General features: G+C 40.6%; 1 protein-coding gene across 5 annotated transcripts; it reads right to left on the bottom strand.

The window, feature by feature from the left end:
- Positions 1 to 5,440: 5,440 nt before the first annotated feature.
- KLHL24 (kelch like family member 24) lies at positions 5,441 to 43,160 on the bottom strand. 5 transcript variants are annotated; one of them, XM_080658316.1, is made up of 9 exons: positions 42,967 to 43,160; positions 37,895 to 38,006; positions 36,205 to 36,265; positions 30,834 to 31,814; positions 22,380 to 22,564; positions 20,934 to 21,052; positions 16,290 to 16,478; positions 15,032 to 15,220; positions 5,441 to 10,588 (listed from the first exon to the last, which is right to left on the bottom strand). In XM_080658316.1, exons 4-9 carry the CDS (start codon positions 31,751 to 31,753, stop codon positions 10,388 to 10,390), a joined length of 1,803 nt encoding a protein of 600 aa, XP_080514442.1. In that variant the 5' UTR covers positions 31,754 to 31,814; positions 36,205 to 36,265; positions 37,895 to 38,006; positions 42,967 to 43,160; the 3' UTR covers positions 5,441 to 10,387. The 5 variants fall into 5 exon arrangements, with proteins under 5 accessions (XP_080514442.1, XP_080514441.1, XP_080514443.1 ...); XM_080658315.1 differs by having other exon boundaries at positions 43,003 to 43,154; XM_080658317.1 differs by having other exon boundaries at positions 42,926 to 43,110.
- Positions 43,161 to 72,089: the final 28,929 nt, after the last annotated feature.

Genomic DNA, 72,089 nt, shown 5'->3' on the forward strand with positions numbered 1-72,089 from the left:
TAGCAACTTTGGGTAGGATGGGTTTCTTGAAGAAAAGAGTGTATACAAAGTTTAAAAAAATGTCACAGCTTTATTGAGATATAATTTATATATCATCTAATTAACCCACCTATATACATTTTACTAACTATGCAGATGTTGGGGCATGGGTACAGGTAGGGGTTAGTGGAGCAGTAGCAGAGTAAGTCAGGAATAGAAGACTGAGTAGCAATCCCTTAGTACTTCCACTTAGCATAACAAGAGAGGCAGTAGCTGTGACCCAAACTGGGGATCACTAAAGGACTTTGGAGACTTTATCATTTACCCTGTCTCCCCACCCCCCTTTTTTTAAACACATCCCTTCTGCTTCCCATAGTGATTATCAGTCAAATAAATATCCATTACCTACTCTGTTCCAGGCATTTTGCCAGGTCCTGGGGACAGAGTTAGGATAAAAAGATAGACTTGGTTCTTATCCTCAAAGACTGAAAAATAAACCCACTTGGGGAATCAGGAGAGACTTCTTAGACAAGGTAGCATTTGAGCTGGACTCAGAACCAAAGAGAAGGTTGCTACTGAACCTAAATTTAGACAGAAACCCAAAACCTAATAAGGTCAAGGAAAGTCACTATCTGTTATATAAGATGCCAGGAAATCATTAGAAATGATTTAACAAATATTGATGAGACTTTTCAGTTCTAGGCAAAGTCAAAATAGGCCATTTGTCATTGATACTCTACTTTCTAGCCATTTTCTGTCTCTTTTCCCTTTTCAGCGACCTTGAGCTTTCCGAAACTATCCACTAGGCATCTTACCCCAGCTGATCCTTTCTCCTGACTGATTTCTAGGCTAGAGATTCTTGGCCCTCACCTCACTTTGAAGAATCTGTAGTCTCAGAGAGGGAGGTGGAGTCAAGTAAACAGAAAAGTTTGCTGACAAAGGTATATAGAGTGGATAATGGGAGCACACAGCTTATTTAACTCAGACTGGGGTGGAAAGTGGACATTCACAAAAGCTGCCCTGAGGAAATGAATCTTCGTGTGTGTGTGTGTGTGTGTGTGTGTGTGTGTGTCCTCCTCCTCCTCTCTCTCTCTCTCTCTCTCTCTCTCTCTGCGAATGTGGGAGATAGCTAGAGGCCAGGAATTCCAGCAGAAGGAAGCCAAGGCACAGAGATAAGCCTATGAAACATTCCTCCCCACCCCCTACACACCCAAGATTTGGGGAATTCCATATAGTATTTATTTTGGCAAGAAGCAAAGCCTTCATCTCCCTGAAAATTTCAGATCTCTCTCCCAGGCCCTTAGCAGCCAGCCAGGTATATGAACTAGAGTGTCAACCAGTTATTTCTGCCAGGGATATCTTTATTTTCTTTTTAAATATTTTTATTTTCTTTTTAAATATGTTTTTATTGATTTCAGAGATAGAAACATCAATGATGAGAATCTTGATCAGCTGCCTCCTTCATGCTCCTTACTGGGGATTGAGCCTGCAAGCCCGGCATGTGCCTTGATGGGAATCGAACTGTGACCTCTTGGTTCATAGGTCAATGCTGAACCATTGAGCCACACCAGACAGGCCCGCCAGGGATTTCGATCAAGGAGTAAGTTAAAGATACATTAGCAGTTATGGTAGATGAGCATAGATGTTCTTTTGAATATTTCTGCTTAAAGATCACTGTTGTATCAAATGTCTTGACTGATTTACTTAGGAATCATCAAATATAGTCATAACTGGGGCCATGGAAGTGGGTAAAGTTACCTAGGACAATTATCTGCAGGGTAAAAAGAAAGCCTGATGATTGAGGATTTAGGAGTGAGGAAGAGCCCATAAAAGTAAAAGGAAAAGTGTGAGGATAGCCAAGATAGGAAAAATATAATCAAAGAGCATCAAATTTGCAGGGAGTTAAATAAGGTAAGAATTTTGAATTTTGCAACAGAGATATAATTGGTGCCTTTGGCATGGGTGATTTCTGTAGCAGTGTGAGTTATGTGAGTCAGATTGCAGTGTATTAAGAAGTGAGGCAAAAGAGAGACTTTTTAAAATGTGGGTGGCGTTAGAAGGGAATTTAGAGCAGCAGAAGGTATTTTAGAGATGGGAGAGGTGCCCAGCCGATGTGGCTCAATGGTTGAGCATTGACCTATGAACCAGGAGGTCATGGTTCGATTCCCAGTCGGGGCACATGTCCGGGGTTGCGGACTTGATCCCCAGTAGAGGGTGTGCAGGAGGCAGTTGATCGATGATTCTCATCGTTGATGTTTCTCTCTCCTTCTCCCTTCCTTTCTGAAATCAATAAAAATATATTTTAAAAAGATGGGAGAAGCTATGGGAAAATGTTCATAGAGAGGGGTTGAAAATCAGAGAGGGAGATAGAGGGAAGTTCCTAAGATGCCAGATGAGGGGAATTCAGAGTTTAGATGGAGAAGAGATACCTAAGTCATGAAGAAGGGAGAGGATGGGAAATAAGTATTGGAGGGCAAGATGTTGAGATTCTACCTCATGTCCTTTTTAAGTCTTTGAAGGAGAAGGCAAAATCAACTGCTGAGAAAATACGGGTGTGGTGAGTGAGCTGTTACGGAGAAAGGGAAAAGAAGAGAGTAGATGCACACTGAAGGCTTGCCAAGAATATCTTGCTCTGTTGAGGTTGGAGGTCACAACATTTTTGAGGTATCATTTGACAGCGAATTGATTTTCTCTACCAGGGCTCAATAGCTTGGGAGTAGGAGGAAAGAAGCCCAGTAATTGGTTTGATACACATGTCAGCAGTAGGAGAGTAAGTGGAATGGGAGATCAAATGGGTGAGGAAATTTTGCCTGCAGGTGAGGGTGGTTGGAATGTGATAATTATGAAATGTAGGCTGGGAAGGGATATTGGGTAATCCAGGGACCTGCATAAAGAGATGTTAGAAGATTGGAGAACTGGATAAGATCACAAGGAAGATCATGGAATGAGAGATGGAAAGAAAGGAAGGCTATGGCAAAAGACAGAAAGACATTAGAGTCTAAGGTTTCATAGGAAGAGTAATTTTGGATAATGAACTGATTTAAGGCTTTGCCTTGTGTGTTAGTGGAGTGAGTTAGGGTGAAAGTTTGTTGACTAGAGGTAAAAATAATAGGAGGCTAGAGCAAAGGGATGGGTTCTATATGCTGAAACGACCCAGGATAATGACAGAAATTGTAACCACAGAACCAGCTCAAAATGGTCCTGTCCTGTTTAATGAGATACTGAGTTGCTTTTCAGAGACAGCAGACCAGCACAGGTCTTACAATTCAAAAATGACGCCCTAACCGGTTTGGCTTAGTGGATAGAGCGTCGGCCTGCGGACTCAAGGATCCCAGGTTTGATTCTGGTCAAGGGCATGTACCTTGGTCGCAGGCACATCCCCAGTGGGGGTGTGTGCAAGAGGCAGCTGATTGATGTTTCTCTCTCATCGATGTTTCTAACTCTCTCTCCCTCTCCCTTCCTCCCTGTAAAAAATAAAAAAAAAATATATTTAAAAACAAACAAAAAAAGAAAAACAAAAAGGAACAAGTAATGTGTGATATGCCAGGACATGGGCCCCTTCCCAAGCTCAACTCCCTCTCCCCCCATGTGGGAATATGATGAAGACCATCTGTAAGCAGACTGTGAGAACTTACAGCTGGTGGACTGCCAGCTCTTCAGTAAAAAAATGGCCAAACAGAAATTGTTCTCAGGTGTGAGCCTGGATTGTAAGCAGTTTGCAGGCAATCACATTCCTCCAACTGCGTGCCCTGTTTGATGTTTTCTGTATTCTATATAACCCTGTACAGAGAATGCCTATGTTGGGGAAAACTTCACCGGCTGGCCACCCCCATGCACATAATATGCTTGAGGTTTCCTTGGACCTTAGCTGGCTCTTTACATAAGTAATTTGTGAGTTTAACTAATAAAGGTGATTGAGTGACATGACAAAACCTGAAACCAAAACATTGGGGTATCAACGAGGATCTAACCACCTGAGCTACCTGCTCAGGGTGAGTACAGGTGATTTTTTAGAGAATATTTAAAGTACAAAAGGCTCCTATTCTTTACCCACTATCCATGGTTTTCCATATACTAGTACTAGAGACCTGGTGCACGAAATTCGTGAATGGGCGTGGGGGGTCCCCTCAGCCCAGCCTGCACCCTCTTCAATCTGGGACCCCTCGGGGGATCGGGCCTAAACTGGCAGTTAGACATCCCTCTCACAATCCTGGACCACTGGCTCCTAATCACTCACCTGCCTGCCTGCCTGGTTGCCCCTAACTGTGCCCCCTGCCACTCTGGTCACCCCTAATTGCCCCTACCGCTGGCCTGGTCACCCCCAACTTCCACCCCCTGCTGGCCTGGTCGCCCCTCACAGTCCCCCTCCCCCTGGCCTGGCTGTCCCACGCAGCTGGCTTATTCAGTCGTTTGGTCGTCCCTCACAAACCCCCCTGCTGGCTTGGTTGTAGGCAGCCATATTGTGAGGGTGTGACAGTCAATTTGCATATTACCTCTTTATTATATACGATAAGCAATCCTTGCCTGGCTGGCATGGCTCAGTGGTTGAGCACTGACCTATGAACCAGGAGGTCAAGGTTTGATTCCGGGTCAGGGCATATGCCTGGGTTGCAGGAGGCAATCGATCAATGATTCTCTCTTGTCATTGATGTTTCTCTCTCTCCCTCTCCCTTCTTCTCTGAAATCAATAAAAATATATTAAAAAAAACCAACAAAAACAAATATAAGCAATTCTGTAGTTACTTTATGAACACACCAGTAAATACACACATATGTTAATATGTATTTCCCCCCATCCCTTTTCCACACAACCATTTGGATATCTATACTAATAAAAGGGTAATATGCTAGTTAGACCGGACATCTTCCAGACATCCTTCTGGACAAAGCCATGGTGGTGGGGGCCGAGGCAGAGGTGGTTAGGGGTGACCAGGCTATTAGGGGAGGGCAGTTAGGGACAACCAGGCCAGCAGGGGAAGGCAGTTAGGGGTGACCAGGCAGGCAAAGTGGTTAGGGTCAATCAGGCAGGTAGGCAGGTGAGCGGTTAGGAGCCAGTGGTCCTGGATTACGAGAGAGATGTCCGATGGCCAGTTTAGGCCCACAGGGATCGGGCCTAAACTGGCCGTCGGACATCCCCCGAGGGGTCCTGGAATGGAGAGGGTGCAGGCCAGGCTGAGGAATCCCCCCCATGCACGAATTTTGTGCACTGAGCCTCTAGTATTTAAAATAAAATAGAACAACAGCCTTGACTGGTGTGCTAAGTGGTTAGAGTGTCGGCCTGTACACTAAGGGTTTTGGATTCAATTTCCAGTTGAGGTGAGTGTGGGAGGCAACCAATTGATGGTCTCCCTCAGGTGGATGAATCTCTCTCTCTCTCTCAACCTCCCTCCCCTCTCTAAAAATCAACAGAAAAAATATCCTCGGGTGAGAATTAACAAAAAAACAAAACAACAAATTTTTGGTAAACAAAATTTAATACACCCATATAATCAAGTAATAATGGTTAAAAGACATTTTATTAGATACAACTTTTAAAAAATACTATGCACAAAATATATTTAAACAAAACATGTAAGTATTAATGTGCTACAACTGAACTGAGAACCAAGAAATACAAAGCCTTGTTTTCTCTCTCCACAGTGAAGACTCTAGAGCCTCTAACTGAAGGCAAATGACATTTGGCCATTCTGTACAAGTTCTAAAGCGTATTACACTTTTGTTCAATTTTGTAATTGTGTTGTCTCAGCTCCAGAAACTTCAACAAAAATGTAAATGAAGAAACCATGGAGGGGTGATGGAGGAGGGGGGTGTGGGGGGGGGGAGAGTAAGAACTTTTCCAATAAAGTTAACTGAAAAAGTCTGTAGAGAGAAAAAAAAAGTACATAAAGGAACAAAAATAAAAATATAAAATTTACTTTTTTGACATTGGATGTAGATATTGCAAATGATGTTTACAAGGGCTTATTTATCTATGTAAGATTGATGTTTTTTCCTGAATATCTTAAAAAGCACCTTGGTATAAAAACAAACAAAAAACCCCCAAACAAACCAAAAAATATAATAAAACTCCAAACACCCAACAATCTTTCTTAGCATTCTCATTCTGCCAAGCAACCACACAGTTGATGCTAATAAAAAAATTTAAGGAGGACTAAAATTTAAAAAAAATTAAGAGGTTTATTTACTCTATAGGAAACAAATATGAAACTTTTCTAAGGTTAAGTTTTATTTAGATTGAAAAAAAGTTGAAATAGCACTGGGAGAACTCAAGGCATAAATTCAGATGCAGCCAATTTAAAAACATTAAAATTCTTTTCTTTGGAATAGTATATAAAATAAGTTATGACTAATGCTGTTTTAAAAAACTATGTATGATGACCATCTTTAGCACTAAGTAAATTTAATATCTAGGCCATCACACAAATGTAAAACATTTATATAAAATATTTTAAAATTATGAAGTATGTTGAAAATGTCTCTGGAATTCTCAATTCACACTCTTGGCTCAAGTGGTTTCTAGTGCGTAACATTAGATATGACAATAAGTATAGCTAGCTAGTCAAACCTACTGCCTTAAAGGTCAAACAAATTGCCCCATTCTGGTTACATGATATGGTGAATGTATTTACTTAACTAAAAAGAATAATGGGTTGAGGTGATGTAAACCTGGCTTTTAATATAATGCACAACAAATTCTAATAAGGCCAAAATTATGTTGAGGTTAACTGGTGTCTTGAGTTTACTAAAATAAAGGCCGTCCACAGGAAGCCTTTAACAGACATTATCTTATCACATGGCACCACATAAGTAGCAATTTTTATTCTTTGAAAATACAGTCTGGAGTAGATGTCTTTTCCACATCTGTATCTCAAGACACCACAGGCACACGCGAACAACTTGACCCCTTTCTTTTCATGTATGGGTTCTCACAGCAATTAAAAAAGATCTATTGCCTGGCCAGGGTGGCTCAGTGGTTGAGCATCGATCTATGAACCAAGAGGTCACAGTTCCATTCTGGGTCAGGGCACATGCCTGGGTTGTGGGCTTGATCCCCAGTGTGGGGCATGCAGGAGGCAGCCGACCAATGATTCCCTCTCATTACTGATGTTTTTATTTCTCTCTCCCTCTCCCTTCCTCTCTGAAATCAATTAAAAAAAAATCTATTGCCACAGCCAGACAACAGGGGGGGAAAAAACCACACACAACACACCTGGTTTGCATACTGACAAAAGTAGTATAATTGAACCTTTGTCTTTCCTGAGTTTTAAGAAGAGTTTTTGACAGTAGAGATACATAAACAATTCATATTCGCTAAGAAAATGTATCAGTCCACAAAACATTTTCATCTTCCTAAATACAAAAGAATGAATGTTCAACCACTGCTATGTGTGAAGCCCTTTATCAAATTAAATTTACTCTAGAATCATAAACTGAAGGTTACTTAGTTATGGCACTTTAAACCCCCCAAATAAGCAAAAATGATAACTTAATACCCTGAGTATATACATCATTTTTCTTAAACACCTGTTTAAATGAAGTAAATATCTATATTTTAGCATCTAGGGGAAAAAAGGTTATTTAAAATCCAACAGGCTACCAATTCATACCTGTGCAGTCAAGTCAGTGGGAAGATTAGAGTAGAAAAGGAACGTCTTCTGTGGTAAAAATTAGACCACTCTATTGTTCACTCACACATGGAAAAGGATTAAAGTTCATGAAAAAAACAAACTGTACTTTTTTGTTGATCCACAAAACATACTTTCAATTCCCTTCCCCACTGAGTGGGTTTAGCAAATGCATCTCCACCTCCAATTTGTTTTCTGACCTTGTAAATCCATATGTATTATGTAGATTCTGGCTATATACAAGTATTCATACTAATAGTCATCATGGACTTTTAAATGTAAAAAATTAATCTAGAAATTCCCAAATAAAAAATCTTCTGAAATGGAATTTAATAAGGTCAATTATTTTTTAATTTATGTGCTTTTTTCCTGATCATTACAAACTTATACAACTCTTGGTGTTTGTACTAGTATATATGTGTGCATATGACCATACTCTCTACATACATACACATTATACTATACATACAATCCAAAGGCTTATATGAGCATTACCTATCAAAAGAAAATCTGTCAACTATGTGATGACAGTATGAATATAATCTGACCAATTTGGTAGATATATCATATCCATTTTTATATACTAATTATATCCTAAAATTTTTTGTTTTTTAAAATGCTAACAACCATTATTTACCAAGAATCAGTAAAGGAAGATAAATAATTAAAGAAAATTAAAATATCATTTGGGTAACTTTAAAAATAGTTCTTTAATTTCCTAGTATAACTAAGTTCTTGGTTTGAATACTTAATTGATGCAGTTTTAAATTATGTAGAAAAAAATTAAACAATATTGGTATGAGGTCATGTTTAAACAAATTCTGTTCTACTGAATTTCATTTCAAATTACTACAATGAACATATGGATATTAAAATAAATGAGTAACAAAATACAATAGTTAATATACTTTTACAATAGATAAAAGTACCAGAATACAAGTTACCTTGAGAAAATATTTTTTTATGTGAAATGTCTGTATTTATGAATAGGCATGATCTTAGAAATAAACATGAACAAGTATCATCTGTATAATCCTCAGCATTTACACTTTTTTCATACATTATCTCATATACTGCAAAGAATTTCTGAACTAAGTAGATACCACTATCTACACAAAAGATATAATGCAAAAGTAGATATTTACTCAAAAATTAAAACAAGAATCCTAATAGTACATACAATTATTTTTCAGTCAAAATGACAGTTGTTTTCTGAATTGCTCTGATAATTATCACAAAAAGGTATATATCATTAAAAATTATGATTTGAAAATTAAAATTTCCCTAAAAATTTGTAAGTTTTTTAGTTTTCCTCAGAATTCTGGTTCCAGCTAAGCATTTAAGTTGATGCCATATAGTTTATTTGAAATCTGTTATCATTCTAGGATAAGAAAAATAAGCTTATCAATGTTTTTATTACTACCTTGGTTTTAACAGAAATGTGGTGACACTCCAAACATATATTTGCATCATATCACCTATAACAAGGACCATATTAATTATAATGTAAGAAGACAATAGTGCCTGGGAAGTTGAAACATAGCAGGCTACCTGGAACATCCCTAAAATGTTGTAAATTACACCGGTCCACCGAGAAATAACAGTCACTTACGCTGTAGTTCCTGCTGCTCCATTTGCCTTAGAAATTTTAAGTTCATCCCTGAATACTAGTTAAGTTTTATAAACTGGAGTTGAAAAATCTAGACAAAGGCAATTTGTTGTATAGAAGCTTGAGAATTTTGATGAATAATTTACACAATGGTACCCAATGAGATTAGAAGACTGCAATTACTGCCATTAGTTTATTCAGACAGTTGAATAAACTATGGGCCCAGCTAGGTGGTCCCTGGCTTATCCTTTAAAGACAACTTAATTGTAGAGATTCCCAGGACTTTAGCTGGTCACATGAAAGTAGGATAACCAGGAGAGAAGTCCTCACCCAAAGCACCATATTAATGAGGTCAAACCCTACTGGGCTAGGGAGAAGATCTGTCCCTGCTTTTCACAGGACAATATTACAAAATGGATTTCAACTCCTTTGCCAGGTTCACGAAAAGGAATCTCTTTAAGAGGCATTAGAGATGATACGCTAAATACTGAAGTAACCTGTCATTTTAACAGCATCTGCTTTTCTATCTTCTACCCAATCTCTTCTCAAGAATACATTTAATATAAGACAGCAATTCTAAGCATGAAGTAATAATTTGGTATTTTACTCAAATTGCTGTCATCACATTTTTATCCATTACAGAAAAAATCCTTTCAATAAAATTAATCAGTTTGAATATATTTTTAGTGACAAAGATTTTGAAAACTGATTTTTCCTCCTTCGGATGTGGTATAAGCATTATTATGTGATTCAACCTAAATGAAGCCTTAAGTCATGCAATTTTCTATCTGTCTATATGACAAAACAAGGAATATACAGTCTTGCAGATAGACATATATAAATGAAGAGACCATTCACAAGTTCCTAAAAAGTAATCAGACAGTATTTCCTATTCCACATAGGTTTCTCACAAATATTTACAAAGATGCATTTTCAAAGCCCAAGCAACACCACTATTATCTTCAACAACAACCCAAGCCCCTTTTATTTTCCAATTGCAGGGAAGGCTTTATTACAGTTTGAAAGATTGATATTTTGGGGAGAAAGGCACCACGATTACTATTTTTACTTTTTGTGCTTATGGCACAAAGGAGATATGCCAAGGTCCCACTCTGGAGCTTTTGAAACCTCTCATCTTGGATCGGTGTGGCTTCTTGGGTGAAGCATCCTGGTGTTAGAGCTTAAAGCATTTCTCATTGTATCTATGGATAGTCACACAGCCATGATAGGACACTGGCCTGGGCATTGCAGCTACCCCTGTGATGATGCTTGTTGCAGGATCATAACAGAGAATAGTGTCTGTGGCTTCTCCATTTTCCCGTCTTCCACCCAGGATATATATTTTACCGTTACACACAGACATACCACAGTTTTCCTGTTTTAACAAACACATAAAAAACCCCACATTAATCGTTGAAGGTAACAGATTTGGTAGCAGCTGAAAAGTAAAATAAGACATGCTTTAACACTGTCAATAAAAGGAGACATGAAATAAGCTCTCTTTTGCTGAACTTTTACTCTATGAGTGAGTGCTAATTTTGCATGGATGAAGTGAGTGTTAAGATAAAATATATGTTAGTAATTGGGCCAAGTTGTGGGGGGTGAAGCGAGGGTGGTGGGCTGAGAGGTGGGTTTTAACCTAATGATAACTGAAAGAAAACATCTTTGAAAAGCTTGGCTTGCTTCTTCTATTACAGGAAGATTCTTTATTATAGAAAGTGGCTATAATATGACCACAGATTAGGATAGTATCTTCAGGTATAAAAGAATTAGTGAGTCTGGCTGGTTAGCTCAGTTGGGTAGAGCATTGTCCCGATATGCCAAGGTTGCAGGTTTGATCTCCAGTCAGGGCATATACAAGAAGCAACCAATGCATGTGTAAATAAGTAGAAAAACAATTCAATGTTTCTTTCTCTCTCCCCCTTCCTCTCTCTCTAAAAAATAAATAATAATAAAAAAAAAGAATGAGTACTTAAATGACTGTATTATAGTTCATATACATCCAGAATGACTTAGCTGATTATCGTGAGTGACTGACCTAACCCATGAATTGTACCAATTATGTGCCAAACTATAACATTTTTCATCTAAAGTACACAAGCTATGCCCAGCCGGTGTGGCTCAGTGGTTGAGTGTCGACCTATGAACCAGGAGATCACAGTTTGATTTGATTCCCAGTCAGGGCACGATCCTCAGTGTGGGGCGTGCAGGAGGCAGCTGATCGATGATCCTCTCTCATTATTGATGTTTTTATCTCTCTCTCCCTTCCTCTCTGAAATCAATAAAATATATATATATATATTAAAAGTACACAAGCTCTTTCTATAAATTCTAAAAGTTGTCAATACAATAAAAAACAACATCCTGCCCAGCTGGTGTGGCTCAGTGGTTGAGCATCGACCTATGAACCAGGAGGTCACAACTCAATTCCCAATCAGGGCACAAGCCCAGGTTGCAGGCTTGCTCCCCAGTAAGGGGTGTGCAGAAGGCAGCCGATCAATGACTCTCATCATTAATGTTTCCGTCTCTCTTTCCCTCTCCCTTCCTCTCTGAAATCAATAAAAATATACTTAAAAAAAACACAAAACAGCCCAGACCGGTTTGACTCAGTGGATAGAGCATTGGCCTGCAGACTCAGGGGTCCCAGGTTCGATTCTGGTCAGGGGCGTGTGCCTTGGTTGCGGGCGCATCCCCAGTGGGGGGCGTGCAGGAGGAGCTGATCGATGTTTCTCTCTCATCGATGTTTCTAGCTCTCTCACCCTCTCCCCTCCTCTCTGTAAAAAATCAATTAAAAAAAAACACACACAAAACAAACAACATCCTTAGTTTCCAGGGATAAGCAACCCCACATGACTAAACCTTACAGTCACTTTGATGATGATCCTTAAACTATATTTTTATAGGATCTTGTTATTAACATCATTTCAGATAATAATGCTCAGAATTAAACCAAACGAGCAACCTTGAAATAGTTATACTTTCATATCAGGAAATTACATGTACTATAGATTAAAATGAAACACAATCTTAATATTGTAAAAAAAACCGAAACGCCAACAACCCTCTCCTTAATTAATATTATTTATAATCCTTAGGCTTAAATGCCAACAATAAAGAAAAAGAATCATATTTCATTTATTATTCTAAACTTTAATGACACTTTAAATTAAATACCTGGTCTACTGAAGGAAGATTAAAAAAAATCATCATTGAATTAAAATCCCACAATTTTTTTAAAGGATGTTTCTGATAAAAATTAAAATGCAAAAATGTTTAAAATAGCAAACTGTGGCTTTTAGGAATTATGCAAAGTCAAGAAGCATGGAAATAGTGAGAGAAAAAGGCTGGGTCCATTTGGACTGCAAAAAAACCTCTCATTTTTTCAGCTTTGTATGTCATTCAGGATTTTAAGCTTTAAAGAAAATGTAGCTCTAGCTGGTTTAGCTCAATGGATAGAGCATCGGCCTGTGGACTGAAGGGTCCACATATGGCTGGGTTGCGGGCTCGATCCCTAGTAGGGGGCGTGCAGGAGGTAGCCAATCAATGATTCTCTCCCATCATTGATGTTTCTATCTATCTCTACCTCTCCCTTCCTCTCTAAAATCAATAAAATATATCTGAAAAAAGAAAATGTAGCCTTGGATTCAAATCACTTGTCTACCATGAAATTAGATGATTTATTGTTTCTCAGTTAACAGAGAAGCCAGAAAAGGCATGAGGGGCTAAGGGGACAGTATGAACTAAGGCAAGAACACATAAGATCTATATAGAATGCAAATAATAGATATTAATATAATTGAGGTATGTTGTACAAAGTGAAGCTGGAAAGGCAAGCAGAGGTCAGCCAACAGAAGGCCTAGAATAGAAGGAAGTGGGAAAATTTTGGATTTTACTTAGTAGTTTCCAATCAGAGGAGAGACATGATTATTACACTTGTTGGAAAACAACTGGTAGCAAAATGGGTTAGAGAAGCAAGACATTAGCAAAAGGAATACTAGATTATTATTGTTTCAGTTTAGGTAGGAACTGATAAGAACTTGAACAAAAGCAAGAATAGGAATGGAAAAGAATAGGAGAAACTCTGAGAATTGATAGGCTAGATTGATTGAATATAAAAGAGAGGAAAATCTAAGAAATTTTCTAGCTGTGAAATAATAGGCCCGATGCACGAAATTGTGCAAGGGGCTCGGCCCTCGCAGCCGCAGCTTTGTCCGGAAGGTCGTTCGGCTGTCTGGTCTAATTAGTATATTATACTTTTATTATTATAGATAGAAGATGTGTGTGTATATTTGTCTGTGGCCCCATGTTTCTGATACAGAGCGTCTAAATTCCTTGGAATTTCCTGGGTGATAGGAGTGTCTTTCGTTCTAATGAGGTGACTCTTGGTGGGTTCCTGGATGGGGGCTGGAACACGAAGCCATGATTAGAGGCTTGGAACTTTCAGGCCCACCCCCGATTCTCTGGAGAAGGGAGACTGGCTGGAAACTGAGTTAATAATTGATCATGCCTACATAATCTCCAAAGTATGGAATTTGGAGAGTGTTCAGGTTGTTGACACATCCCTGTGCTGGGAGGGTGGCACATCTCAACTGCACAATGACAGAAGCTCCTCTGCTTGGGGCCCTTTTGGACCTCATTCTATACACCTCTTCATCTGGCTGTTCACCTGTATCCTTTATAACACCCCTTTACACAATAAACCAGGAAACAAAAATAAATGTTTCCCTGAATTCAGTGAGCTGTTCAAACAAATTACCAAACTAGAGGTGGGAACCTGGATTTTTAGCTGGTAGATCAGAAATACTGGGGACAACCTGGAATTTGTGATTGGCATCTGAAGTCTAGTGGGACTGAGCGCTTGACTTGTGGAATCTAACACTAAGTCCAGGTAGATAGTGTCAGAACAGAACTGAATTATAAGACACCCAGACTGTGAAGAAGTAATTGCTGTGGGAAAAAGACACATTCCTGGTGTAAGAAGTATTTTGAGAGTAAGGGAGAAACAGAGTTTTTCCATTCACTAGCTTATTTGAAAACAGAAAAAGTAGGTTTGGGGAAGAAACTCATGGAAAATATCAAATAAGCAGCTTGAAATTTGAGTCTGGAGCACAAAAGAGAGGCTTTAGTGGAGATATAGACTTTAAGTCATCAGTATTGGGCAGTAGGTGAGTTCATTCAGGAATAGAGTATAAACTGTGAAGAGGGCAGGGGGAAGAGGCTCAAGGAAAACCCATATTTAAAAGCTGGGTAGAAAAAAATAAGCGAATATGAATGAGTCTGGGAGATGATAAGTAATAACCTTTGAGAGTACAAGATCTCTAGAGTGGTATAGGTAGAATCAGATTTCCAGCATCAGAACAATCATGCATTTTGGTGGTAGAAGAAAGAAGAGTAGAGCCATGAATTGAAAGGCTGAGGGAAGGCCTTTTTTTGGAAGCAGTGGTGGAGGAGGAGTAGGAAGACACAGGCCAGAGTGTGTGGATGAAGACATGAGCAGCCATTTTCTTTGTAACAAATAAACAACTAGCTTCTGACTACAGAAAGAAAAAACCAGTTTGGGAGCATTTCTTATCTTTTAAAATATGCAAGAGAGAGTGATAAGGACTAGAGCAGGGTCCTGACAAAGGTCAAGGGGAAAAAAAATCAACAGCTCAAGCACAATAGCTACTTCACCATGGGATGGTAAAACGTTTTAAAAAATATGAAATAGTTCAAGCACACATGAAATATTTTAATAGCAGAATTGCAGTATATTCATAATTGTCATGTACTCAGTCCCTCCTAGATTAATTTTTCTTTAGGATTTTTATGTTATTACCTGCCGGCTGAATGTATTCTGTACGTGCATCCAGTAATCTTCAACTGGATCGTAACAGTATATTGCCTTAGTCAGTCCACCAGCAACATATATCAAGTTGTTTAAGGATACAGCTGTTATACATCTCTTGGCAATTGGGATAGCTGCACGAAGTAGCCAAGAATTGGTTTCTGGATCATAAGATTGAACCTAATAATACATAGAAATATTTAATTAAAATTTCTAAACAAAAATGTAAATTTGCTTAATAAAAAGCCTATCAATATATAGAAACATGATTAAAAGTCAAATCCCATTAATTCACAGAATTGAGGGAGTTAGCTTGATAGTAAACTATGAAATACGAAATTCTCAAATGTACATTTATTATTATCAAGCAGAATAAAGTAACAGAGATTGCTTCCAGGAGGAATGGCTACCAAGTTTGCTTTACTTATTTCCATTAAAATGAATAGTTTAGATTTTTTTAAAAATTGTATTATATAGCATAACTATGATTTAATCTGAATATCATTTCTTTACACTTTTAGGGATACCTTTCTTCAAAAGAACTTAAGTAAATCTCAATTCAGTGTACTCTGAATGGTAACAAATTCTGAATTAATGAATTTTAAATATGTAACTTTTGACCACATTGTGTAAAGTTAATTTAGAAAAAAAATTAACAAAATTCAGTTAACTATTGCTAAACCAATGAGGTAATAGATAGTTGTTTCCAGAATAAACTTTGTATTTCCTGAGATGTCAGGGTGGCATAAGTTCTTCTGTCCAAGAGTTCAATGAAACGCAGCAAATTTGAACCATTCTCTCTTTATATTACAGAGGTTTCCTTTTCTCATCTTTGTTCTAAAAAATACGTTTAAAGTATGCAGAAAATGACCCAGTTGGAGGCGGCATAATTAGTTACCGTGTCTTATCCTTTGCTAATTCATTTCCCAACTGTGTTTTGTGTGAATAATTTTTCGATTCTGTTGACTATAGCAGTAAAATGTTTAAAACAACTTATTTAGTACAAGATCTCAACATTGAGATTAGTCTCATTTCAAACAGATCAAATCATGCTTTTTACAGCAAATTGACAGATATGTTAGAATCTCTCTTTACTAACTTGAAATTCAGTATTTTCTCTCAAAAGTATAAAGTACCAAGTTTTAAAAGGCCTTTCACACTAAGGAACCTCGCTATCCCCTTGATAAGCCTTGCATATTTCTCTTCTTATATATATCATTGGTAATTTCTGTAAGAGAACATGGCTTACCTTATCAGAACAAGTATTATCATCAGGTCCTCCACCAATCACAAACAGTTTGCCTACACAGCTAGTCACAGCAGGAGAACTCACTGCTTCCTTAAGGGGAGCAACTTCAGTCCATCGATTTGAAAAGGAATCATAACATTCTACGCTGCTAAGTCTGTTCTGCCCATCATAGCCTCCAACAACATATACCTATATATAAAATACATGGGAAAAAAGTCTTAATTAACAAAGCCTGAATGCTGAAGTAGTTGGCTAAAGAATTAAGTGACCTCTCCCCTTTAAAGAGCAATTGAGCCCTAGCTGGTTTGGCTCAGTGGATAGAGTGTCAGCCTGCGGACTGAAGGGTCCCAGGTTCGATTCCAGTCAAGGGCATGTACCTTGGTTGCAGGTACATCCCCAGTAGGGGGTGTGCAGGAGGCAGCTGATCGATGTTTCTCTCTCATCGATGTTTCTAACTCTCTATCCCTCTTCCTTCCTCTCTGTGAAAAATCAATAAAATATATTTTTTAAAAAATAAAGAGCAATTGATAACTATAATTGCAATATATTTAGCTCAGCTTCTGAAACTTTAAAAAATTTACCACCACCAAGGAGTCTTTTTAGACATTTTTTTCATAATAGCCTCCTCCAACGAAATTTTAATGCCAAAGATAATTGTATATCTGTTTATGTACTGTATGTATATCTGTGCTTTATACATGAAACTATATTTTTTTCACCCCTTCAAGAACAAATCTTCACCTCCTTAGGGATAATACTGTTTGAGCTGAGAATTACGTGATTAAGCTTAAATGTTCATACTCATGAATGATGAAAATATTAGATTATGATAAAGTAAGAAAGCTATGTAAATAAAATACTAGGTAAGGATTACTAGACTGAGATCTTTGGAGGCAGGGCCGATCTTGTTCTTTTTAAAAATATATATATATTTTTATTGTTTTCAGAGAGGAAGGGATAGGAAGAGAAAGACAGAAACATCAATGAGGAGAGAGAATCACTGATTGGCTGCCTCCTGCGTGCCCCTTACTGGGGATTGAGCTCGCAACCCAGGCATGTGCCTTTGACCGGAATCAAACCCAGGACTCTTCAGTCCCGGGCTCAGGCTCTGTCCACTGAGCCAAACTGGCTAGGGCTTGTTCTTCATTTTAATCTCTACAAGTGCCTAGAAAAGTACCTGACACATAATGAACTCCATACTATATATTTCAAAGGGCTTTCACGTACATTTTCTTTTCACAAATATTAGGAAGATAGGGCAAATTAATATCTTTATATGACAGATGATCTAATGAACAAGCCATTTATTAAATGACTTATATGCAGAATAGTCCATTAAACATAATGAGACATACAAGACACTTTTAACTAAAGGAGCTCTCCTGTTTAACATCCAAAGTTCTTTTAAAGGACAGTCATCATCAACTCTTCCCTCCACATCTAATTAACTATTAATACTTACTGAGTCTTCTTTCACAATATCTCTGACATCTGTCCCTTTCTTTTGTTTCCCGTTGCCATTATCCTCCCTCAGGTCCATATCATTTCATACCTCTCAATAAATCTCCTGGTCTCTAAACCACAGACTGATCTTACTAAAACACCTCATCAACTCCTTTTAATAGTTCAATAATGAATGCCTAAGGATCAAGGCTAAATGTTATATATTATCATTGAAAGTCTATCCACAATTTATCTTTCTGTGTTCCTCCGAATTTCCACAGCAGCCAATGCCATTTCTATCTTGCTTTTCTCACATTATGTTAAAAATGATCTGTTGGTGGGTTTGTTCTAACACCATGTAGTTCAGAGAGGCTAAGTAACTTACTCAAGGTTATGCAGTTAGAAGGAGTATGGAAACTGTCCTACAATGTAGCCAGTAGGACATAGGCTTTGAAGTCAGGAGAGGCAGCCAGACAATGTTAAGACTTTGAGCAATTTAATCTCTCTGAGACTCAGTCCTAATTTCTTTTTTTAAAAAAAGTTAAAAATTGATTTTAGAGAGAGAGAGGAAGCAGATAGGGATGAGGACAGTGGGGAAGGAGTGGGGGGGAGGGGGGGAAAGAGAAAGAGAGAGATATATCAATTTGTTGTTCCACTTATTTATGCATTCATTGGTTGCTTCTTTTATGTGCTCTGTTGGGAATCAAACCCACAGGCTTGGCATACCAGGATGACACTCTAACCAACTGATCTTATCACCCCGCCAGGACTACCTAATTTTCCCTACATGCATAAATTAAAAATAAGTGCTGTGAGCATCAAGATAAAACACCTCTAGCCTAAGAAAATCTGAGCTTTTGTCCCTTTATCACTTTCTGTATAACCTTGTGCAAGTGGCTTGATCTCTGGATTCACTTGCTTTATTAATTTTAAAAAATATGTATTTTTTTTTATTGATTTCAGAGAGTAAGGGAGAAGGAGAGAGAGATAGAAACATCAATGATGAGAGAATCATTGACTGGCTGCCTCCTGCAAGCCTCCTACTAGGGATCGAGCCCAAAACCCAGGTATGTGTCCTGACCCGGAAATGGAACTGTGACCTCCTGGTTCATAGATTGGTGCTTAACTACTGAGTGACAGTGGCTGGGCCACTTTATGAATTGAAAAAGTTACAGTAACGCCGAAACCGGTTTGGCTCACTGGATAGAGCGTTGGCCTGCGGACTGAAAGGTCCCGGGTTCGATTCCGGTCAAGGGCATGTACCTTGGTTGCGGGCACATCCTCAGTGGGAGGTGTGCACGAGGCAGCTGATCGATGTTTCTCTCTCATCGATGTTTCTAACTCTCTATCCCTCTCCTTTCCTCTCTGTGAAATATCAATAAAATATATTTAAAAAAAAAAAAAAGAAAAAAAAAAAAAAGAAAAAGTTACAGTAAGTATTCCCTAAGATTCCTTCATGTGCTAAGATTCTATATTCCCAGCAATCCTAGGGTTCTTTTACAGAGAGCATTTATAAAATGAAATAATTTTATAGGTTTGAATTCAGCCTATATTGTAAATTTTAGGATAATGGTTTCCATGGATTGAGTACTTGCTATATAAAGTAGGAAGGATTCCTTCTATTTCTTTATTTAGTGATTCCAAATTTTGGGTAGCTTCAAGTCAAGTATACTGATATTTGTGAAATAAATTTGTGTCAATTAATCCATATATAGTATTTGATAAATAATTTTTAATACCTTTGTATGTTGACTAATTATAGTATTTTTATTTTATTTATTTTAATATATTTTATTGATTGTTTTACAGAGAGGAAGGGAGAGGGAGAGTTAGAAACATCAATGAGAGAGAAACATCGATCAGCTGCCTCCTGCACACTCCCTACTAGGGATGTGCCCGCAACCAAGGTACATGCCCTTGACCAGAATCAAAGCTGGGACTCTTCAGTTCACAGGCCGGTTAGGACTAATGAAAATATTTTTAGTCAGACCTCATCTCTTCCCCTTATTTTAGCAGTCCCTTTTTAGTAATATTTTGTCATTCTTGAGGCATAGCTACCAAAACTATATATAATATAGTAGGTACTGCCCAACCAGTGGTTTTATAAAATATTCTATTAATATTTTCTTTCCATTACATCTATCTCAAGGTCCTCATTATTTCACTGACCTTGTTGACAGCAGCACCACACTAAATCAATATCCTTAGGAATGAAAAAAAAAAAAAATCCTTAGGAATTAACAGTGGCTTTCCACTGTGCTTTGAGAAGCTCTGGTATTCTACAGTATAGACAGATTATCTAGAAGCCTCTATGGGCATGGGAGAGGGGAGCCTGGGTGGGAAAGGTTCCTGGTACCATCTCTGTTTCAAATTAGAGCAGTTCTGGTTTCTCACTGGTAGCTCTGAAATATCTCCACAGGAGAGCCTGGTACTAAGGGACCAGTCAAAAATACATGTGCAAGCAAGTATGCTGCTTTTTCTTAGACTGTTTATTAATTTGAGGCTTTGGAAGAGCTGATAGAGATGGAGGCAGGGAAAAGCTAAAGGACCCAAGTTAGCTCTTGGAATAAAATTTATATTAGATTTAACTTTAAAAAGGAGGGTGTAGTTACTTTTTAAAAGTTTGGAAACAACTAGTCCACAAGTGATTCTCAGGTTCCTAAGAACAGCAAAGGGTTCCGAACCAAATTACATATTTTTTATAAAACTTATTAGCTGCAGTCAATAACAAGTTTAGTTTAAAATACGTTGGTGAGTTTATCTTCACACTTAATTTAAATTTGTTTTGCCCCTACTTGTACAAATAAAAAAGATAAAATAGCATCACTCTAGATAAATATATCTCTGCCTGACTACCAAAGTCAGTAAAAGGAAAAAAACTGCTTGGATTAGACAATGGCTTGTTTTTGTACTTGATGCAACGCCTTTATTTTCCAATGCTTCTTAGGCATTTAGACTCCAATGGCGCATAAAAAGAGAAATGTGGTGTACTGTCACGAATTCCAAATTGAGAGAACAAACTATCCATTCAAAAGTACAGTGTCAAATTGTTATATCTTCAGTTTATCTATTGAGGTTAGAAATGGAAGGAAATACAATTTGAAGCCAAAATACCCAGAGGGTGAGTAAAATAAAGGATTCAGCTGTGGTATTTATTTTGGAAATGTACCAGCAATAGTGATAAAAAGTGGTTTCTCTTACTTTACCAAGGAGGACAGCCATTTTGTGACGCCATCTGCCTTTGTTTAGAGAAGCAACTCTGATCCAAATATTTAACTGTGAATTATAAATCCAGACATCACGACCATTGATTCTTCCACCTTTAAATGAAAAACAATGCACATTCAATATTTATGTATCTATCACCAAAGGATCTATGCCTAAGGCATAGATAATAAAACACGGGATTTTTTCACCCCGTCCAAGAACTTAAGAATTCAGTTCAATAAATGAAAACAAGGACCCTCTGAAAGCTTAATGCAAATAGTTCTACAGAACAGATTTTAACATAGCCAACTGTTATCTTGAGAAATAATTACAGCCTGGGTAGCATGGCTCAGTGGTTGAGCACTGACCTATGAACCAGGAGGTTATGGTTAGATTCCTGGTCAGGGCACATGCCCGGGTTGCCGGCTTTATCCCCAGTGGGGTGGGGGGGTGGGGGGGGGAGGCAGCTGATCAATGATTCTCTCTCATCATGTTTCTATCTCTGTCTCCTTCTCCCTTCCTCTCTGAAATCAATAAAAATATATTTAAAAAATAAAAGAAATAATTATAGGCCTCAAATAATAAAATGCAAACTCTGAACTTTACAAATATATATAGATTAATTCAGGAGTCGTCATCAGAAGCACCCAAAAAATAGAATTATTATTATTTTAAAATACATTTTTATTGATTTCAGAGAGGACGGGAGAGGGAGAGAGAGAGAGAAACATCCATGATGAGAGAGAATCATCGATCAGCTGCCTCCTGCACACCCCCTACTGGGGATCGAGCTGGCAACCCAGGCATGTGCCCTGACCCGGAATTGAACTTGTGATCTCCTGGTTCCTAGGTCGGCACTCAACCACTGAGCCATGCTGGCTGGGCCAGAATTACTTTTTTAAAAAATATTTTATTGATTTTTTACAGAGAGGAAGGCAGAGGGATAGAGAGTTAGAAACATTGATGAGAGAGAAACATTGATCAGCTGCCTCCCGCACACCTCCTACTGGGGATGTGCCCGCAACCGAGGTACATGCCCCTGACCGGAATCGAACCTGGGGTCTTTCAGACTGTAGGCCGATGCTCTATCCACTGAGCCGAACCGGTCAGGGCCAGAATTAGTTTTTAAAAATTTTTAAAAATTATTGATTTTAAAAAAAGCATACCATTGTACAAAATAAAATGTGTTGTTATATGTTCAATGTGTAGTAATGTAGTAATCTTCAAAACTAGTATGATTACTTAATCAATTAAAAGACTTCAGACCATAGATACTGTAGTTACAGCGAAAAGTCATCTTGGTTTTATTTGTTGTATAAACTGATCTGCCTAAAGTGGGCATACCCAGTGTCACTGTTTTCTTTTGTGACACTGTTTTAATTTAAAACAGCCAAGCTATGTTCAAATTAAAAGTAGCTACTATAATAATTCTTTATTTACCTGAAACAAGAATGTCATTCCTTAGTGCACAGACTGCATACTCTGATTTGGTAAATTCTGGAAGCTTAGCCAAAGACTTCCATTCTCCTGTCACAGGATCATAGCACTCAGTGTATGGAAGATTAAACCCTCCAACTCGTTCACAGCCGCCAACAACAACTATCACCTCAGAATAGCCAGTTGACCTAAAATTATTGTAAGAATGAATAAATATGTTTAAAATATACTCAAGATTATTTCAGACCCTAAAAACATACCATAAATAAAGTGGAATGGTATTATAAACAGTTAAATTTATTCTCTATGAATGTACCAAATAACACAAGCTATTAATTATTACTTTGAGAACATTTACAAGGGATTTAGTGTTATCATTTTTTTCCACAGAAAATTTCTATGAGTATTTTTTTTTTGAGTTTGCCTTAAAAATTGTAAAACGGTCCAAAGAGCCTACCTACCTAACTCAATTGGAACTCTGGTAATATTAAGGATGATTTTCAAATGAAGTTTTGCAGCAATTTAGATGTGCACAACCACACAAGATGATGCACTTTTTCTAAGTGTAAGAAAATGGTATTTTTCTGTCAGATTGCTAGTTCTAAAAAAGCCATTTCACAGAATAATCTACTACCCTGTAAAGGAGTACAGTTATGTGCCACATAAGTTGTTGTTTGGGTCAAAAACAGACTGCAGATAGAAGGAAGGGTAGTCTCATAAGATTGTAATGAAGCTGAAAAATCCCTATCACCTAGTGACATCATAGCCGTCATAAAATTGTAGTGCAATGCATTACTCGTGTTTGTGGAGATGCTGGTGCAAACAAACCTACTGCACTGCCAATCATATAAAAGTATAGCACACAGATTTATGTATAATACATGAAAATTATAATGAGTTTATGTATTCACTATACTATACTTTAAATCATTGTTTTAGAGTGTACTCTTTATACTTGTTATACCAGCAGCAGCCTCATACATTTTGCTTATTGTGTCTCTTGACTGCATCATTTTCTCTTGTGTTTGATTTCATCTCATGTTGTTTTGTACAGTAACAAAGGTGTAGAGGCTTAGAGCCTATGAGCAATAGGTAATACCATACAGCCTAGGTGTGCAGTGGGTTATACAGCCTATGTTTGTGTAAATGCACTCTATGATATCTGCACAACTATAAAATCACCTAAAGAGGAATTTCTCAGAATGTATACCTTTTGTTAAGCAACACATGATTGTATATGTACAGAAATTATGAAAAAAATCTTTTTAAGTAAATTTAGGTAATCCCATTCAAAATGTTGGTAGTCACTAAAAATGTTAATGAAGTTTATAACAAAGAACGTTAAAAAAGGAAAAAGATAAAAGCTGTACATAAGGTACAGTACTTATATTAAAAAGGTCTGCACCCAGCCAGTGTGGTTCAGTGGTTGAGCATTGACCTATGAACTAAGAGGTCATGGTTTGATTCCTGGCCAGGGCACATGCCTGGGTTGCAGGCTCGACCCCCAGTAGGGGGCGTGCAGGAGGCAGCCAATCAATGATTCTCTCTCATTGATGTTTCTATCTCTCTCTCTCCCTCTCCCGTCCTCTCTGAAATCAATAAAAATATACTAAAAGAAGAAAAATAAAAGAAAAAAAGGTCCTGGCTGGTGTGGCTCAAGTTAGTTAAGCTGTCCCATGCACCGAGAGTTCACCGGTTCAATTTCCAGTCAGGGCACATGCCCAGGTTGTGGGCTTGATCCCCAGTAGGGGCGCGCAGGAGGCAGCCAATTGATGGTTTTCTCTCAGAGATATTTCTCTTTCTCTCCCTCGCCCTTCCCCTCTTCTCTCGAAAATCAATAAAAACATACTTAAAAAATAATAGACCAAAATGCTAATGATGATTGTTTCTGGATGTGCGACTTCCCACTTTCTAGCAACATAAAATTTCAAAACAATGAGCACGGGCTGTTTTTAGAGTGAAAAAACAACTTTTAAGAGCATTAGGAGAGTCCCAAAATTATGTTAAACACCGGCTTTTTAACTTTGTACTTTAAATTTAAGATAGAGACAGGAAAAACTAAGAGCTTATCCAAGCTCTTTTTGTTCATAAGATTCTATGGAATTTTAAAGTTAGTTGGCTTTGCCCAGGCCAGTGTGGCTCAGTTAGTGGGAGTGTCATCCTAGGCACCAAAAGGTTGCTGGTTTGATCCCCAGTCAGGGCACATACAAGTGTCAACCAATGAATGCATAAACAGGTAAAGTATGCATCCCTCCCTTCCTCCTTTTAAAATCAATAAATAAAAATTCTAAAAAAATTATGAGATATGGTTTTCACTTTCCAGAGTAGCAAAGATTTACAAAAACTAATAATATGATATGTTGACAAAGGAGTTGAGAATTAGACAATTTCATATTTTTGACTGAAGTATAACTTGGAAGAAAATTTTATACAGTAGCTACCAAAATTAAAAATGCCCATACCCTATGACTGAGAAATTCTATTTCTAGTAATTCAAGTTATAAATTATCAGTGTATGCAGACATATGCACAATACTGAGCATTCTTTGTAATGACAAAAATCTAGAAACAACTTAAACATCTATCATTAAGAGATGAGTCAAATACATTATGGTATCCATATATGGGGCACTATACAATTTTTAAAAAATGATTTGAGACCTGGCCAGTGTGGCTCAATGTTGGAGCATCGGCCAAAGGGTCGAGGGTTTGATTCCCCATCAAGGTTTCATACCTGAGTTGCTGATTTCCCCCTCCCACCTTAACTCCTACCCCCAGCCTCAGTTGGGACATGTGTGGAAGGCAACCAATTGATATGTCTCTCTTACATGGATGTCTCTCTCTCTCTCTCTCTCTCCACTTCTCTCCTTCCCTTCTACTCTCTCTAAAAATCAATAGAAAAAATATCCTTGGGTAAGGATTAACAAACAAAAAAAGATTTGAAAAAATCCATAACAAAAGTAAAAATAAGTGAAAAAAAATCTTTTATGTGGAGATGTATAACAATCTTCAAAATACTTTTAAGTGATAAAAACGATGCAAAACTGTAGTACCCTACTATCTGCATAAACAAAAGTGGGGAGGTATATGGGTATGCATGCACACACACATGCACACACACACAAACACACACACATACACCACACTTACATGCAAAGAGTATTTCTAAAAAAAGTTCAAAAATTTGGTAACAGAGGTATCCTTTGGGACAACTTATATACCAAAGGTCAGGTAGAGGGAAAATTACAATATATATTCTTTTATGTAACAATGTTTGAGTTCAAAATAACAATGAATTAACATGTATTAAAAATGGGAAACCATGTATCCTATAATATAGAGTAACATCCTTAAGAGGGACTAGAACAAAAATTCAAAACAAAAAATTTTAGTCTTGACTCTGCCACTAAGTAACTTTATAACAAGAACAAGTTGGTTCATTTAACTGTGCTTCAGTTTTATCACCTATAAAGTAAAGAATGAAGGTATTTATTAATCTTAAAACACTATTTTTTTAGATTCAACATTATTTTGTATTAGTTTCAGGTGTACAGCATAGTGGTTAGATAATCATATACTTTACAAAGTGTTCTCCCTGATGTTTCCAGTACCATCTGGTATCATACCTAGTTATTACAATACTAGTGGCCCGGTACACGAAATTCGTGCACATTAATTAGAGGAAATAATTTAATATTGCTATTTGCCCTTTCTTTATAATAGAAGTGTAAGAAATGAAAGAAAATTAGTAAAATGTATATGAAAGCCTTCCTCCTGTCAGAGTCTGGGGCTCACCACGGGACCCAGAGTCAAGTCCCTGCCCACCCACATGTGCCTCAAAATCACGTGAGACCCAGATCCGGCTGCCCCCCTCCCCATTGGGCTAGATCCAGACCCGGCCAGTCCCACCCTTGTCAAGCCCCACCGGGCAGGGGACGTAGCTTCAGGTCCTTTGGCCCGGCGCCAGGACGGGGGGCATGGCCTGAGGTCCCCCAGCCCAGACCGGGGCAGGGGGCATGCCTTGAGGTCCCCCGTCAAGCCCCACCAGGCAGGGGCGGCACAGCCTCAGGTCCCCTGTCAAGCCCCGCTGGGCGGGGTGGGACGAGGCCTGAGTTCCCCCCCCCCAGCACTGGGGGTGCACCTTGAGGTCCCCTGTCAAGCCCCACCAGGCAGGGGAGTGCAACCTCAGGTCCCCTGGCCCGGTGCTGGGGCGGGGGGTGCAGCCGGAGGTCCCCTGGCCTGGTGCTAGGGTGGGGGGCATGGCCTGAAGTCTCCTGTCAAGCCCTACCTGGTGGGGGGCGTGGCCTGAGGTCCCCCAGCCTGGCGCTGGGGCGGTGGGGGGGGGGGTCAGCCTGAGGTCCCCTAGCCCAGCACCAGGACAGGAAGCGCACCTTGAGGTCCCCCATCAAGCCCTGCCGGTGGGGGACACGGCCTGAGACCCCCTGTCAAGCCCCACGGGGGCAGGGGAGGGTGTAGCCTCAGGTCCCTGCTGATTGCTTGTTAAGACTCCTTATGGGAACTTGGCCTCAGCTGCGGGTGCAGCCATTTTTGTGATGGTCAATTAGCATATTCCCTCTTTATTAGATAGGAGGATTACTGACTATGTATCCTGGTGGCTATTTTGTCACTACCAATTTATACTTAATCCCTTCACCTTTTATACCCAGTCCCCCAGCTCCTCTCCTTTCTGGCAACCATGAGTCTTTTCTCTGTATTTATAAGCCTCTTTCAACTAAAATACCATTTCTTTAAAGAACACACTAAAAACACTTACCTTAGTTTTCTCAAATGGTTTCTAATAGGAACTTAAATTGAACCTTGTTCTCATTATGGCAGTTATATTCCAATATTCATTATATAGTAACTGATTATTAGAAAAGAGGTAGGAGCTTATTAAATATTAGCTACCTATTGCTCAATGGAGTATAGCAAAGAGCATTGATTTTTTCTCATAGATATGAACAATTTATGCTTAAAATGAACCAGCATTTGATAGCCAGCATTTCTGCCTCAATCACATTTCCTATACTGTAAAAGTACAGCATAAATTTAAAATGTATTTTCTTCATGAAACCAGTAATAATTTTTATTAAGCTTTTTTTGTGTCAAATGCTAGGTTATGCATTCTTTCATATGCTACCTCTAATACAACAATTTAAAAAAATATATATTTTTATTGATATCAGAGAGGAAGAGGGAGGGAGAGAGAGAAACATCAATGATGAGAGAGAATCATTGATCAGCTGTAGCCCCACACTGGGGATCAAGCCTGCAACCCAGGCATGTGCCCTTGACTGGAATCGAACCCAGGACCCTGCAGTCTGTAGGCCGACGCTCTATCCATTGAGCCAAACTGGCTAGGGCACTCACAACTATTTCACAATGTAGATAATATTATGCTCATTTTACAGATGCGAAAACTGATACATAGTGAAGTTAAAGTGCCTTGCCCAAGACATAGAATTAACTAGTATAGAGCCAGATTATAATCAGGCCTGTCTGTTTCTGAAGTCAGTACTCTAAACACATCATGATGCTTGCAACTGGTGTTTATTAAAAAATAATATTATGGCCCTAGCTGGTTTGGCTCAGTGGATAGAGCGTCAGCCTGCGGACAGAAGGGTCCTGGGTTCGATTCCAGTCAAGGGCACATGCCCGGGTTGCAGGCTCGATCCCCAGTGGGGGGCATGCAAGAGGCAGCCAATCAGTGATTCTCTCTCATCATTGATGTTTCTATCGCTCTCTCCCTCTCCCTTCCTCTCTGAAATCAATAAAAAATATTATTAATATTATGTATTAGCACAGACATTTAACGTTGCATAATATATATTATTAAAAAGACAACTACTGTTCCTAAGCTTTGTTCCTTCTGTGACTGGTCTCCACTGTTTTCTCTCCATGCACTCAAGGGTTTACAACTGGCAATGAAGATTATCAAACTTTCATGCTTGGGTGCATTTTTGGGTTTTCTGTTATTTAAGAGACACGTGGGTATATATATGTAGAATATGCATTGAGCTCTGAAGGATACCTGGCACAGGATAAACACTAAAGAAACATTGACTGATGTGGAGTATAACCTAACTGTTCATTGGTGAAGTTAATTAAGATTAACCTGGAGTTAATCTTTGCATTGCTAATGTGAAGACCACCAGATAGTCTGTGTCTCCTAATGTGACGCAGGATGAACTCTTGCCAGAAATACTTAACTGGTCTCCATTAAGCTGAGGCATGCAGAGCCAACTTCGTTTCCAGAAACATAACTAAATGCAGGTAAGTGATACCGTAAGGATGCAACCAGACTGATACAGAAGGTGGAATACTTTTCTGGACAACTTGCCCATCAACAAGCCAGAATCACAAAAAAGAAATTGTTCTGATATAAGAGAGACTTCATGGAAATAACCAGATGCAATAAGTGATCCTGGATTAGATCCAGATTCATTAAAGAACAGTCTGGAGGAAGTATGTATATGAATTGGGTATTAGATAATATTAATTAACTATTAACTTTAAGTGTGATATTATTTTGCCTGTTACTTTTTTTTAAAAGATGCATCCTCAAGTAAAAAAAAAAGTAACATTGGGTGAATGAATGAAAAGAAAAAGTCTGGGCTGGAGATATAGGTTTGATAGTCAATAGCATGCATGGTAATTAAAATCATGAGAGCAGATGAGATCACCTAGGAAAGTGTGTAAGGCAAGACAAAGATGTGAACCAAAGGGACTACCAACATTCTCAAGACTAGATACAGAACCATCAACTGGTAAAGAGCAGCTGAAGTAAGAGGACCATGAAGAAAATGGTACTCCACAAGCTAAAGGAGGAGTTTCAAGAGGGATTAAAGCAATTTATAATGTCAAATCCTAAAGAGAGATCAAGCTGGATAAAGACTGAAAAGAGGTGTCTAACAAATAACAAACAGAAGGTCAGTGATGACCTGATTGAGAGGAGTTTCAGGAGAGTGACTGGAGCAGAAGTTAGAGGAGTGAACTGCAGTTGAAGAAGTGGAGACATCACCCCTTTTTCAAAGAAGTTTGGAGTTTCTCAGAAAGATGAGAACCTGTACAAATAATACACATTGTTCAGATAATGAAATTCCTAGTGATGGATACTAACATGCAGTAATAAGTAAGTGAAAGACAATATGAGGGACAGAAGTTGATTGCAGAGTTGTAAAATAAAGGATTCCTCACAAAATAAATATCTGCTATTATATTTATAATAGTCTGTAAATTCAATATAACTATAGTTTGTTTTTTTTCTACTTGCCTCATTAAGGTGATATAGCAATCTTTAATATAGATGTGTTCCACTGTATAAAATGGATTGGTCCCCTTCAAAATTGGAAGTAAATTTTTGGAAATCAAGTAATTAAGTGAATCAGGAAAAGTATTTATTATCTTCATCTAACCTAATTAGCCTGAGGCTCCAATATGTTAATTCAGGTCATTTCTTTGTAAATAACATTAATAATAAATGACTTATTTTGATTTTACAACATATATCCCTTGGTCCCTATTCTAATCCCATGAGATATGCAGAATAGGTATTATCAGCCCTATTTGACCCCAAAACATTCTTCTGCTACAAGGGACTCTGTTTGGAAGAGTGATTTTCCTTGGAGGGATACTGTGCATCCAGAAAAGTTGTGGAATATCCCTGAAGCTGTTTAGCTTTCTTAATACATTTAAAAACCTTGGCCTCTCCACATTCTTAAACTCAGCCCAAGTCTCTGAACAGTCTTTAAAAAAAGAACAGGAACTTAGAAAAAATCAGTACACTTATAGAATAAAATTGTATTTTTTTGTCCTTTGTTAAATAATTAACAATTACTTTTTAAAAAACTAGAGTCAGCTTTTTTGTTTGAGATATAATTGTACAATATTTAATTGCATTCCTACACCTTAACATAACATACATTTTCCAAATTCTGTATAATGATGATATAATTTTTATAATCAGAAAAAAAATTTAAAAATTGAGATTGACATTAAATATAGTAACTTTGGCAATAAGAAAAGATCTGAAGGTTGGGTTTTATATCTGAGAATCCACTCAATGTGCATGAGCTTACTTACTCCACTTCTATATTTCATGTTGTCTGTTAGTCTGCCAAACTCTTTAGCTCCTTTCTATCCAAAGACTCTCTGGAAAGAAAAGTGGAATGCTTTGGGACCCTACAAAGGCTACGAGAAATTAGTAGAAATATGTTGAGACATGCACAGTTGCAAAGACCCTTTGCAACACCCTCTGACAGTTCAGAACAATAACAAAGAAAGAATGTAGTTGTCACTGGGAGAGACATTTAAAACAAATCTTAAAATTATATAAATCTACATGCAACAATATATATAAATGACTACACTGAAATTACCTTCAGGATGTTTAAAATATGCTAAAAACAAAAACTTTTGTTAATTATATTGTAGTTAATTTGTAAACAGTTTCCTCACCTTCGTGGCCTAGTCCTTGGGGACATCATTTCATTCCCAAGTATGTGGTACCGCCTTGCTTCATGCAACAACTGATAACACTCAGGAGAATTCTGGATCAATTGGTCCACCTCAACTGTTTGAACGAAGTAGTTAGGATGCAAGAGAGGGAGTCTCACATGTGTCAGAAGCTCATGTAATAGTGGTCTTCTCAGATCAACAGCACGATAGACCCAACGCATGACAGCTTCAAAAACCATCTCCTCTTTACTAATAACAAGTTCATCACTACAAATATAATCAATAAGTTCATCTTTGTCAAGCTCAAGAAACTCTTCATGCTGGGACACATCCTCAAAAGTCTGTAATGCAAAAGTCTTGCATTTTGTGAAGAGTGTTTTGAGTGAATGGGTATCAGCAAAGCGCTGAATTCCTAAGCAATTACAAGGATCAAGTTGCTCCTCCAAGAACTTGGCACATGCATCACGGAGAACACTGATCTGAAAGAGGCTTGATGTTTCAAAGATATACTGTACATTCTCTGTAGTGATCTTCACCTTTCCAGTATACACATACTGCAAAAAACATTCCATAGCTTCAGCTAAAATACCATTGATTTCAACCAACATTTCTCGGCTTTCCCTGTGGTCATTACAAAACATAGCTCTGAAGTAGCTACTACAGGCTGACAGAACAGCTCTATGGCAAGGAAATTCTTTCCCTTCCACACAAATGATAACATCTGTGAATAATCGGTTATCTCGGAATTCATTAAATATCTGGAGTATGTTTTCAGCATGGGATGATCCTGAAGAGAAGTCAAAAAATTCATGGCCTGTCAGAGATTTAGGGTCCATTTCAAAAACTTTACGCTTAGTTGCTGGGGAATCACGCACCCCGAGATCCTCTCTGTTTAGTCTTCGTCCTAATATTAGGACCATCGTTACATCAGTTGACTATATAACTGTTGAGAAATGACTGTTAGAGATCTTCTTTACGTGGCTAAAAGTGAAAAAAACAAACAAACAGTGAAAACATTTTAATAAGTAAAACATTCAGTATTCAAATTATATAATTTCATTTTGATGTAACAATGCAACAAAATCGTGTAATATATTTCATATAGGGTATAGAGCACTACTTCGTTTTAATAAACATTGATAAATAAAAATTGCATTTGCACAATTAGACCCCCCAGGTGAAAGGATACCATGTACTTTGTGAATTACTAATAACCTTCTGTCTTCCCTTTTACACAGCTGGGTTTTATCCACTGACTATAAAGGTAAGTCAGAATACTGTAAGACACAGAACTTGACTATATTCAGAATCCTAAAATAAGCGTATATTATCTTAATATACTAGTGTTGCTAGACAGGAATTCAATTATATTTATTAATGGTCTTTAAAAATATGTATATTGTTTGACTAGCAAGTCCTTTTCCAGCATTACTAAGGAAATAACAGGATATGTAGAAAGACTTATTTACAGAGATGCCCAATGCTGTATTTTTAAAATACATTTTATTGATTTCAGAGAGTAAGGGAGAGGGAGAAGGAGAGATAGAAACATCAATGATGAGAGAGAATCATTTATCGGCTGCCTCCTACACTCCCCGACCGGGGACTGAGCCCACAAACCCGGCATGTGCCCTTGACTGGAATCAAACCCAGGACCCGTCAGTCCCGAGGCTGACGCTCTATCCACTGAGCCAAACCAGCTAGGGCCCCAATGCTGTTTTAATAAAAAATACTTAAAAACAACCTAAATGACCTAAATAGGGGATTAGTTAAACCGAAGTACATCTTAAGGATGGAACACAGTCTATGCAGCCTTTAAAAATTATGTAGACTAGCCCAGCCAGTGTGGCTCAGTGGTTGAGCATCAACCTATGAACCAGGTGCTCACAGTTCAATTCCAGGTCAGGGCACATGCCGGGTTTTGGGCTCAATCCCCAGTAGGAGGCGTGCAGGAGGCAGATGATCAATGATTCTGATAACTGAAGTTTCTCTCTCTCGTTTCTTCTTTTTTTCTCTGAAATCAATAAAAATATATTTTAAAAAATTATGTAGACTATTTAAAGACATGGGGAAGAATTAACTAGATAGTAAGTGAAAAGCAGATCATAAAACATATGCTAAAGAAATAGAAAGATATATGAATCAGTGCATCTAGAGATAGAAAAAAGGAGGCACATATGCCAAAATCTGAAGTGATGTTTTGTTTTTCTCTATTTCCCCCTAAATGTCCACTATAAATAGGAAATAATTTGTTTTTAAACCTCCCTCAGAAGTGACTATGGATAGGTAACTAATGAACTGAGGCACTAGGCTATAGCTATCAATTCTCCTAAATTTTAATTTTTAAGGTGGTTCTTCTCCTACTTGCTTTTCACATCTTAAGTTGATATACGACCCAAAATGTATTTACCATTGGCTTAAGAGCACTCGGGGTAGCTCTCATCTATTCCTGTGCCCTCAGAATTTCATACACAATCACTTATAAAGGTACAAGCTTCTTCCTGAAATATTTTAACAGTCAGATATCCAAGCCAAATGATGATAGCATGAAGAAGGCTTAACATTATGGATAGTATGGAAGTTCCAAAAAAATTAAATATAGAACTATCACATGAACCAGCAATTCCACTTCTGGGTATTTTTCTGAAGAAATCCAAAATACTAATTTGAAAAGATATATGCAACCCTATGATCACTGCAGCATTATAGAATCTCCCTTTTGGATAAAAGGGACAAGGTTTTCTTACATAAATGAAAAGATACTCTGTGTTCTGTATTCAATAATCTTACTGTGTTTGTTTTCTAGGATCTTACTGTATTAACTTTGGGGTAGCATATTGAGTGAGTTAAGTATCAATATAAGGCTGATTCAAACTTGTGTGCTCTCCTTCCTGGGAGCACACGTTTGGGCCTTTCCCTGCCCTTCCTTCCTCACAGGCATGCATCTCCTAAACTCTAAGGCAGTGGTCGGCAAACTGCGGCTTGCGAGCCGCAGTCTGCTGACCACTGCTCTAAGGGATCCCACTGAGACTTGCAGCCAGGGGAACCATGGAGCAGCGGGCAGCTTGTCCTGGGTTAACCCCCTGAATCTTTCTCCAAGGCCCCCTCTTTCTGACTTTGCAGTGAGCTGACAGCAGCCAGCCTTGGCTCACTCCGTTCACTGTGGCTTTTATTTCTCAGTGAGCCAAAGCAACCCCACCTTGGCTCATTTCTTTCCTATAACATTACTAAGTGACTCTGCCTAGGCTCTCCTGTTGCTTCTTCTGTCCTAAGCCCCTCCTTGTTTCAATGTCCTCAGCTTTAATAAACTACTCTCAAAAATTTAAAAACACACACAAAACCCCAAAAACTTTATAGGAGTTAAGGATCTGTCTTTTTATGATATTTTCTGCCCCTTATTCTCATAGCTGGTTCCTTAATTACTGACTGACAAGAGCTCTTTCATGTCTTTTACCCAATGTAAAACTGAGAATCCTGGATTAGAACAACTATAAAAATCACCTGCTATTATAAAGTATTCAACAGCAACAAGATACTTGACTACTGCTTTGTTTGTAAGTGGCTGTCTCTTAGACCTGGGCCGTTTTCTTCTGAGCAGCTTTGGCTTGGCTTTTGGACATCCTGGCTTCTCTGGACTTTCTGGGAACTCTCCCATTAACCAGTCTCCACAAAGCATAAAATATAAACTCTTCCTAGATGACAGGGTGGGTAAATGATTTGCACAGAAGGATCTTAGAAATATGAGATGCATTTCAAAGTTTATCTTTTGGGCTTCTATATGTTAATTTATTAGCCTTTGTTTTCCCATTTTACACAAATCAAGTATTTTATTTTAACTAGTAATGGAAAAAGCAAGAAATCAATTTGGCATCTCTGGACAAAAGAGGAAAATGTTTGTTCCAAGGAAATTTAATTAGAAAATTACACTGAGTGACCAGATTATGATGATCTCTGAACACATAATTATCTGGCCACTCAGTGTGTGTGTGTGTGTGTGTGTGTGTGTGTGTGTGAGTGTGAGTGTGTGTGTGTATCCTATCTAATAAAAGAGTAATATGCAAATGAACCATCACTCTGCTACACCCACAAGCCACGCCCACCAGCCAATTAGGAGTATGCAAATTAACCCAACCAAGATGGCAGTTAATTTGCATATCCAGGAGTAGAGCGAAGACTGAAGACAGTGTAGAAGGAAGCCAAGTGTTGCAGAAGGGAGCGAAGCTGCAGAGAAGCAAGCAAGTGGGGCTGTGGAGAAGGGAGGGAAGCAGGCGGGGCGGGGGAGAAGGGAGGGAAGCAGACCACTGCAGGAAGCCCTATTGCAGGAATCTTCCTGCAACGGGCCTCTAACATATATATATATATATATATTATATATAATTTAGAGGCCCAGTGCATGAATTCATGCATGGGTGGGGTCCGGCTAGCCTGGCCAGGGGGAGGGGACATGGGCGGTTGGCCAGCCTGTCTAATGGTCGAACTCCTGGTCGAGGGGACAAGTTGCATATTAGCCTTTTATTATATAGGATATACACTGAGTGGCCAGATTATTAATGCGTTCAGAGATCATAATAATATGGCCACTCAGTGTATATCTAGGTAAGTTAGTGGATGCAAGGGTGATCAGACGTTCGTGTCAATGACTGCCTGCCCATATCACATGATTTATCTAGTAAAGCTACTAACTTTTTCTTTCTCTCTCATTTCTTCAGGGGCTTTATTTCTGGAGCTACATTGTCACTTGAAAGGAAGACTTTTCTTAACAGAATATTTTTTTTAATTGGATTGTTAGAGAGAGAGGAAGGGACAGGCAAGAGATAAACATTGATGTGAGAGTGGAACATTGATTGGCTGCCTCCTGCATGCCCCACATCAGGGCTCCAGCCCACAACTCAGTCATGTGCCCTGAATGAGAATTGAACTGGCAACCTTTCAGTGCACTGGATGACGCCCAACCAATTGAGCCACACTGGTCAGGGCCAGAAGATTCTTGTTAAAGATACTATAGGGTTTATTTCCAGCTGCAGAACTCATAAATGTTGTAGACCTAGTTTCTGATTGTTAAGTAAATTTAAAATTAGATGTATTTGATTTATGTCCCAGAAAAATGAGTGGAGATAACTTATTTTAGTGTCTCTAAGACTGGAGAAAAATGCTGAAGGGGGACTGAGAGTATAAGGAAGGGGTGGAAAGGACTGGGTAAATACTTTGTTTAGTAATGGAAACGACCGTGAGATTGCTTTCCTTTATGATCTTGAGGACAGAACTGTTCCTTGTGATTCTTACTGACCTAAGTGACCCCTGGTTCAAGAAAGTAAAATGGTTTAAATCTTCAACTAACTATGTTTAAATAGTTTATAAATATTATAAATACCTTTTTAGCATTTGCTTGATCAAAGCCTCAGTCAAAATATGTGTTGTTTCAATTTCCACACCTAAAATAAATGGAAAACAGCAGCAACATATAAATCAGATATGAATCACTTATACTGGTAGCTGGCAGGATTTACTAATATGTTAAAAAATGTTTTTAGTTGACTTTAGTTTCCAACTGGAAGTTTACTTTTGTATAGAAAATCATTACTGAATAACAATTCCTGAAAGCAAATTGCTATTTTAAATACAAACTAGTTTCGTTATTTATCAACTTCTTTACTTGACAATTTTATCCTGCAGTAAGGTTTCTTGAGTGAAAGATGAGTAAACATTGGCATCAACAGCAAGCTAATGGTGGCGGTAAGATGAGAAAAGTAGATATCCTGTGATAATTCTGCATTGGATATTTGAAGAATGTCTGGTAATAGATATCACATCTGAGTTTGGAGCCATTAAATAATTCTTAGTTGGTCTATCAATATTACCAAAAGTAAACAATTTAGTCATTATATATCATATAACCATGGAATACATTTCAGAAAAATCTCAAGTATTTAGGTAATTCAGGAAAAAAGTTCATTTTAAAATCCACAGTAATTAGATTATCAATATAGAATCTCCAAGTTTATAAAATAATTTTTAATCTTTTAATATAAATGTATTATTTCTTCTGCTTTGTTGAAGCTTATAGCGATGTAGTACCTATAGAAACTAATTTAGCATAACTCCTTTTTGGGGGGGGTAGAAGGGGAGTAGAGGAATGCTTAAGAGAAAATACTAGCACCTTGAACTGTGCACAGAATAGCAATTCAACACTAATGAACCTGGTTTCTGGCCCATATAGCTATAAATAGAACTCATAAATTCTCAAGACCAAGTTATGGACTATTGATTTTTTTTCTACAGAAATACATGAACACACTTCTCTATACCCTGATTATGCGATGATTGTGAGGTGAATGTTATCTAGCATGTTTCTTTACTTGTAGAACGCAGTCTAACTTGTGTGTACCTTTGGTAAAGAGTATCTCAAATTGGTCAGATCAGGGGATTGTTAATCCTAGCTAAATGCTTCTTCCCAATGGCAAAAAGATTCTGAGCCAACACAGGTATTCAGCTCAATTCAAGAAACATTTATAAAGAGCCTATCCTTCGTCTGGCACTGGGGTTGCAAATACTGGATTCAGATCCAATTTTAGACTTTGGAATTGGCTAATATAAGAACCAAACAAGAACTCAAAGACTGATATTAAAATAGATTCAGTTTCTCAGTGTTTCTCTAACAGAAAACACAGGTGCAGATTGGAATAGATTCTCTCATGACTGATCTGATCTAGAATTATGCCTTCAGGCAGCGATTTTCAACCGGTGTGCTGCAAGAATTTTTAAAACATGCAATACCTGACTATTCAGTCAGGGGCACTAACCTCCTTTCCCTTAGATTGCCAAGTAAGAAAAATGTCAACAGCCAATACAACAAGAGACATCCAGTATGAATGAATAAATAAAATTATAGCTTTTTTTTGTCAGATTGGCAAAAAAATAATGTATTTTTTTGTGTGTGCTGCAGAATTTTAGTAATTTGTGTGCCACAAGATGAAAAAAGGTAGAAAATTGCTGCCTTAAGAAGTAGAAGGGCAAGACAATTCATCTGGACATTTTCTGCAGGGGTTTTAGCTAATACTTACGGGACAGAGGGGGTCAGCATACAAAGTCCCAAGAAGATGTATACTATCAGAATTAATCTAGAGTGTAGCTGTGCTGCAACCAAGCTTATTTTTCCTTTAGAATGCAGGAATTCTATACAAAGAAAGAAATTACAATCAGCCTTAAAGATAGTACAGATTAATGAGGGGCTTATAAAGACTGATAAATACCAGAAAAAAAGAAGACCAACAACATTTTTATTAACACAGTCATTATAACATGCAGTAGAGAATTGCCACATGCTATGCTCTACACGACTTCATTTTCTCAAATTTAACCTTGAGTGAAAAAATAGCAGAGCCAACAGAAGACCAACCAAAAAGAGGTTTATCTTTAAAGATACATAGTAAGTCAAAAGAAGGAAGAAAACAACTGCAACATAATAAATCCATTATGTTAAAATAACTAGAAAATTATATTTAACATGATACTGTGTAAAACTAAGCAATTTTTATAAATTTCTGATATTTTCATAAAAGTTAGCTAATTTATTTGAACCATTATATTTAAATTTATGCTCTTACATTTTCAATTTAAAGATTTACTTTTGGAGCAGTGATTCCTGAACCAAGTTTTGTAAATGGAATATTTAAAGTCCAGTCTGCAAGCTGCTATTTTCAACATTTCTAATTTCTTAATGGAACCACCAAGAACATATTTACCCACTTAAGATACCAGAAATAAACTAAAACCTTATATTTCTTTGCCTAGAATTATAGCAACTAGTGATTATCCTTTGTTTACTAGAACCTCAAATGGTCAATACATTATGACTTTCATTAATGAAAGAGAAATAAGAAGTATATGATGATGAAAAATTTAGGTGTTTAAACAATGTCAGACTAAACAGTATAATTCTATAACTAAAAAAGAATACTATCTTTTCCCAAATTACAGAATAAAAAAATTGAATTTCTCCAGTGTTTCTCTTCCTTGCCTTAAAAATTTTGGCTATTAATATTCCTCAAAGGAAGAAAAACAAATCATTAATCAACAGACATCATACCTGGTATTAAGCTGTCCTATTGAGTCTACTCATGCTTCTCACTAGACTTGACATGTAAACTTAACTTCATTGGCTTTATCTTGCTAACATGTTTCTTTTAGGTATTTAATGCATTGTTTTATTTTGAAATTGAAAGACCTATAGATATATAATATAGTTATAGTTTCTGTTAGAATTATGTTTTCTACTAGAAGCCCGGTGCATGAAATTTGTGCACGGGGGTGGTGGTGGTGTCCCTCATCCCGGCCTGCATCCTCCTGTCCCTCAGGGGATGGGATGTCAGACCTAAATGGGCAGTCAGACATCCCTCTCGCCATCCAGGATGCTGTATGCACCAGTGACCATACTTTTCATACAGGTGAAAGGCATCTTGTGGTTGTATAAGCAGCTACATTTTTTTGCCCTGGTTATGAGAAGTAGTACATAACATGATCCTTCTGAGGCAGTAGTGCCATTTTCCCCATCTTATGGGTGGAAAAACTGAAGCAGAGAGAAGTTAAGTAAGTGTCACACAGTTTTAAGTGTCAGAATAAAGGCTGACCACAAAATGTGCAAGCCAGAGTCCATGCATGTCATCGCTGCATCATCCTGTTTTTTCAGTGTTAGAGTAGCCTTGCCAGGTTTTAATTTTTAAATCTATGAGACTGTGAGACTGTTCCCAATATATAGGGTAGGGTCCCTAGGCCTGGCCGGCAATCAGGGCCATCTGTGGAGTGACCAGTGGGCGGGGCAATCGGGGTCAGATCAGGCAATCGGAGTCAGATCACCTGCCTTGGCTAGTGGCCTGGCGCCGCCTGCTGGCTGGCCCTGCCCGCCCCCCCCCCCCCCATTGCCTCCGCTGGTTGCTTCCCTCTTGAGCGTCTGCCTCCTGGTGGTTAGTGTGTGTCATAGCGACTGGTCATTCTGATTTGCATATTAGGGTTTTATTATATAGGATTATATATAATATAAATATATAATATATATATAATGCTTTCTGTTCTCTTACCAGAATTACTGAAGTCTGCAAGGACACTATCAATGCTCTACCACTTGAACAAGTTTGAGATCCAATATTTAAAATGACTTCTCTATGTATAAAAGCTTTTATAAGTCAAGTGATTTTTATTTACCTTAGGTGACACAAGTAACTTTTAGAAACAACTGAATAGGTAAAGCCTAACTTAAAAGCTAATTTAGTAAACTTTAAGATGTGCCCAAATCTGAAAAACTGTAGCCCTTATGTGAGTTTAAGCACAGTGACAAACTCGTCGATTAAAAAAAAAAAAAGTTAGTTTAGCTACTGTTTTTAACAGAATAGGATCTTAAAAAGTATATACAAAAATAACTGCAGCCGCTTATTTAAGAAATAGCAAAAAGCATTAAGGATTTAGCAACTTGGAGAAAAGCTAAGAAAGTTTGAATTAAAGCTGATAGCTCTAACTCAGAATACTATTTCTTCTTCCTGTTTGGAGACTAAGTCACAGGCTTTGTCTGGATAAGCAGCCTTTTGAATGGTGGTTTTATTTTGTAAAAAGGTTTGCATTTTTTATTTATTTAGATAGGTTTTTAAAAGCCCTGAATGTGCACGTAGGATCAGTTTGGGATCACAGAAGCTGCTCCTTATGGTGGTCATCTCCACTTCAATTTAAAAAATATATTAAAATGCATAACCAATGAGAATTGTTCATATTCAAGTTCTGCTTTACCCAGATGGCTCAATCAACCTCCTACAGAAATGCATTAAGTTCTTGGTCAATTCCTATGGATTTACAGGAAAAGAAAACCTGATAAAACCCAAGCACTATTTCCAGAATCTCCCATGAGATCAGGAAAACTGCATCTTCAACACACTATGGCTAAAATGAACGTTTTGGTAGATTTTATTACAGGCACAGTAACTTACAATTTCAAAACAAGACATTTGCTGCCCTGGCTCGTGTGGCTACGTGGTTTAAAGTGACGACCCTCACACCTAAGGGTTGGTCGCAGATTCCCGTCAAGGGTTTGTAGCTGGGTTGCAGGTTCATTCGGGCCCCATCCCAGTGCATGGGGGAGGCAAACAATTATTGTGTCTCACACATTGATGTTCCTCTCTCTCTTCTACTCTCTCCCTCACTCTCTCTCTGCTCCTCCTACTTCTTCCTCCCTCCCACTTTCTCTAAATAACAATGGAAAAAATATACTGAGGTGAGGATTAACAAACAAACAAAAACACATTTGCAATTCGCTCTCACAAATTCTGAATGGCCAAGGGGATTAATATTTAGAAAAGTGAGCTATACCCCCGCCCCTCCCCCCAACAAAGAAAACAACGAATTTAAACGGAGGTATCGAAGAATCTTTAACTTTTAGGAGGATATCCTCAAAGGATAACTAATATTTTAGAATTGTAATTTTACACCTTGGTCGACAGCAGGCAGATTTTAAATCTATTTTTCGTACCTAATAAAAATCAACCTCAGCTGGTGGACCTAAACAGTCTGCAGCTGCAAATACTGAGACGTGATTTTTAAAAAGCTGCTCGAGAGTGCGAGAAATTAGTCATTAAAATCCATCAAACTAGTGTACAGTCCCTGCCTGCGGGGTGACTGAGGCACCCTAAAATGCGGCGTTAGGGTCCTTACTTAGCTATTTAACATGTTAAGCGCCATGTCAGTCACCGGTGACTAACACTATACTTTCCCTCCGGAGCCGCCAGCATATCGGTGAAATCGGTATCGAGGGCTAAACGGAAAGGAAGACAAAACAGGCTTGGCGCTTAAAGTGTTAAACCTTGTTTACAAATCATCAAGAACAAATTCGCAAGAGGACTTCCTGCCCAACATTGTGGCAGATAAGACACCACTTAAACGGGCCTAATTTTGCGGTCCTGGAGGGCGGGGCGCGGCTGCGGTTCCCTGAGGACACAGAACCGGCCTCAGCTTCTAGCAGAGGCTGTGGGGCTCACCCAAGGGCGACCCGGAAGGGTCCTTCCGCGCGGGAGCGCGTGCCACCGGCTACGCTCGGGCCGAGGCTGCAGAGAAGCGCAGAGCGCGCCCTCGCGCGTCCTCCAGCTCACCTTCGAGGGGGCGGGGAAGAGCTGCCGGGGCAGGACCACCTAGCGACAAGTCGGCCGCCAATAAACACTCGGAACTCGCCCCCTGGTTCCCGCCCCGCAAGCAGCCGCAAGCGCCCAATCCCGACCGCGTTTACAGTCGGCGTACAGAATGTCCGGGACTTGGGGGGCGGGGACATTAGGAACTAAATTAAGAAACCAAACCTTGGAGTGGTAGGAAGGTGGGGAGGTTAGGCGGAGACTCGGCCGGCGGAACGCCCGCAGCCCCTCCCGCCACGACTCCCCTGGGACGGTCGCTCCAGGGCCGGGTTCTCGGCCCGGGCCCCGCCGAGATCCGTGGTAAACAAAGGCTCGCAGGGGGTTGGGGCGGGGGGTAGCGGTCAGGTGACAGGACCGAACACATTTCGCAAACGCTTTAGTGGGCTACTCTGGCCCGTAGCCTGGGAACCCACCTTGACCCCGTTAGTCCTCCCCGACAGACAGTGATCGCCCCCCGTACCCCCCCACCAAAAAAAAAAAAAAAAAAAAAAGAAAACGGAAAGGCTTGATTTGAGGCCTTCGCATTCAGCGCTTCCTTCGATTATGAAAGAGCAGCGCCCCGTTCGAAGCCGGTCGGCAACAGCAGGACCCGTCTCTCCAGCCCCGTTCGCCAGCTGCTCCCGCCCCCGAGGCGACGGGGTGGCCGACACCTGCTAACCCCAGCCCGGGCGGCCCTGTCCCTCCCAGCTTGGCCCCTGCGTCAGCATCGCCGCGGTTCCGGGGCGGCAGTGCCAGGAGGCTGGGGTGCCCTCCTTTCAAGACTGTCGTTGCCGAGCGGAGCTAAAGACCCGCAGGGACGCCCTACAGACCCCTCGCCCCAGACAGGGCCCAGCAGCCCCAACCGCAATCTCTCCTCGGCGCCCCCGTGTCTGGCCCTGAGAGGCCGGACGCCGCTGGCCTCCCTCCTGCAGACACCCCCGTGGTCGTGACCTCGGTCGCCCCTCCGCCCCTGGCGCTGGCCGGTTCCTCGCCTTTCGGCCGGTCCCGGAGCTGTCATCCCCGGGTACCTCTCGGCGAAGGCTGGAGGCGGCCAGCAGCAGTGGCGAGCAGCGGCTGCCCCCGCGGTCCGTTAGCGGCTGGCGGCGCAGCGCTCCTTCCAGCCCTGAAGTCTCCTGGAGCCACCAGCCACTGCTGTAGCTCACAACAAAGGAAACATGTGACCGTCCGGGCCAAAACACTGAGCGTCATAGACCCTGGACCAATCCGAGTGGGCTCCCCACTCGCGGCGTACCCTGGGAGTTGTAGTTCCTACTGCGTGGGCGACCGCTGCGAGCGTGACGAGACCTAGTCCAGGGGCTGGTGACTTGGAATTACTTTGTTTTAGTTAGAAACAGGTTAAGGAAATGCATCGTCTTAGGATTCTAATGAGAAACCTGATTGGTATGTTTATTGCTACGTCTAAGGCAAAAGTACATTTCCATGAACTCGCAGAACCTTAGAGTGTGCCATGAGGTTTAGAGATCTTTTAAATTAGATCCCTTGGTTCCCAATTGTGAAATCTGAGGGCCTGAAGGGTGAAAGGGACAAGAACGCTGGTGGCTAGACGGCGCGGGGAAACCCTCTTTCTGTGTAAATCTGTTACTGTCACCTGCATTAAATCCTGAGTTACCTTTTTATTTTAGACATACATACAAATCAAAGTTGTTGCAAATCCCTGTTTTCCAAGGCAAATCAAAGGACATTATTTGGCGTTTGTTTCTGCAGATACTTTTTTCAAGGATGGGTATACTCTCAAACATTTAACTAGTTTTTGGTTTCTTAATTTCTCTCTCTCCTATTCATTATGAATACAGTCATGCCTTTATTGAATAAAGGATTGTGTTGCAATGACCAGAGGTGTATCCTATATAATAAAAGGCTAATATGCAAATTGACCTAATGGTGGAACCACAGTCACTATGATGCGCACTGACCACCAGGGGCAAACGCTCAATGCAGGCGTTGCCCCCTAGTGGTCATTGTGCTCCCACAGGGCTAAGGATGTCTGACTGCTGTGGGGAGCAGGCCTAAGCCAGCAGTTGGACATGCCCCCACAGCTCCCAGACTGTGAGAGGGCGCAGGCTGGGCTGAGGGACTCCCCCCACCCCCCACCAAGTGCACAAATTTCATGCACTGGGCCTCTAGTATAATATAGAAGATCAGGCCTCTTAAAAATACTTTTTAGGCTTCTTTTCCGTCTCTTATGAAAAATGAAAATGCCTGCAATTTATTAAACTGCTACAAAACTTCAGACTCAGTGCTAGGCACTTTATGTATATCCTTTAATCCTCATAATAACTCAGCAAGATAGGTGGTATTATCCCATTTTACAGGCGAAGAAACTAAACTGCAGAGAGGATAAAGTTTCAGCCCAGGTCATTCAGTTATTAAATGGTGAAGCTGGAATTCACACATACATTTAAAAAATTGTATTTATATTAATGTAGGTAGACAATTTTCTTTCTAAATAGTTTATTAACAAAGTTAAATATGTATTACAAGATCAGTTGTGCAATAGCAGCCCCATCTCCCACCCTTCCCCTTCCTGATTCTCCAAAAACAACCATTTTCAACTATTTGAACTATTTTGGTACTTAATCTCTATTTCTATATACCGTATTACTATTTTCTGTTAAAGCAGTTGTCACCCCTGTTCCCTGTCCTTCCAATATTATAATTTCTGATTAAATAATTATTTAATGTTTAAGTTATTAAGACTATTTATTATTCGCAGCTGAGTCAAATTTTTTTTCTTGTATGGATTTTTGTTTTTCCAGGAATAGGCAGGCAACTAAGCACTGAGTGGCCAGATTATTATGATCTCTGAACGCATGCACTGGGCATATATATATATATATATATATATATATATATAGAGAGAGAGAGAGAGAGAGAGAGAGAGAGAGAGAGAGAGAGGGGCCCAGTGCATGAATTCGTGCATGGGTGGGGTCTGGCCAGCCTGGCCAGGGGGAGGGGACATGGGCAGTTGGCCGGCCTGCCTGATGGTCGAACTCCTGGTCGAGGGGACAATTTACATATTAGCCTTTTATTATATAGGATATAGACTGAGTGGCCAGATTATTATGCGTTCAGAGATCATAATAATCTGGCTACTCAGTGTATTTATTATTGTTTAAAGTATTACATATGTCTCCTTTTCACCCGATTGGCCCCCACCCCGCCATTCCCGCCCCCCACACCTCCAGTGTTTTTAGACTGTGACTTGGCATTATGTTTATACCCAGCCCCTGGATGCAGCTGGGTTCTTTGACAGGTATGGGCCCAGCACTTTGAGCTTCTTTCCCCAGCAATAAATCCCAGTTGCAAAACACTGATAAATGGAGATTTTACTGACGGTTCCACAAAGGGAGATTTACATGGCATTTCACACTACAAAACTCTATAAAACTCTCTTTAAACATCTGTTCCCTTACCTCAGCTCCTTCCTCAGCCACCCCTATTTTCTCACTGGACACCCTCTCTCTGGGCCTCTCTCTAGTACCAGCTTGGCTTTTCTCCCTTTCTATGATCTCTGCCATTTTCCTCCTAGACACGCCCCCCCCCCCCCCCCCCCGCTCTTTTCAGTAATTTGCATTTTTACACTCATCACCTTTCAAAAAAGAGAGTTCCAGTCTTCAGAGAGCAGAAGCTCATAAATAACAAATTATCCCCGCCCCCTCACCATATTCCTCCACCGACATATTTAACATCACAGCAGGTCTGTTACACAACACCCCTCAGAGTGTTGAGTGAAGGGGAGAATAAACACAGTACATTATTTGCTCATGGCACCTGAGCCTCTCCAGTCTTGAGTCCCTCCCTTCGTCTCCCATTAGGTAAGAGTGACTCAGCTCTGAAGCCCTTGTGGATGCAGCGGTCTGACTCTCCCTGGCTTTGTAGTGAGTTACCAGGAAAGGTTTGAGTTGCCCCTCTGGGGTGCCACTCCCACCCCGCCCAGATAGTTGGTCATGGGCTCTACTAGACCAGTTAGAACTTGGGGTCAAACATAGTAGCGTTAGGATTTAACAAGGAAAGATATAGCTGGGAAATTTTCCACTTTGAGATCTGGGGAAAGAGGTATGTCTTCTGCCAAGTGGAGGGCAAGCTCCCTCTCCCTGTCCCTAAGCTTTCTCCTCAGAAGTGCTGTCTGCCACAAGGTGTTTTTCCTCACGACAGAAACAAAGTGAGCTTCCTGTCTGGGGGTGGAGTGTGGTGGCAGTCCTGGCTTTGCTCTTGAAACTGTCCTTCACAGATGGACGTCCGCGAGATGCCAGGAGTTGGTACCTCAGTGGCCTCCAGATCCTGTTTGTGCCCTTATTTGCCCTGCTTGTTGCAGATAAGGGTGACTGGTCATCACTGTGAACCCTGGGCTCTGATTGCTGAGGCATACTTGCATCCTCCCCGTACTGTGATGCCAGACCTGGCTCTTTTTTTTTTTTTTTTTTTTTTAATATATTTTATTGATTTTTTATAGAGAGGAAGGGAGAGGGATAGAGAGCTAGAAACATCGATCAGCTGCCTCTTGCACACCTCCTACTGGGGATGTGCCCGCAACCAAGGTACGTGCCCTTGACCGGAATCGAAGCTGGGACCTTTCAGTCCGCAGGCCGACGCTCTATCCACTGAGCCAAACCAGCCAGGGCACCTTCCTTTCTTCTTAATTTCTTCCCCAGTAGTGAAAATTCAAGTGGCCCCTCTGGTCTCAGAAGAAACCTGATATTTTGTCATAAAGTACTCCTGCCTGACTGCTCTAGGTGGGCCTGATTCTCCAAGGGATACCTCTTAACACCTTTTAACATGAGCACATGTGGAAAGTTTCTTCTCCTGCTCATGGCATCTGGTCACAAGCTTAGGCCAGTTTTAAAAATGACTATATTCCTACTCTTAGTGCTGCTCACTAGTCTACCCCACAGATGGCTATGAGTCTATATAAAATTCCTGCTTCTGGTCCCAGCAGACTTTGGCTTTATCTTCCCTTTCTTTCTTTCTTTCTTTCTTTCTTTCTTTCTTTCTTTCTTTCTTTCTTTCTTTCTTTCTTCCTTCCTTCCTTCCTTCCTTCCTTCCTTCCTTCCTTCCTTCCTTTCTTTTCTTTCTTTCTTTCTTTCTTTCATATTTTTTTTTATTTTTTACAGAGAGGAAGGGAGAGGGAGAGTTAGAAACATCGATGAAAAAGAAACATCAATCAGCTGCCTCCTGTACACCCCCAACTGGGGATGTGCCCGCAACCGAGGTACATGCCGTTGACCGAAATCGAACCTGGGACCCTTGAGTCTACAGGCTGACACTCTATCCACTGAGCCAAACCGCCAAACCGTTTAGGCTTCCTTCCTTCCTTCCTTCCTTCCTTCCTTCCTTCCTTCCTTCCTTCCTTCCTCCCTTCCTTCCTCCTTCCCTCCCTTCCTTCCTCCTTCCCTTCCTCCCTCTCTCCCTCCCTCTCCCTCCCTCAACCAAGAATATTTTTCCCATTGATTTTCAGGGAGAGTGAGAAAGAGAGGGAAAGACAGAAAGAAACATCAATGTGAGAGAAACACATCGATTGGTTGCCTCCTGCATGCACCCTGACCAGGGCCTGGGCCGGGGAAGACCCTGCAACTGAGGTACATGTCCTTGACAGGAATTTAACCTTGGACCCTTCGGTCCACAGGCTGACGCTCTATCCACTGAGCTAAACCGGCTAGGGCTATCTCCAGTTTCTTGCCACTCGTGACATTTAAGAGGCAGGTACTAATTCCAACTTGATCTTCCTATGGTGCACCTGGCATTGCTCTCCTCCCAAGGACCTGCAGTTTCTGAGAGTGTGTCTTCCATCTGTGGTTCCCCTTGGCTTGAGGGCAGCCCTCCCAGGTACCCTTCAGAAGGTATGAAAGGGCTGGGCCTGTCCAAGAACACCTGCTGCAGACCTCTTCTGTTCTTGAATGATCCCATTTAGTCTCTTAAGAAATTGTTGAGGCTGGCACACCAATCTCCAGACCAAGAATTCTCACTTTAGTAAGCTCACTCGATGCTCTTGTTACTGGTCCAAAGTCCATGTGCCTGATGGTTCAAAAGGCCCAAAACGCAAAACGTTGGAGTTTGGATTAAGGAAGGGTTTATTGATCGAGAAGGAAGAGCTAGTGGTGCCTCATATCCAGCTTAAGAAAGTACAGAATTCAGGATTCTTTTATGTCAAGGGAAGGGGAAAATGGGAGGGCCAAGAGGTGATTCACAACTGTAGACATCTGGGCACCCAAAGGGGTCCAAGAAAGATTGATCTTAGTCTGTTGACCCTACTTGATGTGAGTCCGGTCATGAGGTTCTTGCAAATCTTTGATACACAATACATACTTCGCTTATCTCCTCGAGATACTTTCTGGTAAGGGGCTGTTTTTGTAAAACTCAAGACACAAGCAGAATTCCTCTAATGATTAGCATGTTTGTATGCAAGAAGCTGTTTACTTGAAGGCTCTGTGAGCAAAGCAGGCTTGAACAAGATGGAGTCAGAGAGATTGAGCATTAATGCACGAACCAAGAGGTCATGGTTCAATTCCCGGTCAGGGCACATGCCCGGGGTTGCGGGCTTGATCCCTAGTGGAGGGTGTGCAGGAGGCAGCCGATCGTTGTTTCTCTCATCATTGATGTTTCTGTCTCTCTGTCCCTCTCCCTTTTTCTCTCTCAAAAATCAAAAAAAAAAAAAAAAAAAAACATAAAAAAAAGAAAAGAAAGAAAAATTAACCCAAATATAGACTTGAAAGACATGGCCTGTATGAGAAGACCTTAAGAAAACAGAGAAAGGAATGCAAGAACAGAATGAAAAATATAAGGGAGACTGCAGAGGCCAATGTTGGGGCTGGCAATAAGTGAGCTGGAGATTGGACACGGAAGGAGTTAAAGATTCTTCAGGATTTTCTGTGGGGATTGTGCAGATTTTTCATGAGAGGATTAATAAATGAAGAACTTTGAAAAAATGAACAGGAGGGGTAAGGAAGGAAAGAAGAGGTAAAACAAAGCATATAACCTCTATTATCTAGATTTGAAATGCAAGCCTGAAGAAATGAAGTGATATAGAAACATAGAAAACAAAGCCAGCCTTTCTGAACATTCACTGGGGCCCTGGTTTCTAACTTCTTTAATCTTTCCCAGTAGGTATTTATAAGATAAAAAGAGAGTGAGAGCAAGAGTGAGATAAAATATTCACACTCAGTGGTTACATAACTGAGCTTAAACCATGGTTCCCTGACCAAGGGACTAATAATAATTAGGGGTTAGGGTAGACCTATGTTTTTTTCAGCAAGCATTTGACATTTAAAAAACAACAACTCTGCCTCCTGCATGCCCCACACTGGGGACTGAGCCTGCAACCTGGGCATGTCCCTGACTGTACCCTAACTGGGAATCGAACTGTGACCTTCTGATTCACAGGTCGATGCTCAACCACTGAGCCACACCAGCTGGGCTATCCTTTTTAAATTTAAAAAAGTATTTCGGAAAACCCTTGCCTAGTGTGGTTTTTAAAAGGACCCATGCTCACTATTATGCAATCTCCTTTCCTTCCAGCCCCAGATCTCTCTATCTGGCCTACAAAACAGCAAGGCTCCAGGTCACCAGCACACAGGGCCAGATACTCTTGACCCTGCTTGTGACAGTATTGCAAACACATGCCTAGCATACTTTGGGAAGCCTGCCTGCTTCTATTACTGGTACATGAACGTTTTGCTCTGGCAGCAAATATCTACTGTGCAGGCAGGGGATCAAGGTTGCCTGAAGTTTCAAGACAGCGGTTTGGTTACAAGCCATTCCCATTTTATTAGTAGGTTCATGGAGGAGTCAGTCACAAGACTAAGACAGAGGCCCGAATTATCGGTCCGGTGTCTCGAATTGTTCAGGAATGAAATTTTTCCTGGAGTCTGAATTTGCAGCCCAGAGAGAGGTCAAGTTTAAAGCCCTTTGGGGCACTGAGCTGCGCAGTGCTGCTGGAAACATTTCCCTCTGCTCAATCATAAGCACCCAAGCGTTATTCAAGAAACATCGGGAAGCGGAGGCACTTAAGGTCCAGTTGATGGGTCCGACTCTGTTCAGAATCAGAGATTCTATTTGAGACAAAATTTAATAGTAACAACAAAGCTTGGTGGGAAAAGAGAGGCAGTGGCAAGTGCAGACAAAGAGAGAAACAGCAAAAATAGAGAGCCCTCGAATTGCCTGAGCTAGTTACTGGGCTGTTAACTATAACCAGGAGCCACTCAAACTCCTGCTGAAATCACCACCAGAAATAAAATCTGACTCCTCCTCTGGATCATTACCTTCACTCACAAAACGTTGTGGCTATCTGTGTGCTAAGGACAGGGCTGAGAGCTGTTGCGAGGGTGCTGGCCAATTGGGTGGCCAGCAAGGGCAGGGAGCAGGGAGTCAGGGGCGGGGTGGAAGCTGAGGGCTGTCACCAAGAGGCTCAGACAGAATCTGGGGGAGCTGTGGGCATAAAGAGGTATCAGATCAGTAAATAATCAGAGGGAAGCTGCGTCCTCTGGTTTACAAAGAGATTCTGAACCAGAGGAGTGAATAAAGCAGAAATGGAAGCTGGGGGCTGAGATAGCACCAGGAAAGTTACAAATTTCCCTGCGAGGTCACCGCTCTGCGGCCTTGGATTGGGTTTTTACAATGAAATGGAATTAATTTTAATTAATCAAGGATGGCTCAGGTTTTAAAATTTTATCTTAAATTAAATTTTATAGACAGCTGCACCTGCGTCCTCACTGCCCCAGAGGTCCTTGACAGATGGCAGTCTGTCTGTATAGATGGGATTCATTTGAGCCTCAGGGATTGTTTTTGGATTTTTCCTTTAGGACCCTACCTCCCACCTCCTGGGGTAGGGACAGGCGTAGAATTATAAAAAAGGAATAAGCCATCCACAATTGCACTCTCCAGAGGCAATCGTTCTGTATCCTCATCTGTGGAATGGGCATGATTATAACAGGATTGCAGTGTAAGACAAAGGAGAAGCTATTTTAACTTTTTGGTATATTCCCTTCTGCTTTTTATTAAGCATTTTAAATATGGTTGGAATCACACGGTATATATAATTTTCATCCCATCTTTTTTCCTTAATATATATCAGGACTATTTTCATGGTCACAAAAATGCTGTGTGTGTGTGTGTGTGTGCTCGTTCCTTTAAAACTTGGCCTACAAAGCAGATGGTGGGCAGGATTTGGTCTGTGAGCTGGCAGCTGGCTGACCTCAGGTGCAGAACAAAGGGCAGCCACTGAAAATCATGTCCGACAACAATGAAAACAATGGTGTGGCCTCCTCAGGGATTCAGAGGTGAAGCAGTCACAGCTCTACCAGGAAAGCAGTGTGTGCAGGGTGCTAGAGGGTAAGTAGTCAGGAGGTGAGATGTAAATAAAATTTCTTTCTGTTTAAACCCCATTTAATCTGTGGTTTGCAGGATTCATATTTAATCCCCGCCACAGCAGGGTAAATTCCCTGAGAGAGGAAAGCTATAACTTGAACTCATAGCCGGTTTTCCAGGAAGCCCCAGATGAGCCAATTTCTGTCCTTCTGTCCTCCATCATTTTGGAAAGTTGTCTAGCCGAGGCCCTGCTTCTGGAGGCATTTGGGTGCAGGCAGGAGCCAAGGTCTTGACAAAAATACTTTTTAAAATTTCACTTTTGATTATTGCTATATATTATATCATATGATTGAACCCTAATTTATTTTCATTTTTCAAAATATTGGATATTTAAGTTGCTTTAGAGGTTTGCTGTTAAAATACAGTAAAGAATATCTTGGTACATAAGTCTTTCTCTTAAATTTAGGTTACTTTGTATTAGTTGGGGGAGAAACTATTTTAACATTTTAGTATTGTCTTCTACTTTTTTTATTAAGCATTTTAAACATGATTAAAATCACAATACATATATAATTTTTTATCCAATCTTTTTTAAAAAAATATATTTTTTTATTGATTTCAGAGAGGAAGGGAGAGGGAGAGATATAGAAACATCAATGATGAGGGAGAATCATTTGATTGGCTGCCTCCTGCATGCCTCCCCACTGGGGATCGAGCCTGCAACCCAGGCATGGGCCCTTGACCAAAATTGAGCCCAGGACCCTTCAGTCCACAGGCTGACGCTGTATCCACTGAGCCAAACAAGCTAGGGCCAACCTTTTTTCTTAATAATATATTGTGACTATTCTCATGATTGTATTTTGTTTATAGATGAGGTTAGATTAGTATCTAAAAGCATAAGGCTCTTACTACATATTGATCAAATTGCTTTCTAGATAATTATACCATTTATTTCTGATAAGCCTTCAATCTGAAATATAGACTTTGATTAGGCTTTAACAAGGTTTTTGTTTTTGTTTTTTAACTGAGAAACCCTGAGCTTGGGTCCCTCACGCCCATTTTAGTCCTGAATGGAAGAGCTTGGTCTCTTTGTTTTTTGCCTGTTGGTCATCTCTCTGTGGAGTGGAGTCTGGGAAGAGGGAACATGGGGAGAAACTGGGATTTCTTTCTCCACCCTATCCTGTCCATCCAAGAGTCCAGCCCACATTCTGATCTTGTCCTAATCTCTTAGTCTTGAAATATTTTTCCTGGAAGCAGTGGGCTGGTATAGAAAAATCTTTGGGTTTTGGACTCAGAGAGAACTGGGTTCAAATTTTAGTTCTGGTACTTATTAGCTGAGTGAGGTTGGGCAAAATTCCCTAATATATATGAACCTCAGGTTTCATATCTGTGAAATGGGCATGTTAACAGGGATACAGTGCAAATTAGTTAAAAGGAACTATGTGAAGCATAGGGCTTAGTGTATTACTACGTATTTATAGCAGGTGGTAGTCCTCTATCCTATTTTACTGTTATGCAGGGACTGATCTAAGCGTGGTGTTGTCATATCAAATGAGCACTGACATCATCATTCTCATAATCAATGAGTATGACTTCTGGGTGAAGGAAGCCACATTCTCTCCAGGCCTTTGTACATGTTGTTCCTCAGCCTAGAGCAGAGATTCTCAAATGTTACCATGCATCAGAATCAACTGGAGGATCGTTAAAAAAAATATTGCTGGGTCCCACACCTAGAATTTCTGATTCTGTAGGTTGGGGAAGGAGCTGTGAACTTGCATCTCTAACAAGTTATCAGTTGATGCTGCTGTTGCTGCTGCTGCTGGTCTGGAAACACACTTTGAAAACTGTTGTACTACTCTTCCTGTCCTGGTTAATTCCCACTCCTTTTTCAGGTCTCAGCTTTGACTTTATTACCTCTAGAAAGTCTTTCTTAAACCTGAAGTACAAATTAGGCATCCATCATCCGTGCTTTCAAATCTCCCTGGACTTTGCTTGCACAGTGTTCTGTAATCGTCTTACTACTTGTCTGTACCCCCACTAGATTGTAACCACTTTGGAAAAGTAACTTCGTCTGTCACTTTATGGCTATATCTCCAGCACCTAGCCCAGTGCCTGGTACATAGTAGGTGCTCAATTAATGTTTTTTTGAATGAATGAGTGAGCCAGATCTTGGGTAGCTGGAACCAGAGCCTAGGCACTCATGACAGTGGGGCAGGGAAAGGGAGTAAGTTCTTGTGACCAGTGGCCAGGTAAGTCTAAGAATTCAGTGCCTGGAAGATAACAGAACATTGCAGAAGCTATAGGTACAGGGACTGGACCTCAGGAGTTTGGTTCCCCCCTCTGGGGTATGGAGAGCAAGGCAGAACCCAGTTTGATAGAAACTGAGCAGGGACTTAAGACTCAATTTCTGGTTAGAATGCTTGATCAGAATTAATAATAGAATTCAAAACAAGAATGGTCCCATTCTTGTTTGATACGCCAACATATGGTCTATCTTGGTGTCTATTTCATGTACACTTGAAAAGGAGGTAGCTTCTGTTGTTGAGTGGTGCATTCTAAAATATCATTTAGGTTAAATTGATCAATAGTGTTGTTCAAATATTTGTTGTCTTAACTGATTTTTGGGGTCTACTTAATTCTGTAAATTATTGAGCAAGAAGTATTTATATCTTTAAAATAATTATGGATTTATCTTTCTCCTTTCAGTTTAATCAGTTTTGCTTCATGTATTTTGATACTACATTATTTAGTGCAGACACATCAAGGATTATTATATATTTTTGATGAAGTAGTCACTTTATTATTGAGAAATGTTCCTCTTTATCCCTTTCTAAAATTCTGAAGTCACTCTATCTAATATTAATATAACCACTTCAGGGGTCTTTAAAGAAACATTTTTACTGATATATGGTTCACATACTATACAATTCACCTATTTAATATGTACAAGTCAATGGTATGTATGTATGTATGTATGTATTTATTTATTTAGTTTATCTATTTATTTATATTTGAGTGTTCCCTGGCCAAGTGAACTCTGCAGTGGGCAGTGGGCTTTGTCTTGATGGGCCCTGCCTCAGAGGGCTGTCTGCCTGGACTCCAACAGTATGAGGAGGCGGTGGTTACCCCCAGAGGTCAGGAGCCGAGGGGGTGGATACCAGGACGGTAGGCAAAGCGTACATCATCTGCCCTGGGGAACCATGCACTACAAAGGTGCCACCCGGGTCTCCGAGGAATCCACAAATGCTTCCTCTCTAAAGACCTAGCATTTCAACATCAGCCAACTAAGTTAGTCAAGAGGGACCACAAACTGTACCAGCCTGAGTTAAAAGACCTTTGCCTCCTTAACCCAGTCCTGGAAGAGGCAGAAGACGAGGTGGATGAGGTGGAGAGTGAAATTGCAGACCACACAGACCTTCTTACCCAATGTTGATCCCCAGCTACAGGCCAAGCCTGGGCGGTGGGGAGAAGTATTGAATGGGATGTGAGGTTTTTTTTTGTTTAACATGGGGTGGACTTTTTAAAAGGTCCCTAAGTGAGACTATTCATATGAAGTTGTGAATAGAACCTGAAAAACTTTAAGCTCTTCCTGATATGTTGTCCAGGGGCTAAAAAAGAGATCCAGCAAGGCACATTAAAGGGCAGTGTTAGGAGATAACAAAGCCATTTCCTGTTTGTACCTCCTGAGTTCGGTCTAGTGTGTGTGTGTGTGTGTGTGTGGTGGTGGGGGGGGGGGTTAGGGTTAGAGTTGGGGGGGTGGATTAAGATTGTATGCAACTTGACTTGGGGTGATAAACACACAATACAATATACCCATTGTAGAACTTTGTACCAGGAACCTGTATAATTTCATTAACCAATGTCACCACATAAATTCAATTAAAAAAAAAAAAAGATTGCATGCAAAGCAAGGTTGGGTGCTGACAGCCTACTGTTTGCTTTCTCTAGGGTGGTGCTGAATGCCTAAGTTTGTTTTTTATAAATCCTCTGGAGTCGGGCCAACTTTCTCTTTGTGCTCCCTAGTTGTCTGCAAAGGCTTACTCTTCCTATTTTCTAAGTCATACCCGGGGAGCCAGCCATGGGGTGGCAGTGTGTGTGGGTGAGGCAAGGGAACATTGGGGATGCCTGTGGGCAAGTTGGTGGATCCACAGATGAGGCATTCCTAGCAGATCATGAGTGTGCTTCCTGATGGAGTCCATGACACAGTTAGTAGGATCTCTGGCTCCTTGATTCTCTCCAAGAGCACTGTCTACTGTTCTAGCAGTTACCCCCGCTCACTCCCATCATGCAGCACTTCTTAGCATTCTGGATGGGTGAGAAAGAACTGGGTCTCACTGGCAGCATCTGGCATAGCTGGGGAAGCGGGGTGTTCACTTACCTACTCACTTTCTCTCATGGAAGAAATCAGGGGCTGAGTAGGTCTCTCTTGGCACTGAGCAGTGAGTTGTGCTGCCTTGGGGAGGGGTGGCATAGGTAAAGTGAAACTGTTTCCTCAAATATGGTCAAGAGAGTAAAATCAGCTCGGCTGGTGTGGCTCAGCGGTTGAGTGTCGACCTGTGAACCAAGAGGTCACTGGTTCAGTTCCCTGTCAGGGCACATATCCAAGTTGCAGGCTTGATCCCCATTAGGGGGCATGCAGGAGGTAGCCAATCCATGATGTTTCTCTCTCATCGATGTTTCTATCTCTCTATGCCTCTCCCTTCCTCTCTCTATAAAAATCAATAAAAATCAATATTTTAAAAAAAGAGAGAGTAAAATCAACAAGACCATGTTTATGGAAATTATCTCCACAGGAAAGGGCAGTTCTCAGAGGAAAATCCCCAAAGGAGTCTCTGACAACCTTATATCATTGATGCTCATTGCAAGGACTCATCATCAAGAGAAAGATCATCACACAATTAATTAATTAATAACTGCCTTATTTTATAAACTAGTATGAAGGAACTAATTCTTAAAGTATGCACAGGTATAGACTTTAATATAAGCCCAGAAAATAAATAAATTTAGTATTAAAATGCTTTACTCCAATATGGTTAAAATTTTCAAGTGTGACTTAAATTCTTGTTCTAAGTGGAAAAATATCATTTCTAGTGATTATGGGTAAGTGTGGAGATTTTTATTATTTTTAAAAATTATTATTATTTTTAATTTTTTAAAATTGATTTTAGAGAGTATGGGAGAGGTAGAGAGAGATAGAAACATCAATGATGAGAGGGAATCATTGATTGGCTGCCTCCTGCACGCCCCCTACTGGGGATGAGCCTGCAACCTGGGCATGTGCTCTTGTCTGGAATCCAACCCAGGACCCTTCAGTCCACAAGCCGACACTCTAGCCACTGAACCAAACTAGCCAGGGCAAGTATGGAGATTTTTAAAAAGTGAGTATTTGGCTGGTATATCTCTTTACTTAAACACAGTCTGTATTTTAGCCAAAATTACGTTAGTAAGACTATGTAGTAAAATAAGAACTATTTTACTAATCAATTTGATTTTAATCAACAGAGGAAGCTGGTTTTAGATATTTAAAATATTTTGGTCAATTGTAATATTTTGGTTAACGAATTGTAGAAATTTCATAAGGAAATGAAACCCAGTTGTCTGGCTTTTACCAGGTGTTTCTATATGACTGTAGATAATCCTATCTCAGAGCATGGGTGTTAAACAGTTTAGGCTACATATCTTGTTTTACTGCTAAATAGGGGAAGTGAAATGCAGAACAAATCATTACTCTGGACAGGAAGCAATAGAAAGGCAAATCAACGTTGTTCTTGACTTGGTCCTTGGCACTGCTTTTTTATTTTTACTGGAAATGCTTCACAGCGATGCCCTTTTGGATCGCCATTTAGTTGTTCAGTAAACACAGTTACCTTGTCTGACATAGCTCAAGCCCCAGCTGGTACTGAATGTTTCCATTCCCGGGGGAAAGACCCAGTAGCCTAAGTTAATTTGCAAATAACTTAGGTGGCTAGGAAAAGGAGGGAGCCGCTGACTTGGGCTTTCCACCTTGGAGGAAAGTAGCTACAGACTCCAAAAGGCAGGAGTGTGCCTCGCCAGCACAGCCAAGGGTTCAGTGAGCCTGAGGGAGGGCTGGCTAAGGATGAAGAAAAGAGAAAGAGAATAAGCTGGGTCTAGGTCAGGGGTGGGCAAACTTTTTGACTCGAGGGCCACAATGGGTTCTTAAACTGGACCGGAGGGCCGGAACAAAAGCATGGATGGAGTGTTTGTGTGAACTAACATAAATTCAAAGTAAACATCATTACATAAAAGGGTACGGTCTTTTTTTTTATTTCAATAGTTTTATTCATTTCAAACATTTTAACAAGAAGAATGTAAACACTAATTATTATAATTTGAAACTTCAAAAAATGGAGGAATCATAGCACAATAACATACCTTATATTGAAGATGGCAAAGGCAAAATAAAATTGCCTAACAAAGGAAAGGTACAAAAGCCTTTCAAATTAAACTTAAATATAATAAAATAATTTAAAACTAAAACAAATAGAAAAGAACAAAATGTGTAAACAGTAAATTAAACATTTTCTTTAGTGCAACTTGCAAATTATGCCTGGGACGTAGATGTAGATGGCAATGTAGACTGGGTTGAAAGGTTTTTGGTCTTTAAAACATCAACTTCAGTGGGAACAGTGTTGTTGGTCTCCTTTTTTAGCTAACGCATCAAAGTCTGGAGTTAGTTTTGTTGTGGCTATTCTCAGGATAGATCTGAGGTGTTCGTCAGTTAAGCTGGATCTGTGAGGGGCTTTGTTGATGTTCATGACGCTAAATGTCTGCTCACAAATATAGGTTGACCCAAACAGCACCAGTATCTTCTGTGCCATCCTCCAGATGTTTGGAAAAGTGGCTTCATTAAGTGAAGCATAAAAGTCTCTTAGTTCAAGAGAGCTGAATTTCTCCTTTAGGACAAAGTCAGACTGAAGATCGATGAGTTCCAGTTGCACCTCTTCTGGTGCTGTTTCAGGGTTTTGTGACAAAGGACAGGCCACCAGTTGAAGTGACTGGTCAATTTTTTCAACATCAGAAAATGGACGACAGAATTCTGCATGCAGGTCATCCAGTGATTTGCTGTATTTCTTCACGTTTTGGATGGTCTCCTGTGTGGCTAGTGTGGCAAAATGAGTGAAGACTTTGTCTGAAATTTGTCTGGAAAAGAAAATCAGCTTCGATTTAAAGGCTTTCACATTAGTGTACATGTCATGTACATACTGATCTTTTCCCTGTAGCTTCACATTTAGCTCATTCAAATGTGAAAATATATCTACAGCAAATGCAAAGTCACACAGCCAATTCTTGTCACTCAGCTCAGTAAATTTGTCAGACTTCCCCTTTAATTTCAAAAATGCACCAATCTCTTCTTTGAGCTCCCACACTCGTTGGAAAACTTTGCCCAAACTCAACCAGCGGACACGAGAGTGGTAAAGTAAGTCGTGGTGATCCGCATCAGTTTCCTCCAGAAACTTAATAAACTGACGGTGCTGAAGTCCCTTTGCTCGAATGAAATTAACAAGCTTTACGACTGGATTAACAACATGATTAAGTTGTAATATAGACTTGCACAATGATTCCTGGTAAATAATACAGTGAAGAAAAATAACATCTTGGTTAGGGTTCTCCTCTTTCACTTTATCCTGAATTCTTTTTAGCAGTCCAACATTTTTTCCAGTTAAATTTGGAGATCCATCTGTCGTGACATTAGCAAGTTTACTCCATGGTAGCTTCATTTTCTCGATGACAGTAGACACCCGGTCATACAAGTCCTCTCCCCGTGTTTTTCCTTTCAGTGGCTCCATGGCTAAAAACTCCTCTGTAATTTCAAAATTGTCACTAATCCCTCGGATAAAAATTAAGAGCTGAGCAGTGTCCTTTACGTCATTACTTTCATCCAATGCTAGTGAATAAAACTTAAAGAACTCTGCCTTACTATTTAACTTGCTGGCCAAGTCTTCATCAATCAGTTCCACTTGACGAGTCACTGTCCTGCGCGATAAGCTGAGTTTTTCAAACTTGCCTTTGCTCTCTGGACACAAGAGACCTGCTGTTTCTATCATACATTCTTTCAAAAACTCGCCTTCAGAGAGAGGTTTGCTAGCTTTTGCTAATTTGAATGATAGCATAAAACTTGCTTTGGTAGTTGTCTCTTGAATTGCAGTTTGTCTGTGAAAGACATTTTGCTGAGCCTGTAATTTAGCCATCAACCTCTGTGCAGTAGCCTCCCGTTCTTGAGGTGACTGCTTGCTAGCATAGTTGCCATGCTTTGTGACAAAGTGACGGCTAAGATTGTACTCTTTGAAGACTGCAAGTGTTTCCTGGCATATTAGACATACCGGCATTGATCGGACTTCGGTGAAAAAATATTTTGTTGTCCACTCCCTCTTAAACACTCGGCATTCACTGTCCACTTTCCTTTTCTTTGGTCCACTCATGTTTAATATTGGGCTAAAACCAACAGTACCGTTCTCTTATTAAATTCTTTACTAAAATAAGACAGTAAAGTATAAAAACAAGTGATTAAATTTGCTCTACTATAACATTTTTGGTCTTCTAAAAAATATATATATAACAAAATCATCTGAAAAATTTCAGACATGGGACAGAGGCACACCCTGACCATAGAGAACAACCCCTTTCCTCCATAGGAAACCTGTGCATCTTTCACACAGGCCCTTTGTTTATGGTAACACACATAGCTGCACATTGCTGTGTCTTCCAGACACACTTGTATGGCAGGTGCTAGGGCAGTGCAAAACATGGGTAACCAGTAGTTACCACTAGCACTTCCATTACTGGCAAAAAACAGCCGCAGTGCACATAGTGTGAAAGAGTCCATTATCAATGTCAGATTGCATCCACTGGACTCTATAAAAACAACCAAGTGCCACTTTTAAATGCCCATTGCAACAGTTTTTCTTATTAAAAGCTGGAAATGGCAGGATATTTATATATATACCCCTACTGTGACAGCCTGGCAGAGCATTACAAAGGAGAAAACCCAGCATCTGGTGATGTCCATAAGTACAAGACTTCAGGCTGTCATTACCAGGAAAGGGTTTCATCCAAGTATTAGATATGAACATTTGATTTTCAGTTTTTCCTTTGTCCAATTACTTCTGAAACCCTGAAATTAAGCGATTTTGTAATAAAAATCTTTAGTTCATCACATTTCTATACAATCTTTTTGTTCAACCCACTGAATTAGGGTTCGTTCACACTAGCCATGCTGCCGTTGCAGTGTGGTGCAGTACTGCAATGCAGTGCAGCTAGGGTTAATGCAGGGTACACAGGTTTCCATCATGTTTGCGTTGATGCTAATGTGCAGTGGTGTATGTTAACACAAATGCCCTGTAGCACGCATTTTTACAGGCGCAAGGGGGAGAAGCAAACGCAGCGCAAAATGCATTTGTTTTGCCGCTAACACATGTGGTTAGTGGCCACAGTAGCGTTACTGATACCGCATTCGTATCAGCAAAAAAAATGCAGCCGCAGCATGGCTAGTGTGACATGTCCTCTGTGTGTCTTTTTTACTGCTGCGCACGTCCGCAGTGGGAAAAAAAAACTGCAGTGGATACAAGCCTTAAAAGCTGAAAGTCTTTGTTGTTTTATTAACAAGTCATTGTGATGTACAGAATGTGGGAACAGGAAAAAATTGTATTTGAGTAGAGCTCTTAATCTTACCTCAGAAAGGCTCTGATACTGTGCTCTCCAGGGGCGTGTCTCCCTACATCACCACGATAACATGTCTACGCATTCCCAGGGTGATGTCGGGAGACGCGTTGGGCATTACAAGGAGCCTCTGGAAGATTGAGAGGTTGTTCCTTCTACTGAATGGGCGGATATAAATCCGCCCACTCAGAAGAAGGAGCTGCGGCCGTGTTTCCCGACGTTGCCATGTTAACACTGCTGCTGGTGAAGGAGCGGAGGGGAGAGCAAGAGAACCCTCTGCTCTTTCAGCTCCACGGGCCGGATAGAACAGCCGAACAGGCCAGATCCGGCCCGCGGGCTGTAGTTTGCCCACGGCTGGTCTAGGTGGATCTTCTGTGCATGACTGAGACCACAGAACAGATCCAGACTGCAAGCTGATGCTTTATTTTATAGTCAGAGGTAAACAAGGTAATTTACAATGTTCTTGTAAGTTTCACTTGTTTTGGCAGCATTTGCTGCACCTCCCACAGCCCATTAGCTACCCAGGAAAGATCTAGGGAGCAGTCACAAGATCAAGCTTAATTATGCTAAGAGGGCTGTGCCCTCTAAGCTGGGACTTGTTTGCTGCTTTGCCAGCAGGTCAGTCCGAGGCTTAACCCTATAACCACTCTCTACACAGGAGTGCATGTCCTTTTGTGTGATCATAATTAGGAAGTAGAATATTAAGGAAGGAAAAGTTTAAGTAACAGCAAACTTCATTAAGTTGAGGCCCCTGTGAAGTGGGGTTTTGGGGTAGACTGAGCTTGGAGGATAAATCAATAACTGCAAGCTAGTCTCCTGGGTAGCCTGTGTTTCTTGGTGAGGGGAAGTAAACATTTGTAAGGTGTGGGTCTCCATGGGAAGACCTCAAGAGAATAAAAAGTTGGGCTTCTGTCAACCTGTTTTGAGCAGACCTTGTCCACGAGAGACCAGTCCCGCAGGGACCAGTCATTGCTTCTTCTCCAAAGAAAGAGCTCAGAGATGGCTGAAGGGGTTCTGCCAACAGACAGCTCGGGAGGGAGTGTGCAAACAGCTATAGTCAGACAATGGAAGCAATGGCGTGAGAACTGGTGGCTCTTCCTTGGGAGGGTTCAGGAAGATCAGTGGGGGAGACTCTAGGAGAGGCTGTGGACTTTCAGTGACGTGGTGAGCTCTGCCCTCTCCCCTTTCTATGGCATCATTCCCATCTATTTACAAACTGGCTACGGTGTCTCCCATATTTAAAAAAGCCTTCACTAGATCCTTCATCCCCCTCAGCAGTCCGATCATTTCTCTGCTTCTCTTCCCAGAAAAACATCTCAAATTCTCTGCCTCCAATGTTTCACCTCCCTGAATCCCACCCTTTACCTTTAGGGTGATTTTGGCATTAAATAACAGAAAATGCCAAATCAACTGTATAAAATAAAATGGGGGTTTATGAGATGAAACGAGAACCCCACAGATAGAGTGGGCTCTAGGCCTGCTTTTGGTAATTCTCTTGGCTGTGCCCTCCTCTTCGGTGTTGGCTTTATCCCCAGTCTGGTACCAAGATGGTTTTCACAGAACGAGGTGTCACACACACAAATGACAATAGCTCATGGAAGAAGAGGAGCTGTCTTCTTGTGTCTCTTTTTAAGGAAAAATCGACCTCTATGGAAATCCTCCAACAGACTTCTCACATCTTGTTGTCTGGAATTGTATCACATGCCCATTTAAAAAAAATAAGTAGTTGTATTTATTATAGTAATGTTCTTTTTTATTTTTATTTTTTTAAATTTCTTTATTGATTAAGGTGTTACATATGTGTCCTTATTCCCCTATTACCCTCCCCATTCCCCCCACTCAGCCCTCACCCTCCTGGTGTCCGTGTCCATTGGTTAGGCTTATATGCATGCATACAAGTCCTTTGGTTGATCTCTACCCCTTACCCCCACCCTCCCCTACCTTCCCTCTGAGGTTTGATGGTCTGATCGATGTTTCTCTGTCTCTGGATCTGTTTTTGTTCATCCGTTTATGTTGTTAATTATATTCCATAAATGAGTGAGATCATGTGATATTTATCTTTCTCTGACTGCAAATGCCCATTCTTAAATGAATCATTGCCAGAGAAAGTAGATTATAGGGGTTGGCTTGGACCAATCAAGATTTACACTGGAGCTGGCTATAGGGGTTCTGCTTGCAAGGAAGAAGAGAACAGATTCTTGGGAAGTATCTTATATGTCAATTTGACTTTTGTCCTCAACACTACACTGAAATGGAGCTTCACAGGAACCAAATTCCAGTGAGAGTTTCTTTGTCTTCATCTTAATCCACCTTTAGCAACACTTGAGTACTTGAGTATCCTGTAGCTTCTGCTCTATCACACTCTCCCGGCATTACTTTCCGCTCTGGTTGCTCTTTCTTGGTTTTCTGGGTACACAGGATTGTAAAACAGGACTCATCCTACTTTATCTTGAGCTTTGTCTTACCAACACAATCAGAGCAAATATTTCCCACGTTTTAAATTGAGGAATGAACTGATTAGTCAGAACTTGCAAAGGAGGCAGCTAAGAGTGGGTTTTATGTCCCTTAGCTGATGAAACACCTCCGGCTTATAAAAAAGTTGAAGACCAATGAATACATAGATAAGTGGAACAACAAATTGATCTCTCTCTCTCTCTCTTACATCAATCAGTTAATTTTTTTTTTTTTAAAAAAAGGTTGGAGACACCAAAGTGCAAGGATATTGGAGAGAAAATGACCTATGAGGATTTGCAATATAAGTTTTCCACCAAAGTAGGGAAGCAGTGGGAGTGCTTGGTCTGTCCCGATGGTTTAGTGACGGGGTTTACTGGGGAGTACCTTGGAGAGAGGAGCATGGAGGACTGGAGTCTGACTGTGGCTGGCTAGCTCCTCTGGTGACAGCATAGAGTCGATGCGATATTGGGACAGTTGCTCTCCCAGAGTTTGGGCAAATGATCCTTGAATACTTCCCCTGGACCTGAAGTAGTAGTACACACATAAAGAGCAGGCATGGGGTTTTCTTAGATCCTGACCAAGGGGGCTGCTTGGAGACAAACAAATAAACTACCAACAAATCCTGAAGACATACCATTATATTTTGAGGTGGTGAGGGAAGAATTTTAAGTGACCAGCCTTAAGAGATGCATTTACTCCAGCAAGGCAACTGCCATTGCAAGATTTTTTGAGATGGTGGAGTCTCAGGGCAGGGGGAAACCCCCCAAAATAGTTCCATGAGAGACTCAAGCTCTAAACACCAGCCAATCCCAGATAGCTAGACTAGTCAAGTAAGATATTTCCTGTCCCATACCTTTCCTCCCTCCCCACTCTGCTTCAAGCCTGCAGGAACCAGAAGCAGCCTAATGAGGGGGGAAGAGGACTGCATGTTTTAGGCAAGAGAAATAAAGAGCCAACTATACCCTAGAGGCAGCCAGGTTGGAGCATAACCAAGTTGAAAGAGAGATTGGGAAGTTCTTGTTATCACCTGAACCATTTATAAATGAGAATTTGTGTGTGTGTGTGTGTGTGTGTGTGTGTGTGTGAGTGAGTGTGTGTGAGATCAGAGATGATTAAATTGCTTTTAGTCATTACTTAAGAATGTCTAGAAAAGTCACAAATTTGCCTTCATTTTATTCGAGGAATAGGGAACAAAGTTTCTCAGAGGGATTGTTTGAACAGGTAGTGAAGAAAAAGAATAAAATGGTTTTCTGATTAGGTTAAGTGTATCCTTCTTGCTCAATATATCTTTAAGACCAGCTCTTTCCTCATCTATCCAACATCCAAATGAGGTTGTACCCCAGTACTTGCCCTGGATCTTCTCCCCTTATCTGACTACATTTTCTTGATATGTTATCCCTTTTCATTTTATGGTTTCACTCTATGCTGATGACTTTCAAATGTGTATCTTTAGCCCAAATATTTGAGCCCCAGAATCATGAATCTAATTGGTACTGGCAACTTCACTTGTTGAGTCTAATAGGGACCTTAACATGCCCCAAATATCCCTGTCCCATCTCTACCATCCTTTTCCCCTCCCCCCTGCCAATTCGTTCCTATAATAATAAAGGGCATCACTTTGCAACCAGTTATGTAAAACCAAAATCTATGAGTCATTTTGGATTTTTTTTTTGGAGTTTTTATTTCTTTATTTTTTTAAATTTAATAAATCTTTATTGATCAGATTATTACAATTGTTCCTCTTTTTTCCCCCATAGCTCCCCTCCACCTGGTTCCCACCCCACCCTCTGCCGTTACCCACCCCCCCGCACTGTCCTCATCCATAGGTGTACGATTTTTGTCCCTCGCACCCCCCACTCCCCTTTCCCCCGAGAATTGTCAGTCCCTTTCTATGACCCTGATTTTATTATATTCACCAATTTATTCTGTTCATCAGATTTTTTTATTAACTTGATTTTTAGATTCACTTGTTGATAGATATGTATTTGTTGTTCATAATTTTTATCTTTACCTTTTTCTTCTTCTTCCTCTTCTTAAAGAATACTTTTCAGCATTTCATGTAATTTCATGGTTTGGTGGTGTTGAACTCCTTTAGCTTTTCTTATCTGTGAAGCTCTTTATCTGACCTTCAATTCTGAATGATAGCTTTGCTGGGTAGAGTAATCTTGATTGTAGGTTCTTGCTATTCATCACTTTGAATATTTCTTGCCACTCCTGTCTGGCCTGCATAGTTTCTGTTGAGAAATCAGCTGACAGTTGTATGGGTGCTCCCTTGTAGGTAACTAACTGTTTTTCTCTTGCTGCTTTTAATATTCTCTGTTTGTCTTTTGCCCTTGGCATTTTAATTATGATGTGTCTTGGTGTGGTCCTCTTTGGATTCCTTTTGTTTGGGGTTCTGTGTGCTTCCTGGACTTGTAAGTCTATTTCTTTCACCAGGTGGGAGAAGTTTTCGGTCATTATTTCTTCAAATAGGTTTTCAGTATCTTGCTCTCTCTCTTCTTCTGGCACCCCCATAATTCAGATGTTGGTATGCTTGAAGTTGTCCCAGAGGCTCCTTACACTATCTTCAAATTTTTGGATTCTTTTTTCTTTTTGCTTTTCCGGCTGAGTGTTTTTTGCTTTTTTGTATTTCAACTCTTTGACTTGATTCTTGCGGTCCTCTAGTCTGCTGTTAGGTCTCTGTATAATATTTTTTATTTCAGTTAGTGTATATTTAATTTCTAGTTGGTCCTTTTTCATATCCTCGAGGGTCTCGCTAAATTTATCGGCCTTTTCTAGGAAATTCTTGAAAAACCTTATAACCGTGGTTTTGAACTCTATATCCAATCATTTGTTTTCCTCCATTTCTTTCATTTCTGACCTGTTTCTTTGTGTCCACATTTTGGCTGCTTCCCTGAGTTGATAGAGTGGCTTTGTGTGCTAGGTGTCCTATAGGGCCCAGTGGCTCAGCCTCCCCAGTTACCTGAGGTGGACACTCTTGGTGCACCCCTTTGTGGACTGTGTGCACAGTCTTGTTGTAGTTAAGCCTTGATTGTTGTTGGTATCACTGGGAGGAATTGACCTCCAGGCCAATTGGCTGTGAAGATCAGCTGTGTCTACACTGGGAGAACTTCTGTGCTGGAGACACCCTTATGAGACAAGACTTGCAAAAACCTCTGTGCTCAGCTTGGATGGGGCGGAGTCTCGGGGCGGAGCAGACAGCATTGGTTTCCTGTCAGCCCTGCTCTAATAGGCCTCTGTGTCTCAGTGTCCTGTGGTAATTGCTGCAAGCACCTCTGAGAGAAAGCTGCCCTCAAGTTTCGCCTGCTGCCAGACAGTCCAGTTTCTCCCCGAATGAGTCTGGATCCCCAGAGTCTTGCCCAGAATTGGAGTTCAGTGCAGTCGGGAGCTTTTGTCTCCCTCCCACTTGAGAAAGCCAGCTGCGCACTCAGTTGCCAGTCCTCTCCGAGCGCGTCTCAGTACCTCTGGCTCTTGTAGCTCCTGTGAGTCTCAGTGTGCTTTTCTCTTTCCTTCTAGTTGTAGAATTTCCACTCAGCCAGCCTTCCTGTGGTTCTGGATGATGTCTGTTTTGTCTTTTAGTTGTAGTTTTGAAATTGTTGTGCGAGGCAGCAGTTTAGGTGTTTACCTATGCCGCCATCTTGGTTTCTCCTCTGCCCATTTTAGATTTCATCATCATCTCCTACTTCCAGTCCATAATCCTGACTTCTAGTTCTACCTGAAGAACATATCCCCAATCCATCTCCATCTCTCTATCTCTATTGTCACCCAAGGCACCATCAACTTTTCCTGGACTATTGCCAAGCTCTCCTATCTGGTCTCTCTTCTTCCACCATTTCCCCATTTAGTGTGTTTTCTATATCACCAGAGTGAATTTTAAATATTTAAATCTAATAATGTCACAGTTTTGCTGAAATCCTCTATTATTTCCCTATTTCATGTAATATAAATAAAAAAAAATAAACTGCAAGTTCCTAGTCATGGCCTACGAAAACCTTTATGACTGAATCCCCGTCTTCCTCTTTAAGTTCATATTGATTGACCACTCTCTCTTTTGCTCACTGTGTTGCAGCCCTTCTTTCTTGAATGGCTCAATCTCTTGCTTACTTCAGGAACTTTGCACTTACTGTTTCCTTTGCCTGGAATGCTCTTTTCCTCTGATAAGGCTGGATTCTTCTCAGCCGCAGGTCCCTGCTCAAATATCACCTCAGTGGGAAGAAGCACCCTTTCTAAAGTAGCTCCTCCAGAGTCCTTTGTTACTCTAATAGCCTCCTCTTACCCACAGCACTGATCGCACATGTAAATTATCTTATTACTTATTTGTTTACTTATTTCAGGTTTTATTTATCTTAGCAAAATATAAGTTGCATAGAGACCTTCCCATCTTTTTTCCACACCAGTATTTTTGGCACCTAGAATAGTATCTGGCAGCTAGTAGGTGCTCCACAAATCCTCAGTGAATAAATAAATGAAAGGAGCAACATCCAACAAGAAGTAGGTGTTCTGAGGGGGAACCATGTGGATCTGAGTTAGAAGAGCCCAGAGTGAAATCATAGGGCCCTAATGAGTGAAATCAGAGGGAAAGATGTTGCTTCAAAGTGGGGTTTCCTTTAATTGAGTGGGCCGATGCCCCACCCCACCATGTTACCTGGGGAGAGGGAGACAGAGTCTTCAAGGACTGGGGAAGGTAGACGTTAACAATAATTAGTTTTGTCTTCTCTGCAGCTAGAAGATGACAGAGAAGCAAATTCTGCCCCCCCACCCCCCCGCCCTTGAAAATCCTGTTAGAATGGCAGAAAGGGCAAACGTGAAGCATTCCTATCTAATGGCTACACTGAGCGACGATCCTTTCAGGGCACAGGACTCAGGTGAAAACCTCCTTCTCAGGGACAGAGCGCTTGCCTATCCTGGATCCGTCAAGCCCTGCTAAGGCTGAAAATGTCTAGTGTACACCCAACTAATAAAGGATCCAAGCTGACTTGAATGAGGTGCTCTGAGTCACAGAAGTGATGAGGAATTCTGGGATACCCTGCTATGATTACAACTTCCACTCCCTCCTTCCCAACGAAATTTAAATTGCAAGTAGAAATAGGTGACAATGGCTATTTGATCAGCCATGTGGAAAACACATGGGCTTTGAGATCAGAGATATTGGGGTTCAAATTCTATCTCTGTTACTTACTGGCTTAATGATCTTGGGCAAGTCGCTTAACCCCTCTGAATCTTTATTTTCCCATTTAAGAATTCATTACTTTTGTGAAGCTGTTTGGGTTTAAGGGTCTGATACATGGAAAGGGCCGACAAATGATGGTATGATCATTATGGTGGGAGATTTTCAGCTTATACCTCAGCATGCTAAACGTTTCATAGGGATAATACATCGCAAAGCCTGTCTTACTTTTCTCCTCCCATCTCTATAAACCTGGGAGGAGTGGAGCCTTTTAGAGAAGCCTTAAAGCAAGAAGTTGATTTCAAGTTCATTTAAGTCAAGGTATTGGGACATTTAACAGCTCATTAGTATATTTTAAGACTTGGTGGCATCTGTGATTCATGCTGGAAACAAAAGGAAACCTAATTTCACGGGGCAGGAGGTTATCAGGAAGTAGCTGGGTTAGAAGGTGGCAGGCTGAAACATGGCTTAGGAGGTTAAGTATAGGAGGATTTGAAATCTTACTTCCTGGCAATGTCACTAGTTTGGCTCAAATAAATTAATAAAAATTATTATTATTATTATTATTATTATTATTATTATTTTAAAAGAGGTTAAGTCTAAACAGGGGAATGGAAATCTAGGCCAGTTCAACTTCTTGGTAGACAAGTGAAAAACTATAAGGCCATGAGACTATGTTAAATACCTCTTTATGTCATCCAGTTTCTTCAAAGCCTCTGTTTTCTAGCCCTTTACCAATGACATTTCATATATGCCCTCCAGCACTGGGTAATTGTTTGCCATGAGAGATGAGGCATGTTTTCTATCACATGGATAGGGAAGCTAAAAGAGCCAGTCTGAGGAAAATAATAAATCAGATGTTAAGAGAAGAGAGTGTCTGCTAGTTCATTACCTGGTCATAAGTTCAAAGTGATCTCTCCATATCTGTAAAAATATCTATTTTTAGCCTTGTGTCCATTTGAGTTGGGTTTTGTTACTCATAACAACAAGAGTCTGATTTTTTTCCACTTATAAAACAGTTTTATTTGTCCTTACCAGGACAAATATGAGCATTTAAAAAATTGATTTTAGAGAGAGAAAGGGAGAGAGAAATATTGATCAGTTGCCTCTCACACATGCCCTAACTGGGGACCGAACCTGTAACCTGGGTATGTAACCTTGACCGGGAATCGAACCCACCAACTTCTGGTGTACAGGATGAGGCTTTAACCAACTGAACCATACTGGCCAGGGTGCACTTTTATAAACATTATTATTAAAAGTGTTTATAAACACTTCTCTAAATGCATTATTGAACAGCTATCATGTCTATTGACTGAAATAACATTTCTCAAAGTAGCGTGCACAGAACATGCAATGGTCTTACTTACTACAGCATATGACACAGAGCTTGGTATGTAGCAGCAGCTCTCTGGCAATGGTACCAGTCCTGGAAGATCATACTCATAGCTTCACTGGGGCATTCCTGAAACTCAACTGTCCCTGTGGCCCTCCCAGGTACTTTGGGGAGGGTGATACATGCTGGCCTTAATACTTGCTATCTATGTAATACTCCTGTTCCTACTTCTCTATGCAATATACCTGTTCCTACTCTCTCTCTCATTCATTCATCTATTTATGCACTCAATATACCATAAAGTAGGAAAAAGACTTTCCTATTAGTTAAATTATCTGATAACAAGAAACAGGACCTCTTCGGAATCCCAGAAAGAGCCCCCAGTGGGAGTCACTTGGCAGTGACAGGATGGATCTAGGGATGGGGATCTCTGAAGAAATACTTGTTAGAACTCTACACTTAGAGTTTTCTTGCCTTTGGAGAGTGCTTAGATGGGCCTTCGCTGTCTATTGGCAGTAAAGGCTTGCCTGATCCTGCCTGACCTCACATCAACCTCCTGGCCACTCTGCAGTTTGCCTGAGGTTAATTACCCTGTAACAGCTGCGCTTCCTTCTCTTCCTTCTCTGGTGCTACCCAAACTGGGCCGTCTCCCCCCCCCTCCCCCCCCCCCCCCCGTGCCCGCCCCCGCCCCTGCCCTGCCTCCCCGCCTTCATGACAGCAGGCATCCAAATGGATGGAAGAAAATTTCTGCTTGTCTTTGCAGAGGGGCGTTTTCCTTGATAGCATGACCTCTTTGAGCTGCAGAGAGTCTCTTTTATGTAATCCTTGCCATGAGCAGTGGCCTCTCCTGCTATTTGAGCTCACCATTGCCAGAGATAGCTGGAGCAGCAGTACATAGCACATAAGGAATGTGTCCTTGGAAGTGGATCACTTTCATCAGGCAGGGAACCAAACTTCCACGCATTCTGCCTCTCTTGAGAGTCACAGTCCTAAAAGCATAAACTGCATAGAGAGGCTAAGCAGCTGCTATATTATGCCTGAAAATGCCCCAGCAAAGCAATCGGGGCAGGGAGTGGCCCTGGGCCAGGGCCGTGGCATTGCTCAGTGCTCAGCCCACAGGCCGAGGCCTCTTCTCAGGGTTCTGCCAGCGGCCTTGGGGGTGTGGTATTGTTGGGAGTCTTACAGGGGTGGGACGAGGGACCTAGGGAGGAACACGTGCTTCTGGGCCTGGGACTGTGGGTTCCTGGTGGCCTGATGCCATTCTCAGGACTGAAAATAGTTCTACTTACGTGGAGTGGGGCCAGGGCACGAGGGTCACAGGCAGTTCAGATGGGGGAGGGCTGTTTGCTTGAAGCAGCCTGAGCCCATGTGGCTAAGGTGGGGAATCAAAATCATCCCTCAAACCAGCAGCACAATCAGAATGGAATGAAGTACAAGGAACGGGTCAGGGAGCCCGGTTCAAATGAAGGCTGTGAACAGCACCTTGTGAGGGAGTCTCTCTTCTCCTATGTGATTCTGGGGCTGGTGTGAGGGCTTACACCCGCTCGCTGTACAGGGTGCACAGATGGGAGGCTGGGCCTGGAACTGGAGAAAGGGGAATCTCGCAGGTAGGGGCTTAATCACAAGGAACAACAACAGCCTGCAATTATTGGAATTGAGAGTCTAGGTCAGTGGTCCGCAAACTCATTAGTCAACAGAGCGGCAAAGCGTGTCTCAAGAGCCGCATGTGGCTCGTGAGCCGCAGTTTGCCGACCACTGGCCTAGGCTGTGGAAGGGTGGGGTTGATCAGATTCCTGATATAGTTGGCCGCCCTGACTGTAAAACTTTGTCTTATGTGGATCTGTGGAATTTGTCTAGCTTCCTTGATCTGTGATAATGGAATGTAGTTTGCTCTGAGAGGAGAGCACCTGTGAAATTTGCAAGCCTATAAACAACTTCCCCTCTTTTTAGGTGTAAGACAAAGGCTCTCGCTTTTCCTCTATGCTGATTCTGATTTGTCACAAGATACAGACTTGACAGATTGGAGGCAGTGTCTGTTCCCTCTGTTGACTCAGTGAGGCTTCATTTTGCAATCTGCTGACCCACAACTTAGGGACGATTGTTTGGTTAAATGTCTTCCATCTCTCCTCCTCCACAGCTGCTCCACAATGTCGTTTTTG

The sequence above is a fragment of the Plecotus auritus genome (assembly GCF_963455305.1).
Source record: "Plecotus auritus genome assembly, chromosome: 2".
Classification (NCBI taxonomy): Eukaryota; Metazoa; Chordata; class Mammalia; order Chiroptera; family Vespertilionidae; genus Plecotus; species Plecotus auritus.

Excerpts from the sequence above, each read along its gene's own strand:
- KLHL24 (XM_080658316.1), bottom strand. The coding sequence starts at position 31,753 with ATGGTCCTAATATTAGGACGAAGACTAAACAGAGAGGATCTCGGGGTG. Across the intron at positions 22,565-30,833 it reads CCAAGGACTAGGCCACGAAG|GTCAACTGGCTATTCTGAGG; the intron begins GTGAGGAAACTG and ends CAATAATTTTAG. Across the intron at positions 10,589-15,031 it reads AGAATACATTCAGCCGGCAG|GAAAACTGTGGTATGTCTGT; the intron begins GTAATAACATAA and ends TTGTTAAAACAG.